The sequence below is a fragment of the Equus caballus genome, chromosome 28 (genome assembly GCF_041296265.1).
Source record: "Equus caballus isolate H_3958 breed thoroughbred chromosome 28, TB-T2T, whole genome shotgun sequence".
NCBI classification, from domain to species: domain Eukaryota; kingdom Metazoa; phylum Chordata; class Mammalia; order Perissodactyla; family Equidae; genus Equus; species Equus caballus.
This window is the reverse complement of record NC_091711.1, coordinates 46,213,649-46,278,413: the sequence shown is the minus strand read 5'-3', so window position 1 is coordinate 46,278,413 and position 64,765 is coordinate 46,213,649. Positions and strand designations below refer to the sequence as shown.

Sequence of the window (64,765 nt, the reverse complement as noted above, 5' to 3'; positions counted from 1 at the left end):
TTATTGAAACCTTTTTGACTTGTGACTGAGCAGGCCATGCTCTTGATGCCCTATTTGACCTCGGGGTGGGACATTGGCCATGTACTCATGCACCTGCACCTTGCAAGCGCCCTTGTCAGACTGGGGTTCCCCGCCCTGCTAGTCTTTCAACCCAAAGTGGCCAGAAAACGGGTTTACCCAGCCTCTTCTGCAACCAGGGCCCAGACAGTGACTTAGGCGCCACCACTGTGACATGCACCCTAAGGGACGAGGTGGCCCTGGACTTTATTCTGCTGGAGAGGGCAGATGGACAATGTTCAGCTTGGGGGTGCAGGAGGCTGCAGTGGCAACAAAGCTAAGTGCCTGGGACACAACTGGTATCCATGTTGGTGGCAGTTGTGGGTTCGGTTCAGTGCAATTGGAGCATGCCTGTGTGGTGGGAGCATCTCTGTACAACGGGAGTGTCCCTGTGCCATGGGAACATCTCTGTGCAGTGGGAGCACCTCCGTGTGGTGGGAGCATCTCAGTGCACTGGGAGCACCTCTGTGCAGTGGGAGCATCCTCATGAGGTGGGAGCATCTCCGTGCAGTGGAGCATCCTCATGAGGTGGGTGCATCTCTGTGTGATGGCAGCATCCTCATGAGGTGGGAGCATCTCCGTGCCGTGGAGCATCCTCATGAGGTGGGAGCATCTCCGTGCAGTGGAGCATCCTCGTGAGGTGGGAGCATCCCCATGAGGCGGGAACATCCCTGTGTGGTGGCTGCAGTAGTGGCTGTTTTTCCATCAGGCCTGTCCTGTGGGTGGTTGGAAGCACTGTTCCTGGAAGGATCTTCACCTCAACATTGGCTCTCCCACCTCCTGACAACTCTGGTCTCTCCCCAAATCCTCGAATAAACTCTTTCTCTGTAACCAGCCAGAATCTGCTCCCGTTGCTTGCAAATAAGAGCTGCGCCTGATCTTATATCCTCCCGTCTTACGTCTGCTCCGCCACAAACACAGGCTGACAGAAATCCCCACGGTGGGAAGAGAAATGTCAGCATGAGAAACTCTTCTTGTGCTGATGATATTTTACATTTTTAGAGCTTTTTACAGCCTGTTAAAGCAGTTCTGAGCTCTCTGCAAACACATGAGTCACTGAGAAGGGTTCTTGGGGGTAAGACCATCAGTTCATTATTAAGCCCTTATCACCTTTAGGTCAAAACCCGTTAAGTAGTTGTCAGAGCTTCTGCGTCAGGGAGCCGGGGTCTAGCAGTGCACAGCCTCGCAGCTCCTGCTCTGCGGGTCCACAGTGCACAGAAGCAAAGAAATATCACCAGTCAGAGTTCTGTATCTGGAAAGATCCTTGCTACAGATGGGGAAACTGAGGATGAGTGACTTGTCCAATATGACACAGCAAGGTAGTGACCAGTTCAGGATGAGAACCCAGGGTCCTGGCTCTGCCCGTGAGGGGTCCGCAATACACATACATATATGAACTGTGACATCCTGGTCGCACCCTCCCCCGCTCACGGACCGCCTTCCTCTAGAGCAGTCGGCAAAGAGCGCTGATGCTGCAGTAACAGACGCCCCCGGTCTCAGGGGCTCACAGGGACTTCGGTCTCCTTCTCCTTCACGCTGTGCGTCTGCAGCCCCCCCGAGGCCCTGCCTGCTGGAGAAATGCAGGGTCTCCACCTAGCAATGAAATGCTCCAGCCCCAAAGGGCCCCGTCCTTTCTGCTCCGAACTCATTGGCCAGAGCTGATCACAGCACCCCACCCAGCCACGAGGACCCAGGGGTGTGGGTCTGGCCTCAGCCCCGGCACCCCCCACCCTACTTTCTGTCTCTGTGGATTCAGCTCCTCTAGGGACCTCATGGGGTATTTGCCCTTTTGTGACTGGCTTGTTTCACTCAGCCTGATGTCCTCAAGATTCGTCCATGTAGCATGTGACAGGATTTCCATCCTTTTGAAGGTTGAATAATATCCCATTGTGTGGATAGACCACATTTTGTTTATCCATCCATCCGTCCATCGATGGACGTGTGAGTTGCTTCCCCTCTTTGGCTGTTGTGAATTGTGCCGCTCTGAACATGGGTGCACAAGTGTCTCTTGGCGTCCCTGCTTTCAGGTTTTTTAGGTATACACTCAGAAGTCTTTCTCTTTAAATTATAAGCCAAATATTATTTTCTTGCTCAAGTGGAAAATTACAAATGAGTCCAAACTTTAGTGGGCACACCCCTCGCACACCCCACGCTCTGGCCTTTCTCTCTTATTCTGGAGTCTCCCTTCTTTCCTCAGGGGACTGGAGGGACCTCCTCTGCCGCAGGCCCCTCCACCACCGGGCGGGAAGCCTTTTCTCCCTGCCCAGAGCACACGATCTCCTCCCACCTGGGATCCCGGGGCCTCAGCCTGCCCAGCGGAACCTTCCCGAAAACCACAGTTGGTCCTTCCAGAGACGAACACCACAGGCGGCAAAGTGGGTGCCCCAGAGGCCAAGGGCGTCTCCTCTGAGCTCTCCTGCCAGTGGGTGACTGTTATGGAGCGTGGGCACGTGCACACAGGACCCGAAATAAATGTTAATGCTCAGAAGGGGTGCAGTCAAGGCACCAGGAAGGCTGCAGTGACCACCCCGCTGGGTTTTCCTAAATGCCACCTCTCCAGCAGACCCCGCCCCAGTGGGGTGGAGGCTCCCGTGACCAGGCTGGGCTCCTGGCCCCCGTGGTGACCCTCCAGCTTCCAGGACGGGCCTGGGGTCTTGCTGCCTGAGGGAGGGGCCCATCGCCCAGCAGGCTGCTATGGAGTATGTTGTGAACCCAAATCCATATGGTGAAGCCCTGATGCCCCTGTAGCTGTGCTTGGAGATGGGGCCTCAAAGGAAGGAATTACGGTCAAATGAGGTCATAGGGGCGGGGCCCTGATCCTCCAGGACCAGCCCTACAGGCAGAGACATGAGAGAGTTCTCTCTCGGCCAGGTGAGGACACAGAGGGAAGCTGGCCATGTGCCAGCCGGAAGAGAGCCCTCTCCAGACCCCAAGGATGCTGGTACCCCCATCTTGGACTTCCGGCCTCCAGATCTGTGAGAAATAATGGCTGTCGCTTAAGCCCCTGTCTGTGGTATTTGTTACGGCGGCCTGAGCGGAGGGAGACACAGCGCCAGCAGAGGCAGAGGGTGCCTCCGAGGACCGCTCTCCACGTCCTCCGTCAGACAGTGTTTGGAGGAGGGCCCTCTGGGGACGGGAGGAGGCCAGAGGATTCATGACCCTCCTGTGCAAGAACCCGCCAGGGGTGGGACAGGGAGCCCCCTCTCCCAGGGCCGTGCATGTGTGTGAGTGTGTGTGTGGGGGAGGGATGAGCCTGAACAGCCCAGACCCTGGCAGATGCACCCAGGCCACATTGGGGATGAGCCGGTGGCCTTCCCTCCCCACTGCAAGGCTCCAGAACTGGAGCTGGCGGAGGGAAGGGCTGCCTCGGGCCTCCGGGCAGCGACGGCGAGGCAGGCGAGGGGAGCACGGTTTCTGCAGTGGGTGGACAGGCCCCGGCCGTGGAGGGGACGAGGGTGAGTGGCCCTCCTGGGGGGCCTCCAGCATTTCCTCTCCCTGTCATGGCAGCAGCAGCTGGGGCGGGGGTGGGGCCTCCCGTTCCAGGAGGTCACCTGAGTTCCAGCTCCCTGCGCCCCAGCAGCAGGTGGCCAGGGGGCCTGTCCTGACCCTTTGGACATGAGATCAGGGGCCTCCCACGGTCTCAAGGGATGGCTGCTTCCAGGCCCGGGGGTGATTGATTCTGGAACTCCTGCGGGGTGGGGGGAACTGGCTGTTGGGGTGTGTGTGTGTGTGTCTCTGGGACCCATATCCTTGGGAGCACAGGTTCTCAGTGACACGAAAGCGATGAAAATCGGGTGTAAGGCTGAGAGGGGAGGTTGCCCAGCCCCTGTGCGGGATGAGAGCTGGTGGCACCAGCCTTCTCCCACGGTTGGGCCACCAGGAGCAGCAGCGGCGGCGGCAGCTGAAGGGGAACTTGGCAGCCTGAGCACAGGATCCCCAAGTTTTGAACAGACTGAGAAGTAGACACCCACGGGGGCCTGAGACCTGAGGCTCCAAGGGCCACCTGCTCCTCCATGTCCCTGCCCTGCCCCCCCAGGTGCTGAGCTCCAGGAAGATGGGGGCGGGGGTGGGGGCACAGGGAGCCGAGCCCACCCACAGGCAGTGCTAGGGCTGGTGAACTAGGCCGGGGGCTCTTCCTGGGGGCAGGCAGGGAGACAGGGCAGCCCCCGAAGTGCTCCTGGATGCTGAGCGAGGCCGGGGGACAGGCAGCCCTCCCAGCATCAGCACCCAGGACAGATCCCGAGCACGGAGGAGGGCCCTTGGGGTGCTGGGGTGCTGGAGGAGGAAGGGGGACCCTGGGGGAGGAAGTCAGCCTCTGACAGCCGCTCAGGGGCGGGCAGCAGGCCAAGGACCGCAAGCAGATTCACGGACGTGCAGGCCAACGGTGTGCCCAGTTCACCTGCACAGCTTTGAGGACACGCCCGTTACAACTGTGCAAGTGGCCCCCGCCCACCACGTGTAGACGATGCGTTGGCAGCATTTCCTGTTATAAAATGAAGCCGCAGAGAATATCCATGTCATTTTAAACTGAAGTCTGGGGTCAGATAAACGAAATAGGAGATGAGGCAGGGCCTGGAGATGAGTTAAGATATTACATCATTTTTGTTTATCTTTTCCAAGAAGAAAACATAGGCTACACCCGGCCTGGCCTTCTTTTTTCTAGAAGCCTCCTCTGTGATTCAGCTCATCCTACAGACACCTGCCGGCCACCCTCTGAGCCAGGCCCCGGTGGGTTCAGGGCCCTAGCCACGAGTGCCATGTACCCCTGCCCTCAGTGCTCCCAGGCTGGCAGCCAACATTCGTCAGAGCGGAGCCCTCAAGAGCTCTGCAGCTGCACAGAATCCCAGCTCCCTGCTCACGGCTGTGGGAGCCTCAGCCTCGTCCTCTGTAAAACGGGATGCATGGTGGCAGCTAGCCCCGGGGACGGGAGGGTTAAATGAGGGGTCTCGTGGGGACCCAGCACAGGTGCCCGCCCAGAGCAGGAGCACAGATGTACCAGCGGGCGCACATGTGTGCATGCATGCATGCAAGTATGGGTGTGCACATGTGTGCATGTGCATGGAGGAGGGGCTCCAGTGGGAGAAGGCCAGCAGCCAGAGGCGAGCCTGGAAAGGCCAGCAGACCCCTCCCCACGAAGGGCCTTCAATACCAGGTTACCATGCACAACCTTCCCCCCAGGGCGCTGGGTGCCCCGAATGAGAGGTAAGCTCATGCGACCTGGGGCCCTCCCTCCAGCTGCCAGTGCTGACCTGGCCGGAGGCAGCCAGACGTGGAGCTGGGAGCCGCTCGGAAGCCACTGCAGTCTCTGGGGAGAGAGGCGGCCTAGCCAGGCGGGAGCAGCGGGCACAGGGAGGAGGGTGAGGCGGCCTCCAGGGTGACGGGCGGGGGCCTGTTTTCCACATGACCTGTCACCCCTGAAGCGCTGGGTCCCAGCTCCTTTGCTGGGAAGTGTGGCCGGGCCGCATCAACGAAACCGCACAGCGCCCCCATCAGACACCATGGGCTTCGATGCCCCACAGCGGGGGCTCCCAGGGCAGGGGGCTTTGAGTCCCTCCTGCCCCCAGAGGTGGCCTGCAGGCTCTGGAGGGAGTGCCGCTCCCCAGACTCCCGGAGCTGCCCGGGGCCGTGAACTTGATGGGAAAACAAGGACAGCTTTGTGTTCGATGACTCACCGACCTCTGAGGGCCAGTTCGCTTCCCTCCGGTAAAGAATGCAGTCAACAAACCCGGCCGGAGGCGCCGTCCCCAAGGCTTGTTCCAGAAGACCTGCTCAGGTCATACCCAGGGCTGCTGACGCCCCGAAATATCCTCTCCACTCATCACTGCTCCGAAAGCCCGGGCAGCACAGACCCGCGTGAGATCTGCTTATTAGTGAGTTAACACAGACGGGCACGGGTTACACTCGCACGTTTTAAAGGCGCCTGAGAGTTGCATTCAGTACAGTTGGATTCCTTCGTAATCTTAAAGACATTACGCTGAGGAAGCGTCCCGGCTTCCCTGGATGCCGGAAGGGGGCCTAGAGAGCAAGTCAAGATCCCTGAGGGGCCGGCCCGGTGGCCCAGCGGTTAAGTGCACACGTTCTACTTCGGCGGCCCAGGGTTCGCTGGTTCAGATCCCAGGTGCGGACATGGCACCGCTTGGCCCACCATGCTGTGGTAGGCATCCCACATAGAAAGTAGGGGAAGATGGGCATGGATGTGAGCTCAGGGCCAGTCTTCCTCAGCAAAAAGAGGAGGATTGGCAGCAGGTGTTAGTTCAGGGCTAATCTTCCTCAAAAAAAAAAAAGACCCCCCGAGACGGAGATGGGGCCTCACTCAGCAGCAAGACTGACAGAGGGCTCCCCGATTGAATATTTGTCTATTTTAGGATAATTCTTTTCTCTTCTCGACGTGCCCCCTGCGTGGTCCTCGCACGCCCTCTTCACCTGCGCCCTGCCGAGGGCTGGACCGCACGGGGTCCTCCTCCCGCAACTCGGGACAGCTCATGATCCGCTTTGGGGCGTGTTTTTGCTGGAACATTGTTGACTTTATCTGTTGGGACTCGTCACTTCCGGCAGCTTTTGGAGCCCCGGCCTCGGAACCAGGGGGCGTCCAGTGTTCCGTGCAGGTCGCGGCAGGAGCCCCGGAGTCGGGCTGAGATGCAGATTCAGGATCCGCAGGTGCAGGCCAGCCTGGGACTCCGCATTTGAGAGGGAAGGAGGAGCGTGGTCGTGAGACTCCCCCGCAGAACCTGAACAAACAAAGACAAGAACAGTAGGTCAGCTTCTCGAACCCCAGCCCTGGAGACACAGAGGAAGCATCCGGAAGGGCCCCCACTGACGCCGAGGACCGGTGGCTCTCACAGACTAACCGATCACTGCAATCGGTCAGCAGACGTCAGGGCGCGGGGGCTGACCCCTGGCTGGGGGCTCAGTGGGACTAGGGCGGAGGAGGCCCTGGCCTCGCGGTGCTGGTCTTCTCGTGGGGGACACAGGCCGAGCGCTGCCTCGGCTCTCTGGGGCGGCCTCCCAGAGCCGAGACCTCGGGCTCACGCCCCTCCAGGGCCCAGCGGTCAGTCGGAGAAGCAGCAGATGGACGAGTTTCTCCTCAACTGGATGGAATCACGTCTCTTTCCACTATGCTTTCAAAGAGAACCCCACACTGTATCGGCTTCCGGCCCGCAGCCCGTCTCCACCCCGGAAACTCGCAGTGGCAGGCGCTGCTGTGGCAAGTGAGTGCGGAAACCAGAGGCGGGCCTGGGGCGGGCGGAGAGCTGGCCGCCGGTGGGACAGGCACAGGGTCACAGGCCTACGTTGGCCTCATCTGGCTTGGGGCTTGGCCTGAGCTCCCTGGTGGCCGAAGTGAGACCTGGTCAGTGACATGACCTTCGTTGTCAGGTCCGGTTCTTGGAGGGGCCACCAGTGCTTCACCTAAAACTAAGGCTCGGTGTGCATGTGGAAGGTTCTGGGTCTTGGGGCTGCAACGGCTGGTCTTCTATCCTAATTTACGTTCCCTGCCCCTGATTTCACGTACAACTTACCAGTTCATAACAAGCTGCTTTGATGTAGACCGCATCAAACATTTCGAACGAGGCCGGGGGTCACACATGGACGCGCTCCTTGCCCGCCCTGGTGAGCTGCTCCGTTACGGGGTGGGCAGCCCGGCTAGAGCCGCCCTTTCACTCCCTCAGGCCCCGGCCGGGCTGCAGCGGGACCCGGGCTCACCCCCACGGGCTTCAGTCTCCCCATTGCCGGTGAGGCTCCCCGGCTGGTGTCCTGGCCTCTCCCCCAGGCTGGGATTTGTCAGAGAGCTCGGGACCCACAAAAGCCGCCCCTGCCCGTGGGCCCACGTGCTGGCAGGTGCCAGCAGAGTCCCCAGGTATCAGAGCAGGCCCAGCAGCCCATGGAGGCCCGGGATGCTCAGACCTCCATGATGCAGCCCCCCCACTCAGGGGGTGGGGGCAGAACAGAGGGCCCAGCGCCCTGGTGTGGACACAGCCCAGCCAGCCCGCTCCCTGCCACAACTTCCACCCTTGGCCTGATCCTTCCATGTCGAGGACTCTGATGATAACAGCCATGCCCAACCTCTGCCGCCCCAACCCCGGGGCTTAGCAGGTCCCAGGCCTATCCTGGGTTCCATGAGGGAGCTGGGAGCCAAGGAGGGTGGTTCAGGGACCTCAGCCCATCATCTGAGACGAGTGGCCACCTTCTTGATGGTTCTCAGACCAGGGACAGGATTCTGGCCCGATCCTCGGCCCCCAAACCTGTTCCTCTGAAGCCAGGGCCACCCTTGCTCTCCCAGCCACCCACTGAGCCCTGCCTGGGGCCACCAGCCTGTCCCCGGGCACCTTCCAAGTGCCTTGTGGCCACTGAGCCCTGTGAAGCCCGTATGCTCCTATCACAGACCACAAAACTGAGGTCATCCCGGCTCTGCCCCCCACCCCGCCCCTGCACACTCCATCCCAGGCTCGTTCCTCCCACTGGATGGCTTCTGCAGCAGACCCGTGGGCTGGTGTCACCATGACTGGCAATGGGGGAGGAGCCCACCTCTCCTCCCTGCTGCCTGATTCACACCCGCTCATCTGCCAGGGTCCCTCCTTGCATTTGCTAACAGGGCGCTCCTTTCCGCCTCCAGCAGAAAACCAATCGCATGAGAAGTGAGCCCTTTGAACGGGTGGTGGGTGGCAGCCCAACCGGGTGCAGAAATGTTCCCCCACGCGGCCCAGAAGAAACCCCCAGGGTCGTTCTTCCCCAGGGGCCATGCCGACCCCTGACCCTTTAACAGTGGGGCCCAGAGAAGCAGGTCCCTCGGGTGGCTTCTGCCAACAGGTCCCGTCCTGGGCATCTTTGCTGCCGGGCTGGCCGCGGCAATACTGCTGGCTCTCAGGAACGTTCTGGCCCCTGCCCTCCTCACTGGACAGTTTCCTGGGCCCAGACATCAGTCATCGGTGGCCCACAGGCTCCCCCAGTCCACTCACCGGTGGCCAGGGGAGCTGGCCCTCCCCAGCCACTGTCAGGAGGACCCAGGGATAACCTGTCTGGGGGTCCCACACCTGCTGGGGCAGCCAGGGCGGGGGTCACCTGCTCCTCCCCCCGATGTGCCTCCCTCCCTGCGAGGGTCCAGTGTTTCTACTCCTGCTGAGCAAACTGCCCGGGGCGGGGGACAAAGGCAGGGCCAGCGCTCTGTACCCAGCCCCCACCCGAGGGTCCCCGGTACCCTGGAGAGGCTGCTGGACCTTTCAGGGCTTCCTTCTGGGGTCTCCCGCCCCTCTGTCAGGGTGAGATGGAGAAACTGGCTAACAGGAAGCCGCTCCTCTGGGAGTGGGGAAGGTAGGCCCCCCGTGAGGCGAGGTCTCTGGGGGTGAGGACCCTGGGGGCCGTCCGCGGGGCCTGGCGTCGCAGACACGAGCTCGGGAGCGGGCTAGACATGTTTTATTCCACCCTCTCCCTGCCACAGCCACCCCAGGCAGAATGAGCACAGGCCGCTTGGAGGGGCTGGGACAGCCACGCACAGGAGGTGGCACTGTGGCCTGAGGCGAGCGGGGAGGGGGACGGCAGGTCTGCTACTGACCCCCAATGCTCTGGGGGTCCGTCTGGGGGCCTGACCGAGCCCCGGGATTCACAGTCTCCGTGGGTGTGGACATTGGAGGGCCGGGGGTGGCGTGAGTGGCGACACCTGTTCCACGCACATGAGGTTGCCTCGTGCACCTGGTGACCTGCGCGAGGCAGGGGGAGCCTCAGACGCAGATGCCCCAGGACGGAGCCGTGCTGGGGAAGTCGGGGGTCAACGTTATCCCAACAAGGACTCGGGGATGCCCACGCGGCTGAGGCCACAGGGGACAGACAGGACGGAGTAAAAAACTCGCACACGCGCACCACACGGGCACACACACGGGGTCAGTAAAAACATGAGCCCTCACACGACGCTCTGCCGCCCCCCGGCCCCCCCAAACTCAGCTGTGCCCGAGCCGCCACCCCGGCCAAAGTCAATAAAGATGCCTTCGGAATCTGAGTCCACTGACTCCAGGATCTGGTCCACGAGGTTCTCGGGGCTGGAGGACGGCGGGGAGCTGCGGGCTGCACCTGAGCCGGGCTCGGGGGGCTGCGTGGGGGGGTACAGTCTGCTGGGGCAGGGCCCCAACTGCGGGGCCGGGGACGGTCTGAAGACCCCAGTGGGGCCCTGGCCGGGCGTGTCAGCAAAGCCCTGGGGCTCGGGGCAGGACGTCATCTCAGAGACCGAGTGCCTGCGGATGCCCGGGCCGCTGGCCGCCGCGCCCTCAGCCTCATGCTCGGCCACGGGGTTCAGCAGCGGCGTGTTGTAGCTCTTGGAGCGCACCACCGGGTTCTTGGCCAGGACGTCCCCCGAGCGGGAGCGGCGCAGAAAGTGCTTCTCTGCAGACAGACAGACAGACACACAGGGCATCAGACACCAGGGGACAGGGCAGTACTCAGCAAAGTTGCCGGTTTCGGGCTCTTCCTTTGGCCAGACACCAGGCAGCACCTACTATGTACACCTACTGTGTGCACCTACTGTGGGGTCAGCTCTGCGCCAAGGGGCAGCTACAGGGACAAGCCCGACTGGTGCAGATCCTGGCCCAGCACGACCACAGGCACTCCTGAGGGGGCAGCTGGGCCGGGCAGGGAGGGACATGGGTTCCCACCCCAGCTCTGTCCCCACGTCCCACCCTGTGTGCCCTCCTGCTGTCTCCTTGGTCCCAGCCTCTCAGACTGAATGGGCAGTGGCTGGGGGGCTGAAGCCAAGTGCTCAGGTTCAAAGGTGCACCCTGCCAGTGACCTGTGACGTGCCTCAGTCTCCCCACCTGTGGAAAGTCAACAAATCCTAGCACCTTCTTAGGCAGACACAGCCCCTGCCCTCAGAGCCGGGGTCCTAGTGCGTTGAGGGGACAAACCCACCGCGTGGGCCTCAGGTCGGGCGGTGCTAAGTCCACGGCAGGGGCAGATGACACGTGTGACCAGAGCTGGGGTTATTCTGAGTGTGGGGGGCCCTGGAGGGCAGGGGACGGCGGGCCGAGTCTGCGTGGGGCAGGCTAGCCTCCCACTCAGGACCCTGCGGTTCCGCACAGTGACTACCAGGTGGCAGGGCTGAGCGTGGCCAGCGGGTCCAGGGCCTTTCCTGGATCAGAAGGCTCCCTCCTTGCCAGGCCAGGGGTGCCCAGCGTGCAGGGCCACACAGACGGGGCCCTGGCGGCTCTTCTACCAGCACGCTGGGGGCACTCTGGATGAGGGGGGCCCTCTCGAGTGGTCCCCTCGGTCTGGGATGCTCTTTGAGCACCTCTCCCCAGGCCCAGCTTCTCCAGGCCCTTCAGCTCCGCAGTCCTCTCGGCCTGGCCTTCCCTGAGCTCCCAGCCCTGGTCCTCGTGTCACCTGGGTCACCTGGGGACTCATCTGGGCCTCATTTACTCATTGGTCGGCCTCCTCTGGTGGATGAGAGCCCATGAGGGTGGGGCTTGGTCTCTGCTGAACCCCCAAGACCAAGAACAGAGGCTGGTGCACAGCAGGTGCCGAATGAACCAATGGGGTGTCTGTTCAAGGAGCAATGTGCCTGGCTTCTGCCGGACGCGCCAGGCAGCCCCTGGACGCCCACCCTCCAACCTCATCCCTCCCCTGGGACTCCCCAAACTAGCTGGGATTTCTGGGGCTCTGGGCCTTTGCACGTGCTGTGTCGTCTGCCTAATTCCCCACTTTCAGGATTGAGCACGGATGTGACTTTCTCCAGAACACAGAGGCCTCTGCAGGGCTCTCAGGGGCGTCATCACATCACCACTTATGGTGTCTGTCCAGCGGGTCCCCTCAGCTCTTGAAGGAGGGACCCCAAGCGACCCATCTCCATGCATCCAGGGCCCAGCACATGGCAGGGCCAGTGGATGCTCAGGACGGGTTTGCTGGGACTGAAGAGCGAATCCCCAGTGGGATCCTGGTTCTGCTCGCCTTTTCACTGGGAGGCCTGGGCCCCCAGGGCAGAGGAGGACAGAGCCAGTGGCTACCCCACTCTCCGCCCAAGGCCCAGGGGACCCCTACCCAGGATGCAGGAGTGTGTGAAGGGGCCTTCGCTGGAATAGAGGCCGTAGGTGCCCAGGTAGGGCGACACCACCTTCTGGATCAGCGTCTCCAGGCGGAGGTAGTCCTTGGTCACGCCCCGGGACTCGTGCACCCCCTGCAAGAGACAGAGGGACTCGGGGGGGTCAGGTGCCCTCGCTCACGCTGTTCCATCCACCAGACAGCCTGTTCCCTGCCTCCCTAGCCCAGCCAGGTCACCATGAACAGCAGTCCCTCCTCCCTGTTCTGACGGGGTCCTGGGAGACCGTGCTGCCCGGCGGGAAAGGGCCTGGGGCCAAGTGAGGTTGGCCTTGAGCTCTGCTCCTCGGGAGAGTTTCCCGTGCGCTGGCTTCCTAGAGGCTCCAGGCAGTCCTGCAGGGCCGCGCTCATTCCCCAAGCGTCCCCGCCCTCACTCCTGACCCCGTGGAGGGGTGCAGGCCAGAAGAGGCTGCCCCACAGGCCAGGCAGGGCCCAAGCCTGGGCTGGGCAGCCAAGGCCCGTCCATCTAATGAACTGCCCCTCCCAACCGCTCCGCGCTGCCAGGTCTCATCTGCCTCCTCCAGCTTCACTGGAGCCAAAGCCTTGGAGGAAGGAAGCTGCCGAGAGGACAGCCTTGGTCTTGCTGACCGAGGGGCAACCTCTGCGCCCCCAGCACCCTCGGCAGAGCGCCGGCACACGGCAGGCACTCAGTGAGCGACTGTGAATGAATGAGGTCTGAACGGAGGGATGAATGAAAGACACGACTCCGCAGGGCCGCCAGCCGGTTAAGGAACAAGATACACTCGGGCAGAATGTGAAACAAGAGTTCAAGACGACAAGGGAACCCAACTGTGTGCTGCCCACAGAAACCCACTCGCCCCGTAAAGATGCACAGATGGAAAGCGCGAGCGGACGGAGATGCCAGGGGCACGCCGAGCAGCAGGGGCAGGGGCAGCTACGTCAACTTCAGGCAGGGCGGACTTGGACCAAGAACGTGACCAGGGAGAAAGGAGGTCACGACATGATGCCAGAGGCCACAGCAAACGTGGACATGTACGCGCCTCACAGCAGAGCGCCAAGCCACGTGGGCAAAGCTGACAGACCTGCAGGGAGAAACAGAGACCCCCTCACGGCAGAGACTTCTGCCCCCTCTCAGAAAGACGCAAAGAGCAACAAAAAAACAAACAACCTGATCAAAAAATGGGCAGAGGACACGAACAGACATTTCTCAAAAGAAGATATGAATATGGCCAATAGACACATGAAAAGATGTTCATCATCGCTAATCATCAGGGAAATGCAAATCAAAACTACACTAAGATATCACCTTACACCCGTTAGATTGGCAAAAACATCCAAAACCAAGAGTGACAAATGTTGGAGAGGATGTGGAGAAAGACGCAAAGAGGCCGGCCCCGTGGCCGAGTGGTTAAGTTCGCGCGCTCCGCTTGAGCGGCCCAGGGTTTCACTGGTTTGGATCCTGGGCGTGGACATGGCACCAGTTGTCAGGCCACGCTGAGGCGGTGTCCCACATACCACAATTAGAAAGTACCCACAACTAAAACATACAACTATGTACTGGGGGGCTTTGGGGAAAAAAAGCAGAGAAAAAAAAAGAAGATTGGCAACAGCTGTTAGCTCAGGTGCCAATCTTTGGAAAAAAAACAAAAAAAGAAACAGACGCAGAGCATCGGTATGGACACGCCGACTTCCGTACGGACACGCCGACTTCCGAACTCAACGGCACCATCGACCAACTGGATCTATCCGCCTTCTAGACGACGTCATCCGACCACCACGGAACACGCATGCCTCTCACGCTCACGGGAACATTCGCCAAGATAGACCCATCCTGGGCTGTGAAACGCACCTTAACAGAGTCGAGAGAACAGAAACCATACGACGCCTGCTCTCAGAGCACACGGGAACTAAGCAGGAGCCAGCGACAGAGCGATAGCTGGAAAATCCCCAGATACACGGAGACGAAATAACTCACTTCCAAATGACATGCGGGTCAAAGAAGAACCCTCCAGAGAGATTTTCAAGGATTTGAACTCGATGAAAATGAAACCACCACTTACCCAAGTTCACGGGAAAGATGTGCAGACACGGAATCTGACAGCACGAATGGATATATCAGAAAAGAGAGAGATCTACAATCAAAATAGAAGTTTCCACCAGAGGAGAGTAGGAAGAGAAGAGGAAATAAGTCCAAAGTAAGCAGAGAAAAAGAAACAAGCATCAGAGTGGAAATCAGCGAAACTGAAAACAGGAAACTGACTGAGAAAAATCAATGAAACCAGAGGCTGGTTTTTTGAAAAGATCAATAGAAGCAATAAGCCTCCAGCCAGGCTAAGAAACGGAGCGAGGGGACACGAGCCACTAATGTCAGAGATGAAAGGGGGGCAGCAGTACAGACTCTGTGAATCCAGCTGTGTTTGGATGGGGTGGAGGGGGTGGGACTCCATGGGTGCCCCCAAGTCATCCAGATGAACCCCAAGGACCCCACATCTCCCCGGGATCCTCTCCACCCCCAGCAACAGTGACACAGAGGAGGATGGCGCTCCCGCTGGGCTGTGCTGGGCATCTGGCAAACTTTATATTGTCCGTTCCCAGAACTTGTTTACTCGCGTGCACTCAGATGCACGGCCGTTACCCCGGCTTCCGGCACCCCGAGTGAGGGAACTGTGACTCTGTGGGGGACGCCCAGGGCACTCGGGAGGCCCTCAAGCCACCCTGACCAGCAGCTGTGACCTCAGATCCATCCGGGACTCGAAAACAGTGGGGACGAGTTCACTGCGGGGCTGGGAGAGGTCACTCGAAGTGCGGGCCAGGTTGGGGGCAGGAGAACAGTCTGGGGGGCAAAGGGCTGAAGCCCAGGAAGCTGCAGGAGGCACAGTGGCCACCAGGGGGCAGCACCACCGCAGCCAGGAGGCCACCCGGTGCCGCTCCTGGGACCAAGGTGCCACTCTCCGCCTTCCTGCCTCTAAATCCCAGCCCGGCGCCCGCTCCCAGGAGCATCCAATTTCTCCTCATCATCCTCACACAGGCCAAGAGAGGCAACAAACCCCAACACCCCAGCTTCGAGGCAGCCAGGTCTGATCTAAGATCCGTCGAAACCCCAGGGCCAGGCCGGGCATCCTGCCTGGCCGCCAGGATGACCACCAGCTCCCGCCAGCACAGTCCCTTGACCCTTCAAACCTCCAGGCCCAGCAGCCCCTCCCTGCTCTGGAACCTTCACCGGCTGCCCTGGGCCCCAGGCCCCACCTCGAAGGCCCGAATCTAGAAGGATCTCCACATGACAGGGACTCAGGACACGGACCTGGGCTTTGAGATCATCCGACTGGGGCGAGCAAGGACTCGAGCTCCCCGCCTGCACGAGGGCTGTGGCGGTGCCCCCTCATCCTGCGACAGGAGACGAGTCGTACACTGCAGCGGGGGGCAGTGCCGGCAGGGGGCTCAAGACGCAGCCGTCCGCAGAAAGGCCGAGTTGGCAGTGGAGGCTGCTGGGGGCCCAGGAGACCCCGTCCTGGGCAGGCCGCTCGCCCCCAGATGCTGGCAGTGGGGCTACCCAGAGCACGCAGCTGCCCCCTCCCCAGAGTGACCTCGTGGATGACAGCCACCTGCACCAGAAACGTCTGGGACCACCACGGGGAGTCGGGGGCGGCTCAGAGCCCCAGTGGCTGCCTGAGGAGGGGGGTGAAGGCCCAGCCCCCTGCCCACGAGGGACGGCTCTGGTCCCATTCACACACCTGAGCTCCCCGTGGGGTGAGGCTGAGGCCAGCCTTCTCCTAACCCACACCTTTGTCCCCACCCCACACCCCTCCCACTTCATGCTCTCCCTTCTCGGTTTCTCCTGAGTGTCCCCACTGATAAGTCACGTGGACCCAAACCCTTGTCTCAGGCTCTGCCTCTGGGGAGCCCAGCCTGAGACACCACCTGCCCCTGAGCTTGGCCTCACACCCACAGATGCCCTGGCACGGGGCTAAGTGGTGGCCTCCCCAGGCCCCCACCCACCTGTAGCACCAGCAGCATCTGGACGATGGCGGGGGGCACGCGGGCGTGGGTGCGGGCCAGTGCATCCTCCAGCTTCACACTGAGGGTGATGGTGTTCCGGAAATGCAGCAGGGCCAGCTGGCGCACCGATGGCTCCTTGCCCTGCAGACACAGAACACAGGGCTCACCCTGGTGCTGTCATGTGAGACTGTCGCTTCCCCCCACATCCCCAGTCCTGGGGCCAGATACAGGCGAATGGACCCACTGACCCTCAGGCCCCCTCCCACCCGGTCGTGCTCCCCAGATGACCCTTGCCCTGAGAAGAGGGGCCCCCATCAGCTTTCTCAGGCAAGGAAAGGGTTCCTGTCGCACACAGAGCCCCTACTATGCGCTGGGCATGGCCTACTGTGTGCTGCTCAGGGCTTTATAGCGCCCTTAGGAGAGAGCTGTTCTTGTTGCCACTTTGTGGGTGGGAAACAGGTTCTAAGAGGTCCAGAGATGTGCCCAGGCGCAGACAGCCCATAACTGGCAGCAAGGGCAGAGGGTGCGCCCATCCCCAGGCCGCGCTGTCACTATGGCCCCGGGTCCCGCAGCCGCGGGGGCCGCTCACCTGCACCGGGTAGAAGACGGCCTGCAGGGTGGGCAGCACGTCGCTGAAGAAGAAGTCCCAGGTCTCCGCCAGCGAGTCCAGCAGCCTCTGCCCTGCGGGCACAGGAGGCCGTCACGCCCGTCCCCAACGGCTCCGCAGGCACTCCACTCCTCCAGGTCGGCAGCCGTCTCCACCATCCACAGGAGGACGCGGGAGCCGAGGGCCGGGCTCTGGGCCGCGGAGACAGCCCCCTCCCACTGCCCCACGCGAAAGGCACAGAACGCTCATCAGCTCTGTGGCCCGTGCCTCAGTGTCCCCATTTGTAAAACGGGACAGTGACAGGCTGACCTCTCAGAGCCAATGGGATGAAACGAGACCGACCAGGCCTGGGGCAGCAGAGTGCCAGCGACACTGGCGCTAAGTGCCTGGTCCCTCACCAGGCGCGCCCTGCGGAGCCCCACTTTCATCCCCGTCTCTCCCGATTCACCCGCCAAGCAGCTGAGGAGTCCACCCAGCCATTCTTCCCTCCCGTCTGTCCATCTGTCCACGTGCAGAGCACCCACACTGTGCCAGGCCCGACACGGACCAGCGAGGGCCCAGGCAGCCCGGGTTCCATCAAGAGACAGAAGGCAGGACACTGAACAGCAATTACGAGGACAAGGGCAAGGGGTGACCGCACTGGGCAGAGGAGGAAGCCGAGCCTCCAAGAGGTTCAGGTCTCTCCCTTGAGAGGCTGGGTCCCCGCCACCCTAGGTGGCCTGAGGTGGGATCTGGGGACTCAGGGAGACCCCGTCCAATAGCAGCAACATGTCTCAGGTAGGAGAGTGGAGAAGAAGAGAGGGTCAGGCTGGGAGGGCTTCCTGGAGGAGGTGCTATCCAAGCTGATTTGGGATGATGGCTTTGCCAGGCTGACTGACACCCTTGGCGTGTGAACCACGAAGGCAGATGTGTAGAAAGCAGACTTCTGGACAAGCTCTGCAGGAATTTCTGCCAGCCCTGGGGAAGGAGCCATCCTCGGGGGGATGGCCAGGGGACAAGGGCACAACTGAGGTGCCCAAGCTGGCTCTGGGCGCCCCCAGGAAAAGCGCAGTGCTGAATGGTCAGTCCCTCTGCCTGGACTGACAGAAAGCTGGGGGGAAGGGCGCCAGGGTCCGGGATCAGCAGCCCCAGTGCCTGTGGCCAAGGCCTCTGCTCCTGGGCGGGGTCCCCCTTGGAGCCAGACTAGCCATCAGCCGGAGAGAAACGGGGTGTGGTGGGTGTCTCCGGGCGCGGAGGGGAAAGCGCCACAGGCTGGCCGGCCTCCCAGACTGGCCTGCTCACGCCTCGAGGTTTCCACGGCAACGCGGAGGCTAGACAGAGGCCTCGGCCTCTCTCCTCGCCCCTCCCGGGCCCCAGAAAACCCCAGGGCCGTACAGGCGCCGGGCTCGGGGAGGGGGCCGGCCTCGTGCACAGCACAGCCCATCTGCTGGCACTGCGGCTCCCTGCCCTGCAGCCAGCGCCCATCCTCCCGGGGCCACACTTGGCTCTGGAGCCCAGGACGGGCGGGTGCTCAGCGCGCTGGGAGCTCTGTCTGCACAAAAAGGTCCCTTCAGGTCCCCGCCGTGTGGGCAGACGGGCGGCTCTGAGCACCAGCCCTCCTCCAGCCCGGGGGCGGAACCACCATGGGAAGCAGGGGCTGTAAAACCTGGGGCCGGCCCGCCAGACCCGCTGGCTGACTCATGGCGGCACCCACCAGCCAGGTCCCCACTGGGCACGGTGGTCTGGGGGGGCGGGGTCATCAGGGGTTGCAGAGTCAGGCGGCAGTGCACTGAGGCCCGCTCTGCGTGGCGGTGGGACCCCAGGGAGTCCCTCAAGCCGAGCCTCAGTGTGGCCCTCTGCAGAACGGGCGCCTCAGACGTGCTCCCAGGCCCGGGGCTGCCAGCTGCCACGCGGCCAGTCTCAGTGCTGGCCACTGATGGGTGACCGGCGGGCTCACAGGCGCTGCATCTGTGCCGAAGCTCAGGGGACCCAGGCTGTGGCAGGGACCCTGGGCTGGTTCTCCCCCAGGGGTGGGTCTGTCTGTCTGCCTGCCTTCATTTAGTCCGAGAGCCCTGAGGGCCCAGGTGCAGGCCCCGGAGGCCGGAGTGAGCCAGGCTGGTGTCAGCTCAGGTCTCAGCTCATCGTGGAAAGACCCCAGGGACAGCGATGACCACAGGGCCTGGCTGCAGCCAGAGCTCACTGCTGTTAGCTGTTGCGACATGACCACCAAACCTGGACTTTGGATGCCGTCCCGGGAGGGAGCCTTCACCTCAAGGCTGGCCCCCAGGCTTGCCACCCCCAGGAATTGCTCTGCTCCGGAGCTGATGTCCAGGGCCTCACTGGAGGCTGGAGGGAGGGGCAGGTGGTGAGGGTATGAGCTGCCCCATGTGGAACTACCCGCCCTGCCCCCAGCAGAGGCAGAGGCACAGGCGAGGCCATGGCCACTCATAGATAGCAGTCTCAAGGAAGAGCTCTCCCTGAGACCCAGAGCGGGTGGGAGTGGAAGGGGGAGGCGCTCACAGCTGCCCTCCCAGCGTGCGGCATCAGCTGCCGTTCCCACTGTACAGCTGAAGGGGACCAGATGGCCTCCTGCACAGACCACATTTTGAGGTCCTACTCCAGGACCACTGCCTCCATGCAGCCCTCCCTGACCGCCAAGGTGGAACTAGCGTATCCTTCCCCTTCCCCTGACATCCATGACACTGGACTGTCACCGTCTGGTCCCTGGTGGTGTCTCCCCTGCACTGTGGGCCTGGGTCTCCTCCATCTCTAGGTCCCCAGAGGCCACCAGGGGCCTCACAAGTACTGAGCACGTAGATGGGGCCAGTCCAACCCCACAGTGTTAACTAGGGATACTGAGGCCAAAGGGAAATGACGTGTCTGGGGCAGGATGGGAACTGGAGGCCGGGCCCTCTGGCCCCCACCCTGGGGCTCCGTGCCTGTCCCTGAGGCCTGGGGAGGTTGGCCGGGGCTAGCCCTCCCTGCTGGGTGGCCTGGCAGATACGGCCGCTACAGGCAGGACCCTGCTGGGCCACACAAAGCTCCCTTCTCCCAGGGTCCCGGCCGCCCTGGGCCAGGCTGGTGGGAGGTGCAGACACTGCTGGAATGCGGGAGGCAGGGGAGGGCGTGGGAGCCATCTCCACCAGGTGCCACACCCTCACCGCCCTGTCCAGCCGGCTTCCGGGCTGCCTCCTCCAGGAAGCCTGCCCAAAACCTGGCAGCCTGTGCTTCCCATTGTGAAAGGAACAGGGCACGGGCAGCTCGGGGTTCCTCCAGAGCCCACCAGGCTGCCAGGCCTCAGTCTCCCCCTCCGTGAAACGGGCTGACACCCCTTCCTTCGAGGTCCGGAGGGAAGACTTGAGAATGAATCTGGAGCAGAGCGAGAAGAGCACAGGCTGCCACATAGCAGCCACGTGGCCTGGGCAGGTTGCTGAATCCCTCTGTGCCTCGGTTTCCCCATATGTTCAGTGGCTCCTCCACAGGGTGGCTGGGGGAGCCAACGAGTTAGGAGACGGAGAGCACGCAGAACAGTGTCCAGCACACAGCAAGCACGTGCCCGAGGCCCGGTACACAGCAGGTGCTCAACAAACGCTCCTGGAACCTGACCCAGTGCAGGGCCTGAACCCAGACAGCAGGCCCTCAGCAAAGGCGCACACATTTGAGCCGGGTCCTCCTGTAACCTGACTTCCCCTGACGCCACTTCCCTCCGGCGAGGAGGCGCACCCTGCGGGTGTCGGTCCACGGACACGGGGGGCCCGAGGGAGCCGGGACCTGGCTTGTCCCGCCAGGACCGAGGGCCCGGAGGAGGGAGACGGCGGTGGGTGAGAACCCCGACTGCTGAGCCCCGACCCAGGCAGAGGCTCACTGGGACTCGGGGGCCTCCGAGGGCGAAGGTGTGTGCACTGCGGTCAGGCTGACCAGGGTCTGAGTGCCACCTCCACCTCTGCCTTGCAGTGCGGCCACGGACGAACAGCCTGTCACCACTCTATCGTCCCCCGGCTGTGACATGGGAACAAGGACCCAAGGCCTCACAGAATGGGTGGGAGCATTACAAGACAGACTTGCCCAGAACGCCCTGCGCGGCCCCAAACCCCGTGAGGCCGCTGCTCCCATCCAGGTGGCAGCTCCCTGCTTCGGCTGCTTCCCTGTGGAGAGTCAGGGCCGCCTCTGCCCTGGCCCCGCCCCCTCCAGTCCTTGGAGACCCTGACGGGGTTCCCTGCAGCCAGAAGGCCCGTGGGCGTCGAGTCGAAGCGGGGCATCTCCCTGACGTCTCTGGCCCCCCTGGGCCCCAGCAGACTGGAGGGCAGACGCTCTCCCCAACAAGGGCCCCTCCTGGGGCTGGATCCCAGCCCTGCCGCCCCGGAGCATCATTTCTGCCCCTTCTCGGCCCTCCAAGAGCCCTGGGGGCCCAGCAAGGCTGGCAGGGCCATGGTTCCAGCAGGCACGCCTGCAGAGCCACCATCCTGGGGCACCAGCCACGGTGCCCGGCAGCCACACCAGCAAGCAGGTGGCGCGGCACACGGTCCCGGGTGCAGGGCTGCCACTCACCCTCGTAGAAGCGGATCTTGTCCCGCAGGATGACCATGCCCTTCGTCAGCAGCTGGTTCTGGAAGACACACAAGAGATGCCGTGACTGCCCTGGGGCCTGGCGGGAAGGGCCCCTGAGTCTGCCAACAAGCAGCAGACGCCCAGGCGGGAAGGGACTCACGGAGGTCCCACAGCCCACCTGCGGAGGACACTGACAACTGAGCCCTGGGAGATGGGCCAGGCCTGGATCCCACGATGAGGGGGGACTTTCAAGGAGAGAGGCCCAATGACCGAAGGCCTGGCTTGAGAAAGGCCATCACTGACAACCACAGAGCTGCGCTCGCTGCCTGGGGCATCTCGGCTGAGGAGGACACCGTGTGGTCTCTGCTCCAGCCCCGACAGCTCACAGGGGGAAACAGCCCGTGTCCATGACAGATGGATGGATGGACAGACAAAATGGGGTATGTCCATACTGGGGAATACTACTCAGATGTGAAAAGGAATGCAGTGCTGACACAGCTAGGACATGAATGAACCTCTGAAACGCTGCTCGGTGACAGCAGCCGGACACAGAAGGCCACATGCTGTGGGTTCCACAGCTATGAAACACCCAGGACAGGCTGACCCAGGGCCAGGGCTGTGGGGTGAGGAGTGGGGACTGAGTGTGGCTACGTGGGGCTCCTTTTTGGGGAGATAAACACGTTCTGGAATCAGTGGTGATGGTTACACCACTCTGTGAACACACTAAAAACCACCGATCGTACACTTTAAAGGGGTGCGCCATGGGGTATGTAAATTACACCGCAATAAAGCTGTCAAATTAAAAAACCAACCCCAAACCCACGTGATGCGCCCGGGCAGGGCAGGCCCCCCGCTCTGAGCCTGCACAAGGACGTCCCTGCACGCCCCGGTGTCGCCCTCGCCCGTCCTGGCTGTGTGACCTTGGCAGGCCCTCACGTCCCTGAGCCCCAGCTTGCTGTGTGTTTGCCGACTCTGCAGGCCTGTTGGCCAGACGGGATGTGACGAACGTAAGGTGCTGCACGGCCTGGGACCGAGGGGCCTCGGGGACGCTGACATCTTGCTGACGTTGTCAACACGCAGCTCAGGGCACTGGGGGGTGGGGGTGGCAGATGACCCTACACTGATGTCCCAGGAGGTGGACAGCTAGTAACAAAACTAACCCTGAGGGCTTCCACATGCCAGGCACAGCGGAGAGACCTCCCCTGCATCTTGTCACTTAACCTTCACAACAATCCACATCGGGTGGATGAGGAAACCGAGTCACGGGGTGGGGGAGTCCTCGGATCCGAGTGCTCCATACACCCACCGAGAGAAGGTGACCCCCTGTCCTTTCCGGGCAGCTCGGGAGCAATTCCAGCCCAGCTGGAGAGCAAAGACCACCCACCTGTAGGTACTCGGTGAAGAAGGACCCCAGCTCTGTCTTCAGCAGCTGCCTGTGGGCGGGAGGGGAGATGAGAGTGAGGAAGGGTGCGAGTCACAGACCACGTGGGGGGCCCCAGGGCTGAGGGGGAGACCACCCGGCTCGGCCCAACATGGGGGGGGGGACGTCCCCGTCCCTGAGCTGCAGGGGGATGGCTGGCCTGCACACTCCCGTGGTCCACACTGTGGCTCGTCAGGTGCCCACCCCCATTTCGCACAGGAAGAAGCTGGAGTCCCCAGAAGGAACCGAGGGCCACAAGCATCTCACACATTCTCCGGGTGACACCCGGCAGGGCTGGGCCCCCAACGCCCAGCTCCCTCTGCCAGGTCCCGGAGCTGACAGCACATCACAGCCACCCTTCTCCCCCAGCAGGGCCTTTTCATGGAGTTTCCTCCTTCACTCTAAGCTCATTCCGTCTTCACCAACCCAGCAGCCGGTGCTGATGGTGGTTCCTTTTCACAGGGGAGGCGAGAGAGGCTCAGAGAGGTCAAGTGACTTGCCCAAAGCCACACAGTATGTACCAAGTTGGGGTCTGAAGCTTGTCCTTGGTACTTATGGTGACAATTCCTTGCCCCACACATCCACAGGCTGAGAGAACGGTGGGCGTCATATTCCAGACCAACAACAGCCTGAAAACACCTGGGCACTGTCAACGTCAGGCCCGACACAACCTCCCCAACAGTCCTTACGTTCTGAACCAAATATTTCAAAAACCTCAATCAGAAGCCGATCCTGAATGATAGGAGTCCTCGCTTGGCAAGGATCCCATAGACAAGAATTTCAGCGAGCACGATTTCACGATTTCATTAAGTAACACCTGCCCCCAACATGGCTCAGACGTCGGTTACTCTGGCACGTTATCTGCGAGCATCTGCACACAGCACAGTCTGCTGCCAGCTCTCCAGGCCACAGGTCACGACACAGGTGACAGACGTGCCGAGGGTCAGCGACCAACCCCGTCACTCCTTGCAAAGTTGGTCTGTCACTGGTCCCTGCGCATCTGTCACTCATTCACGCACGGGCAGCAAAGTGCATAGCTCTGTTGCCTCCTTGTCTCCCAGGAAAAACCCAGTGACATTTCCTAGAAATGCAAGAGCACAGAAGAAGAGCACACGAACATGCAGCGAACAAATGAGGAGTGGCAACGCCGACCGAGCAAACGTCGTTCAGACTGCTCATAAGTTTTTACAAAGAAATAAACACTTCTCCAATTTTCTTACGTTTTAAATTACAGTGTACTAGGTGAAATACTCACTTTACTATCTTTTTCATTCCCCCATACGTTTATAGCCAACAGTGACAGAGCCTTCAAGATTCTGACGGAAGTTTTTGAAGATCATGGAGCAACCGTCCTTTCCCAGTTGATTAATGAGATCGCTGTACACAGTTTCCGCACAGCTGTTCAGGCAGGGCCCTGCGACGCCGTGCAGAGGGACTAGCTGTATTGTTCAGAAGAAACACGTTGCAGAAAAAGCCGAAATAGCGCTTGCTTTCTGCGGGCCACCCACCTTTCCCGCCTGTCGTGCCCGGGAGTCAGAGGGTGACAGTCACTGGCTCCTGCCTCGATCAGCTCTCTCAGCCTTGGAGCTCTGTGTGTGTGTGTGTGTGTGTGTGCGCGTTTGGGGGGGGGGGGCCATGGAACTCACTCCCCCCACACCCCGAAAGCAGGTGCTCTGGTCCTCTAAGGCCTTTTTGGGGCGGCTGCATTTCATCTTCCTGGCGGAGCTGTAAGCTGCACCCCAGTTCAGGATGGGCTGCCCCCACCAGCCCTGTGGGGGTGGGGGTCTGGGAGCTAAGTGACTGCACAGGTCAGGTGGCCTGTGCAGGGTAACCAGCACCCCAGCTGCTGCGATGGGGTGGCTCCTGTGTCCTGACCATCAGTCATCCCTGGGGCTTGGGACTTCCGGCAGGACCTGCAGGTGCACAGGAGATGGGGTGGGGGTGCGAGGAGGGACCTGCTCCCTGAGTAGCTCTTAGTGGCCACAGCCAAGCCAGGCCGGTCACAGACCTCGGCTCACAATACCCCGACGGGAGGCACTGGTGCCCCTGTCCTATGGACGAGGGAACCGAGGTTCAGAGTAACAGCAGGTGACTGGCGGCAGCCCCACAGCCCTGCCGTGCCCATGGCTGGCAGCCTCAAAGCACAGGACTGACGTCATGTCACAGCCCACCGCCAGCCCTGCCCGACAGTGAAATTAACAGGGGCGTGCACCAGGCTGCACTCCGCCTGTGACAGCAGTGGGGAGGAAGAGGCGACCGGTGTGAAGTCAGGGACCCTCTGTGGTCAGCCCCCCCCCCCCAGCAGCTCCTCCCTCCTCTCCCACTGTCCCCAGGGCCCAGCCATCTTAGGGCCTCCGAGGACCAAGCCATGAGTGACCTCGAGCTACTGTGGGATCCCCATGTCCAGGCTGAGTCTATCTCAAGATCAACACCTGCATGACAAAGAGGCCACTCTGGGCAAGGCCAGAGAGCAAGGAGCAAGGAGGGAGGGTCTTCTTAACATCCCAAGGCTGAGCCTGGGTAAGTCCGCTCCACATGCTGCAGGCCAGAGGGCAAACCCCTCCTGCGTCTGAGCCCCACACCCTCATTGTGGCCTGAGCCCCCCAGAAGGTGGAGCCGGAGCGTCCAGGGGGTCCACTGGGATCAGAGCTGACCCTCAGCGTATGCAGCTGGTACTCAATAAAGCCCTCCTTGCTCTCTCCCCTGCTCACAGTTAGTGACCATGAGTGTGAATAGTGATGAATGAATGAATGAATGAATGAAGGTCTCCGTCAGGGCCGAGCAGGCCCTCAGCTCCCTAGGGCTGGAAAACAAGGAGTGGTTCTGAGGGAGCCCGTCTGGGGCGGCTTTGCCCCACTGCTGCTGCCCGTGGGCACCCCACACCTCCTGACAGCTCCTCTCAGCTCACACGCCACGAGCCCTGGGCAGGGGGAGGGCTGGGCCGGCCGGGATAGTTCCTCCACCCGGGAAATCTATGATGCAAAGTCTGTCCGTTTCCGTATCTTAGAAGAAAGGTGGTCAAAGGCAGGAATGAAGAGAGAGGGCTGGACGGACGGACCAGAGTTCATCCAAATGAACACGAGCGAGACTGTGACAGACTCACAGGGTGGGAGAAGGATGTGCAAATTGGTACCCAGAGAGGGTCTAGATCCAGGATATATAAACTTATTACAACAGTAAAGACAAATAATCCTATTCAAAAAACGGGCAAAGGAGGGGAACAGACATTCTCCAAAGAAGATACATGAAGGGCAATAAGCACAGGAGAACACGCTCAACGTCCTTAGTCAAAAGGGAAGTGCAAGGTGAAACCACAAGACGGCACTTCACACCCACTAGGACTTTCAGAATTAAAAAACCGGAAAACAACAAGTGTTGCTGAGGACGTGGGGAGCTTGCTGGTGGGATGTACAATGGTGCCGCTGTGGTGGAAAACAGCTGGGCGGTTCCTCAAAAAGGTAAAGGCACAGTTGCGATATGAGCCAGCCATTCCAGGCCTGGGTACGGACCCGAGAGAGATGCAGATGCACGTCCACACAGAATCGCGGACACGGATGCTCACGGCAGCCACCTCACAACGGCCACAGGGAAACAACCTGAACGGCCATCAACAGAGGAACGCATCAAGAGAATGGCGGGTTTTCTGTGCAGTGGACTACGTGGCCTTGAAAGGACTGAATTCTGACACGCGCTCCCGCACAGATGAACCCCGAGTACGGAGTTCTCAGTGAAAGGAGCCAGACCCAAAAGGCCACACACAGGTTGGGTGGTTCCACTTATGAGAAATCTCCAGAACAGGTAAACCCACAGAGACGCAGGGTTGACTGGTGTTTGCCAGAGGCTGGGGAGGGGGATGGGCAGTGACCACGCAGGGGTACCGGCCTTTGGAGGGGCGACGAAATGTCCTGGCATTAGACAGTGGAGATGGCTGCACAATCTTGTGACTATACTAAAAACCAATGAACAGTACATCTCAAAAGGGTGAATTATATCTCAAAAAAGGAAAATAAACAAGATGGGGAAATAACAGCGTGATGGCTATCCATCAGTCCTGTCACTGTCCACCATCCCGGCCCTCCCCATGTTGGGGTACAGCCCACGGACCCCTCCCCTCAACCTCAGGGACCAGCCTGGAGAACCGAGGGAAACACTCAGACGACCATGCAGTCAGTGGCTCCAGTCACAAGGCTCTCTCGTGGGATCACAGCTAATGACCGATTATGGATTTAAAGCTTAATTAAATTCACTTAATTTAACGTGGCCACATGATGGAGAAGAGCTGGGGTTCAGGACTGGCCAGGGAGCCGTCCTGAAGGACCCCCAGGCCGAGTCCAGCTCCACCGACCGGCCCCACGATCGCAAGCAACCCACCGCCTCTCTGTGCCTCCGCTTCCCCATCTGTGAAATGGAGATAATACGGTACCCACTTCCCAGGGCCGCAGCGAAAGTGAAGGCACGGACAGCTCGCGGCACGGGGCTGGCACAGAGCAACCCCACCGGAAAGCCGGTTGCTACTACTTAACCATCCCCACATTTACTTGAACTGGCTAAAAGCAGCCGTCCCCAAAAACCTAACCGGCCAGGAGCTCCTCGTCTCATGTCACCCCCGGCCTCTGCCCGTTTCTTGGGGGAGGAGCCCAGGCCTGGCGAGAGGAGCCCGGGCCCAGGGCAGCTCCTCTGTCCCCCGCCCCCAGCACACACCCGGGGTTTCCCCGTGTTGCTGTTTAAAGCCCCAGCAACCCCTCAGGCTCGTCACAACGGCTGTTCCCTAAGCAGAGGCGTGTTAGGAAGATGGGGCTGCCAGGCCCCACCGAGAGCCCTGGCGGCCCCCAGGGCTGGAGGAGCTCGAGAAAAGCAGGACCCCTGGCAGGTCACATATCCAGGGCCTGGGAGAGGCAACAAGCCCCTGCTGTGTGGCTTCAGCCAGCCCCTTTCCCTCCCTGGGCCTCAGTTTACCGTCTGTAAGGGCCCCTTCAGCTCTGTTATACTTGGGTCGGGGTGGGAGTGCCACGTATGAGAATGTGGCCCCCTCCCGATGACCGTTTGCTCCCGCCCTGAGCTGACGCGGAGGTTTGCTGCCTGTGCTCCCAGCCGCTCTTTCCACACAGGGCCAGCGCAGCACAGGCCAGGGCGGGAGGGAAACAGCGCCCAGGTGGGGAAGGCCTCCCGGTACAACTGTGTGATCTGGGCAAGTCTCTCGACCTCTCTGAGCTTCAGCCTCCTCCACTACAGGGCAGGACTAACGCCGCCAGCCTTGCAGATTCTCTCGAAGCCCGTCGTCCTGGGCTCCTTCACAAGTGTTCGTTTCTCGGCCACGGACAGGAAAGGAGGGGCGTTCGGCCGGGCTGTGATGGCTTTTCCGGAATGACACTCCCGTCATTAGGCAGGTGGGTCCTTCCTCTTAACAGAGTAAATATCCTTCATGATACTGGACACCAGCGGGACAGGGGCATTATCTTGAGCCACTGTCAAGTCCCACCCTGCTTCCCCTGAAAATAAGTCCTGGGGGGGGAGGGGACGGGACCTGCCAGGTCTGAAAGCCACGTAACCAGGGCCTGCAGTGAAGGTTCCCACGGTGGCCCGGTGGTCACTGTCCACTGTGGCTCTAACGGTGGGCCCTCAAGTGTGGCTGGTGGATTGCCAGGCCCCCCACCCTGGCACAGCTCTCCCGTCACTCACGACCCAGGCCTGGGCCAGGACCGGCCAGGACAGTCACTCACCGGACGCCTTCGTTGAGGCTGAAGAGCTCCTGGTCGGGCAGCCCCTTGCGCTGGAAGACGGCAATCACCCCGTTGTGGATGCTGCGGGGAGAGAGGAGAGCTGCCGGCCCGAGGCTCGGGGACCCCGCCCCGTGCCCAGGCCTCCCTTCTGCCGCCCTCTCCCGCTCTGCTCCTGGAACAGAAGGGGGCCGCTCAGACACAGGGCGCCCAGTCTCTCTTAGAAGCAGGCACTGGAGCTCAGGGACCGGCCGTCCCTGGGGGACCCTGGCCACACCAGAGCCTCGGTTCCCATGTCGATCCCAAGATCCCACACCTCCAGCCCCAGCCTCCCCGGAGCCCCGGGCCTGAGTCACCTCCTGGCCCCTTTCCAGGATGTCCTGTGTACCCCGCACACACTCTGCTGCCAAACCTCGATGTGTCACCTTCCCTGCAAACTCGGCTTCCCTTCCCGTGCTCGTGAACTCTCCACACCTGGGCCAGAAACTAGGGGGCACCCTCTCACTGCCTCTCCCACCGCCGAACATAGCCAAGTCCAGCTGGCTTCCTCACCCTGTGCTTCAAGGTGCCTGTGAGCTGGCTCCTGCTGACCCTCGACCTCCCTGAGCACTGCACACCCCTGTTATCTGCACCCAGCCCCACTGGGGTAGCTGCCTCAGGCCACAGGGCCTTGGCACATGCCCTTTGTGCTGCCTGGTCCTTCCCCTCCCCCTCTTCCATCTACTTCCTTCAGATCACAGGTTGTCCTCGGCGTTTACAGCACTTGTCAGTGTGTAACCGCAGCTTTACGTCTTATCTGTCTGGTTATCTGGTTTCCACCATTGTCTAGAAACCTCGAGAGCACAGGGCTGTGTACTGCTCAGGACTCCGTGCCCAGCGCCTGGCTCAAAGGAGACCCTGAGAACCATTTGGTGGAAATTCATCCTGCTCTCTCTCGCCCTCCAGATCCAATCGACCCTGAAGTCCCACCGTTGTGGCCTCCTGGACCTCTGGGTTCACGCCCACCTCCCTGGGGAACTGCTCTCCGCTGCAGCCAGAGTCTGTCCTGCCTAGGCCCTGCGAGGCAGCCACTGCCCTGCAGACACAGCCCGAGGCCTGGATGCGGTATTCGAGGCTCGTAGGGAACGGCCCCTCCCTGGGCCCCTCCCTGCATTCCGGGACAGCCTACGTTCTAATCACACGGAGTGCTGGACACGGTGGGGGGGGGGGCGGCACCCCTCTGGGTCTTTGTGCCTCCTGCCTGGAGGGCCCTTCTCCTCCCTGTTTACTAGGCAAGCAGCTATTCATACTGAAATCTCAGCTCAGAGGTCACTGCCTCCAAGAAGCCCTCCTGACCCCTCCCTTCCCCCTGCAGACTCATGTTCTGGCACTTTGCTGATTCATTTTCCTGTTAGTGCCCCCGCCCCTTCCCAGTCACATGCACCCAAGGGGAAGAACCAACCAGAACCAGGTCTGGACAGTGGGACCCCTTCCACCTGGGACCCGGTCGCTGCTCTAAAGCGCGCCGCCACAGACCAGCAGCCACGATTCTTGGTGTGGAGGGGACAGCTGAACACGTGCTGCTGTTCCCATCACAGAGCAGGAAGCAGCCATGAGCTCCAGGTGCCCTTGTCTGCCTTCATCCAGCTCCACCCTCCCCAGCGACATGGACCGGCTGTCCACTCTGCAAATGGGGACACTGAGGCTCACAGAGGCCGAGTCCCCTAAGCCCTCGCCCGTGAGGCCTCCCACGTGGAGCCAGGGCTGGGCAGGGTTTGCAGGGCCCCAGCCCCAGCGGGTGAAGGAGGCTCTGAGCGGTGCGGGGGTGCGCGTGGCCTTCAGGGCCGGGCCCGGCCAAGAACCAGCTCTGCCCAGGAGTCAGCACCGGCCTCTCCGTTGGCCCTGGCCGCACCCGCGCTGGCCGCTCGTCTCCGGACCCAGGGTGCCTGATGACTGTGGGGCCTGCTGAGTCCAGGGGTGCGCGCCCTCTGTTTTCTGCCTGAAGTGGGGTCAAGAGCGCGCCCGCCCAAGAGCCGGAAGGATGAAATCCGGGGCCAGCCTGAGCCCGGGGTATGGTCACAGCCAGGGGCGTGCTCACCTGTTACAAGTCCCCTGTGGGCCCGGCCCCACGACGGTGTCACAGGAAGGCTGCTCTCCACTTACAGATTTGGCAAAGTGAAAGTCCGACAGGAAGTCTAACGGCCGCCAGGAAGCCAGCTGTCCCACAGCAGCCGCCACCCTGGAATCCCAACAGCTGGAAACCCACGCCTGGCCCTGTGGGGCCGCTGCTGGGGGATGTCCTGGACACAGTGCCGGGGGCTCAGCCCCATCAGCCCTGCCTGCTGGAGGAGTCAGTGGAGGGGCATTCTTGACCACTGGAGGCCCAGCCACTCCTGAGGCTCAGAGGGTCCTTGCCAAGGTCTCCTGGGGGCCCAGGCCTCCATGAGGCAGAGGGGACAGCATGGGCAAAGGCCCCGGGGCAGGAGGAAGCCAGTGTGGTGGAGCCCAGGGGCCTTCGTTGGAGGCCACAGCAGCCCCTGGCACAGTCCTCCTATGCTCGTGGGTTGCTTCTCCGGCCTCCCCGTGTCCTTTCTCCTCTTCCATTAAACCTCCCAGAGGAACCCCCCAAACTCGGGTCCCCCTGCCCAGAGGTGAACCTACGCCAAGTAACTTGGAATGGCAAAGCCAGCTCTCTGGACAACGTCGTCTCCGAGGCCCTCAGGGGGTCCGGTGCATTGTGGCCATTGTACCTCCCTCCCGCCTCTGGGCCTTCGTCCTTGCTGTTCCCTCTCCTGGAGGCCTGCCCTTCACCATCCTGGGAGCCCTGTCCCAGCCGCTCACACCTGTCGGGGAGGCTCTGATGCCCCGCCCCCTGCGTCATTTTGGTGGGGCTGGTCTCTCTGGTTTACCTGTTAGCCCCCACTCCGCCCACGCCCAGCCTTGCCCTGGGGCTGCTCAGAGCACCCCAAGCCACGGTTCTGAGCGTGAACTAAGTCTGATTCTCTCAGCACACGCCCGAGAGCAGCACCCAGCCGGGGTCACCCTGGAGCTCCAGCCACACTCCCCACCCCGCCCGACTCCTGCCCTGTGCACCCTGCCCCAGGCTGGTCCAGGGGCGGGCCTGGGTGTGACCCCTGCTCTGGGCTTCCTGGCTGTGGGCCTCGGCCCGGGGACCCGACCCCCTGTCCCTGGGCTGCCCACCCACATGACGGGATTCATCATCACAGCTCCTACAGGAGACACTGCAGGGGTGCAGATCGTGCCCGGGGGTCGTGTCTGCTGTGGGGTCGGTCGGCAGTGACTTCTGCGGGACGTGCTCCCCAGAAGCCTGCACCACAGCTCAACCACCTGCTGTCTGCGGTTTTCGCCATCTCTTCCTTCCAACCACTGCACGAGGCAGGGACGGTTCCACCCCAGGTCGCAGAAGGAAACACTGAGGCTCAGAGAAGCCAAGGGACTGCCCAGAGTCACACAGCTTCATACCCGGCAGGGCGAGAACAGAGCCCTGGGCCCCAGCCTCCCACCCCCACGTGGCTGCTCAGAAACGAGCCCTCCTTGCCCCCCACCCAAACCCGGGATGGGGGGGACAGGCAAGGCCCCACTCCTTCCCGTTTCCTCCAGTGGTGCAGGCTGAGGTCCCATGTTCTTTCCAAAGTCCAAGCTGGGTAAACAAGAAAGCCCTGCCGTGTGCCACCGGGGGAGAGAGGAAGGGTGGGGAGAGTGAGAGCTCCTCGTGTAACTTCTCATCCCCCAAAATAGAAGTGAAACCCCAGCCGTGCCAGCCCATGGCCTCCCAGACCAGAGACAGGCAGGCCCAGCTGGGGGCACTGGCTAAGGGTCCCGTGGAAACTGCAGGTGGCCTCCGGGGTGCTGCAGGGGGAGGCCCGAGTGGAAGCTGACCTGTCCCCCCTCCCCTCGCCGGGAAGTCCCTCACAGGAGCCTGTCCCTCTCCCCCTGCAGGAGGACCGGAGGGCGCGGCCGAGTCCCAGCATCGCTCACCTGAGCACTGGGCGGGCACGGGGAGAGGGGAGCCCTGCAGGGAGGGCTCCGGGGCGCCCGGGACAGGGTGGAGACCTGCGGCCACAGGGGCTGATGGGGACAGGATGGCAGGAGTGGGGGGGGGCCCTGTGCTCAGGCTGGGAGGGGAAGGGCTGACTGTGGGGCTCCTGGGGGCACCTGCCTATGGCCACCCTGGGACCAGGTGGGGCTAGGAGAAGGTGGGACCCCCGCGGGCAGGTCCCTGGCCACCACCACCTCTCTCAGTGTTACCCACCTGCCCATGCAGGAAGGCCCAGCAGAGGGTGGGTGGGGGCCACCCAGAGCCTGGCCTCTGGCAGGTCAGCCAATGCAGGGGACCCCCGGAGAGGCTAAGGCCTGGGCAAGTCCTTTTTCAGGCTCCGCTCTGGACCTGGCCTCAGAGGACAGAGCGGGGCAGGCCTCTGCCAGGTGCTCTCCTCGCGCTGCCTGTTTGGTGCCCCTAGAGGGCCACTGGGACCCCCAGTGCACTAGCACTTCCTGGGGGCCCTCCCACTGGTGTGGAGGCCCAGCTCATCTCAGGACCCGGCTCCTGGCCAGTGGCTCGAGGGCAGGGATGGATAAGCGGGTGCAAGAGACGCAGGGGTGCTGGGCTCCACAGGGTCCCCACGGGCCCCCTCAGGCTCCTAATGCCACTGGCTGCCACCTGGGCTCCCGGTGCCCGCCTCAGCTCCCACCCCCCCTCAGACAGCCCAGACCTCAGTCCTCGCTGTGCCCCGTCCATCCAAGGGTGACCAGAGCCCCACTGTCCTCATCGGGATCACAGGGGGTCACACCTGGCCCCAGGGGATGAAGTGAGGGGACCGCCTGCCTCTGCGCCGGCCGCCCCAGGAGCAGCGTCCACTGGCCTCCTCTTCACGCCCAGGGGACAGGCCCAACGAGGTGGGTGACTCGGAGCCCAATCCTGCCCCACATGGGGCCCCCGTCGGACGCTCTGGGCAGTGGGGGTGAGAACACCATGCAGGCCTGTGGGCAGGTGGCCTGCTCCTCAGCAGACAGGTGTCACTCTCACCCTCGTTTCAGTCCTCCTGGCTTAATTTCTCCCCCACCCCTGCGGGGTCCTGGCTGAGCTGGAGGGGCATTATGCTCTCCCCTCCTCACGGGGCACCAGGCGAGGGCCTGGGGCTCTCCTCCAGAGGCTCACCTGCCCAGGCAGGCACCCAATGCAGCTCAGACCCGCCCGTCCCGACTGGCTGTGGAGGGGACAGTGGAGGCCCACATCCTCCCACGGGGCCCGGGCTTCACCTCCCCGACCCCGGCAGCTGCGAGGCCAGGTTCTGGACGCCGTGGATGGGGAGGCACCTGCAGCGGGTCCTGAGCCCAGGCTGGCAGGCGGGGAAGGGGCGGCCCAGGGCACCCGGTGGGCAGCGAGGGAAGCCGGCGTCTTATGTCCTGTGGCTACCGTGACAAAGACCACGACTCGGCGGCTCAAACAGGCCGGAGCTCCTTCCTCGCGGCTCTGAAGGCTGGGGGTCCTCAGGCAGGTGTCGGGGGGCTGCTTCTCCCGGGGGTTCCAGGGGAGAGTCCACTCCCTGGCCTCTTCCAGCTTCGAGCGGCACCCACGGTCCTCGGCCTGGGCTCTTCCTGCCATTCCCAAAGCCGGCAGTGCAGCACCTCAGCCTCCCCCCTTCCACCCTCACCCCTCCTGACGCCTGGGCCTCCCCCTCACAGACCTGGTGACGACCCGCCCGTCCCGGGAGCCGTAACTTCATCACAGCCAGTTCCCGTGTGAGGGGCCACCTGCACAGGTTCCAGGGACTCGGGGTGTGGGCGTCTTCGGGGGCCCCCACTCTGCGGACCACACCACACTGTCTCACGGGGAGGGGGCGGTGGGGGGGAGCCGAGCACAGGTCCTACCAGCCTCCAACCCCCACTCCTGGCCCATCGATCATTCCAGAGGCTTTGGCCAACCTCCTCTGGCCCCTCAGAGACCCCCCAGGAGGTGGTGGCAGAAGCACAAGCATTGGAGTCAGACTTGGGCGGTCCCTGCACCACTCTGAGCCTCAGTGTCCACATCTGCACCACGGGGGTGATGAGTGCCCCTCGCAGATGCTGCAGGGACAAAGGGCACCTCCACACCCAGGCTTGGACGGGGCCTGGTGTGGGCCCGGGCGGGTGTGCACCACCGTCTGAGGGATGGGGCACTCCCGGCCGCTGGGCACTGCTGGCAGGAGATGTGGGGGGCAGAGAACTCCGGGGGCTGGGCCAGCGGCCCCGGCCAGGACTGGGGAGGGGGGTGCGCTGCAGCCTCCAAGCTCTTACACCGACACACCCCTCCCTGGCTGCAGCGGGACACAAACTCACGTGTCCCCAGGCAGTGGCTTCAAGTCAGACCCGGGTTCGGACTCCAGACCCCGACGGCAGCTGGGGATCCTGATCAAGTCCCTCAACCTCTCTGGCTTCAGTTTCCCTATCTGTAACCTGAGAAGTGTCGCATGCACAGTGTGGACTCACACTCTAACCTGCTCGCGGCCTCTGCTCTCACTTCTACAAGGTGGTGGGGGGTGGGCTCCGGGCTCTCCAAACCCCACGCGTTCGGGCAGGTCCAGGCCCATGACGGTTAACACCCTCCAGCACAAACGCAGTGATAGGGGACCTGTGCTGGGGTCTGGGGAGCTCCCTCCCACCCCCCGGGTGGCCCCTCAGCTCAAGGATGTGACCTGCCTGGAGCCGGAGGCCCCGCACACGCATGGGGTCCAGACCCAGCAAGGCGCTAACTGGGGCTTTCTCAGGGGGATGAAGGGACAGAGAGGCACAGGACGTGCCAAGCCTGGGTCCTCGAGGAAGGAGGGGATAAGGGACTCCGGCGGGAGCGGCAGGTAAGCCTTCTAAGGCCCCCGCCCCCTGCAGCCCAGCGTGCTCCACAGGGACACGGCTGCCTCTGGGGCCTGGCCCTCGGCGCTCGGCTCGCACTGGGGGCCAGCACTCGAGTGTGGCCCACTTTCTCTCCTCCCAGCGCTAAACACGACCTGCAAGGACCACGCTGGTGTACTGAGTCCCGGTTTCCTTCCTGACGTCCTCTGCCGACCCTCAGCTCCAGGACGCTGTTCTCGGCTCGCTTGATGTCCCAGGCCCAGCCGAGTGCCGGTGGGTGAGTGAGGAGTGAATGAATGAATGAAGGAATGAACGGCTGAGGGAGTGCATCGATTCCACTCCACGAGAGCAAGCTACGCGTTTCTGGCCCATGTCCAGATGAGGAAACAGAGGCACACGGGATTTAGGGGATGTGCCCAGGGTCACCTTAGCGGGTCGCTCTAGTGTCCCCCGGAAATTCATGTCACCTGAAACCTCAGCTTTTCTCTGGAAACAGGGTCTTTGCAGACGGAACTAGTTAAGGATCTGGCGGTGAAGTCACCCTGGATTTTGGGTGGCCCTACATCCCATGATTGGCGTCTTTATAAGAGAAAGGGGAGAGAGGTCTGGACATAGCGAAGGACACATGGAGAGGGAGGCAGAGACGGGAGCGATGCAGCCACAAGCCAAGGGGCCTCCAGGAGCTGGAAGAGGCAGGAAGGACCCTCCCCCGGAGCCTCTGGAGGAAGCATGGCCCCACCGACACCTTGATTTTGGACTTCTGGCCTCCAGAACCATGAGAGAATACATTTCTCTTGTTTTAAGCCAAGTGTGTGGCAATTTGTTAGGGCGGCGCTAGGAAACTACTGTGGGCACCTGGATGAAAGGCCTACATCTCGGACTCAAAACGAGGAGTCCACACTCAGCCAGGCAGGCCCCGCAGACTGTCTGACCCCAAGGCTGCCGTCCTGGGGGCCCAGCAGAGAGCACTGCAAGGACGGGGGGTGGGCAGGCGGGCTGGAGGCAGTTCCAGCTCAGGGACCTGGCAGGGCAAGGCACCTCGCCCCTCCCTGGCTCAGGCCCCACTGCCCAGGGAGGAGAGAGCAGGGCCCTGGCTCTCCATGTCCTACGTGGGCAGGTCTCCTGGTACTCTGCGTCCCCTTGCTACCTCTAAAGGCAGAGGGCTAGTGACATCTCCCTCCCCGGGCTATGACAGTAGCCAAGGGAGCCAAGGGACAGGAAGGGGCCTGGCACATAGTAGGAGTGGCAGGCGGGAGGTACCATGGGTCACAAGGGGCCCAGCACATAGGAGGAGTGGCAGGCAGGAGCGGCCACAGGTCATGAAGGGGCCTGGCACACAGTAGGAGTGGCAGGTGGGAGCTGCCATGGGCCACGAAGGGGCCCGCACATAGTAGGAGTGGCAGGTGGGAGCAACTGTGGGTCCACAGGCCCGGCACATAGTAGGAGCGGCAGGTGGGAACAGCCGTGGCTCATGAAGGGGCCTAGCAGATAGTAAGAGAGGCAGGCGGGAGCTGCCATGGGTCACAAAGGGGCCCGGCACATAGTAGAAGAGGCAGGCGGGAGGTACTGTGGGCCACGAAGGGGCCAGCACATAGGAGTGGCAGGTGGGAGGGACTGTGGGTCCACAGGCCTGGCACATAGTAGGAGGAGCAGGCAGGTGGGAGCTGCCATGGGTCACAAAGGGGCCCGGCACACAGTAGGAGTGGCAGGCGGGAGCAGCCATGGTCCTCAGTCGGGAGGCCTGTAGGGACGGCCATGGGAGGGGTGTGTTCCTCTGCAGCCGGCCAGGCCAGGCCGAGGCCCAGAACAGCGCTGCCATCCCCAAGTTCCTTTCAGTGAAAAGCAGTGGGGGACTCGGGTGGCTTCCCCCTCCACACGCCCCATGAGCTCTGAAGACTCAGAGCTGGCCCCAGGGTGCCCCCTCTTCCACCTGGGGAGCCGCGGCAGGACCGACCACAGCAAGAGACCTCAGCAGGGGTGGGGGTGGGGGGCTCACAAAGCTGCTGTCGCTGAAAGTTCAGGAACCAGCAGCCTCTCGAGGAGCCCCCCAAGCCCCCTCCCTAGAGGCCCAGCCAACACGAGTTTGGGCTTGAGTTACAGAGCCCCTAACAGCTGCCCCGCACTGTGCTGAGGGCTCTTAACACACATCTTCGCATTCGACCCCTGCCACAGCCCTGTGAGCTGGGCACTCTTATTAGCCCCTCTTATGGATAAAGGAATTGAAGACCAGAGAGGTTAAGTGACTTGCTTAAGGCCACGCAGCAGGGAAGAGGCAGAGCTGGGATTTGAACTAAGTCTGTCTGGCTCCTTCCACTAAACCATGGCAGAGGAAGGAGGAGGAACACTGCTTCTATCTCAATTCTCCGAGGAGAATAAGACTCAAGAGAGAGTGCAGTCAGGAGTCAATGAGATCCCCAACAGAGTCCCCCCCTCACTGTCCCCACATTAGTCCTGCAAGGAGGAATGTGCATGCCCACCGACCCATAGGGAAACTGAAGCAGACACGTGGCAGCCCTCAAGCAGTCTGCAACTTGGAAGGGGACAGAAGACAAGGATGTGGATGACCGTGTCCCGCCCGGTGCACAGGAGGGTCTCAAGCTGGCAGCCCCGTGTCCACCGGGATGCTCATGAAGCGACCGATTAACGGAATAAATGAGTGTCCATGTTGACAGCCCGGTTCCTGGTGGCCAGGACCACAGCTGGTGGAGCAGCTGGCAAGAGTCCACTGCCAGGTGTGTGTGGGGGTGGGGGGCAGCATGCGCAGCCCCCTGACCAGCCTGCCTCTGTCTCTTCCCCTCCCCTCCCACTCTCCTTTTGGTGGATATATCTGTTTTCTGAAAGGGCTCATGAGCAGACACGCTGGGGAATCCCACTAAATCAACCGTCTCTTTTCCGGATCCCAGCCCTGCTCTTCAAACAAAGCTGAGGGCGGGGGCCCTTCCCACGCCCCTGCTTGTCTGGGAACGGCCCCCGGGGGGAGGGTCGTGTAAGGAATGCCCGGCAGCTGCCGCACCCCCGCCGACAGCTGGGAGGACAGGGGGCCGCTCAAGGGGAAACCACCCGCCCACCGCCGACCAAAGGGACCTTAACAGCGAGACAGGAAGCGCAGCGGAGCCCCGGCCCCCGACTGCGCCGGCGAGGCTCGCTTGCTCATCCGCGAAATGGGAAGACTTCCTGCCCTCTGTACCTCCCAGGTTGCCAAGAGCGCCGGAGCGGAGACGGGGGAAGACCCCCAGGGCTGGGGGCGCGCGGGCTCCAGCCCACCCCGCACCCCCGCCGGGCGCTCTGGGACCAGCGCCGGGGCCGCGGCCCCATCCCTCTGTTTCAGGAACACGTTGCACCAAACTTCCCTCCCGGGCCGCACGACTCTGGCGGAGCAAGTTCTTCGCAAACTGTGAAGTGCCGCGCTGCCCAGGGCACTGTTCCTAGCTGGGGGCCGGCCCCCGCCCGCGGACCGGCTCGAGAGCTCCCCTCCCCCGGCTCTGGGGCCCCGGGCCCGCGGGCGGCCCGCGAGGGCGCGGCCTTACCTGTTCCAGGTGGCGTTGGCGCAGGCCCGGCGCTGCTGCGTGCCCCGCTCGTCCGCGGCGGCGGCGGCCGGCTCTCTCTTGCCCAGGTCACTGAGGCTGGGCGAACTCATGAACTTCAACCTGCGGAGAGTCCTCATGGTGACCCGGAGGCCCGCGCCGCGCCCACGCGCGCCCGGCGCCGCGCCCTACGCCACGCCGTGCCGCGGGCCCCTGCCGGCGCCGCGCCTCTACGAGGAAACTTGGGCGAGAGCAGGAAGCCGAGCGGCCCTGCGGGGTCCCGCCCCGGGCCCGCGCCTCCGCTCCGGGCCCCGCGCCGGCCGCCCCGCCGGGTTAATCATTGCTCCGAGCGGCCGCAGCGTGGAGCGCCAGGAGCGCGGCCGGCGCGCGGACCCGGCGCAATCGGAGGCCGGGGGGCGGGGCCCGGGGCGGCCCCGGGGGCGGAGCGGGGGCGGGGCTGGCGGGCCGAGGCGGGGCCTGGGGGGGCGGGCCCACGAGCTGGGGGCGGGGCCGCTGCCGCCTCCGCGACCCACAGTCCACTCTGCGGAGGGCGCGCTCCGCCCCCTCCGCTCTTCCGGGGGCCACGCGTGCCCACAGGACACCAACGCGCACGGCACGCACAACCCAACCCCGAGCGCCCGCCCCGCGCCGGCCGCTGCGGCCACACTCGCACGATGCTCAGCTTCGTGCCCGCTGCCAGGCTCCCCGCTCCTCAACGCCCCACCCACAGCCCCCCTCCTCGCCATCCCTCCCCACGGAGGCTGCACCCACACGGATCCCTCCAGACCGCGCCACGTGGACACAGACTCCTCCGTGGTTCTCATGAAGACTGAATGGAGGCCTTCAGCCTCGGCGCCTCGGGCCAGGACCCACCCCACCCGGTCCAGCCTGGCCTGGCTGCCCTGACCGCCCTCCTCTGACTTGGAGGAGCTGCCAGATTTTGCGGGGGGGAGGGCGAGAATCAGGAGTGGCCTCCCAGGGTAGAGCCCAGCCAGGTCTCTGGGACGGAGAACGGAGAAAGCGAGCGGGCCCCCTGAGGCCCTGTGGCTGGGGAGAGGGACCCCAGTGAAGGGAGGGCACGGCCTTGGAGCTCCCCGCCTGCTGCACACAGCGCTTCTCCATGCCTGACCTCAGGCCAGTCTCCCTCAGGGAGGTAGGAATTCTTCCTCCCATTTTCCACTTGAGTAAACTGAGGCTCAGAGAGTTGAACAGATTGCCCAACATCATCCAATCAACAAACGCAAAGCTAGGCCTAACCAACCGGCCTCCAGTTTCGGGGCTCCCCACAGGGCTGGCCTGCCCTGGCCCCCTGCCCCCTGCCCCCTCCACCTCCATCAGACAGGGCAAGATGGCCTTGCTGCCCTGTCTCACCTCCTGGGCCTCTCCTGAAGCAACGACCGGGCAGAGCAAGGTCAGGTGTCCCCAGAGCCCCGGCCCCATGTCCTCCCATAAATGCTTCCCCTGAGTCAGTGGGGGGAAGGGCGGGCTGACCCTGAATCTCAGCCTGGGAAGGGTGCTCAGAGACCCCCCAACGCTGTGCAGAAGAGAGAGCTGAGGCCGAGAGCCCATGGGGTCCCCGGGTCCCCTATACCAGGGTGTGTGCACCTTACACTCCCCTCAATGGCAGAACCGAAGCACATGTCCCCTGGGAAAGGGTCCCATCCCACGGGGTGAGGGTGGGCCCCAGCTGCCCACTGGCTGACTCAGTCAGAGGCAGTATAGGTCAACATTCTCATCCCCACGAGAGACAGGAATCTTCGACTCAGCGTGTAGGAGGCAGTGGGGGCTGGCTCAGCCCCCGGGCCGGGCTCTTTCTGCTGAATGACCCGGCTGGGATGGTGTGCCAAGGCCAGGCCGACCAGTAATGAGCTGCTTTTGTGGCTCCAGGAGCCAAGAGAGCCCCAAATAAGGTGTACAAGAGCCTTGCAAGGAGACGCCGTCCAGTTCAGATCAACCGGCGTTTCCCGAGCACCACTCTGCGCCAGACGCTCCCCTCGTCCTGGCAGGCAGAGTCAGGACGGACAAACTACGTGACTCTGAACTCAAAACCCAGGGAGGGGAGACCGACTCCCAGAGCCTGCCATCCCCAAGGCTGAGACCCGCATGGCCTGACAGGTCTCCCCTCCCTCGCCGGCACCCTGTCAAGCCCACGGTGGTTTCTCTGTCTTTAGAAACATCTCTGGACCCTGTCTGTTCCCTCCACCTCTACGGTCACCTCCCCAGGCCGGGACAACGGACACCTCCAAACTACTCTCCGCCAGGCCACACAGGTCACCAGACAAGCCCTCTTCCACGTGGTGGCCGGAGCGATCCCTGGCACACCCACGTGCTCCCCTGCTTGGAGCTTGTGGCTTCCCTCTGCCCTGAGGATGGAGTCCAGAGCCTGCAGTCCTCGGAGGGGCCCTCTCTGTCCCTCCCCTTGCTCCCCCAGCCCCCAGAATGTCTTTCAGCCATGGCCATCTCCCCTTTTGCTGACCGCCTTCACTCTGGGTTAGGCTCAGGAATTGCTCTCTGGCCATTTGGTGACCTTTCCCATCCTGTGCCGTAAGCCAGGAGGGCGGGGACCATAGAAGGGCCTCACTGCCGCTTCCCGTGCCCAGCACACGCGGGCCCGCGGTGAACATTTGGTTGAATGGATGGATAAGCGTCTGTCTCACAGTAGGGAACAGACTGAATTAGACCGTATCGGTGCAAACGCTTTAAAAAAGGTGCCACAGCGGAGAGACGGAGACGGAAGCATGGGAACTGCCACTGGTGTAATGCAGCAGAGCAGAGCCCTTGGGACCGGCCGGCACCCTGGGGGGATGGGGCGAAAGATGGTTTCCCACGGGCAGCAGGCTCTCTCACTCGGTGGGAAGAGCCTGGGCTGGCAGGGCCCGGCTGGAGGCGGGAGGGAGACTGGACAGCTCTGGATAAGAAATCGAGGGAAAACGGGAGGTGCGTGGTAAGGGCAGCCCAAGGCGGGAGGCAGGAGGAGGGGAGGAGAGGAGGGGCTGGGAGGGGGACTGGGTGGAAAGGGGGCTGCGGATGCAGCGGGGGTCTGGGAGAGGTGGCCAGCAAGAAATTCCAGAGGCGGGAATGGCCAAGGGACTTAAAAGCCCCATAGTCAGTGTTAAGGAATGAGCCGTCACCGCCCCCTGACCCCAGCCGCAGACCTTAGTAAGATCCGTCCACACCCACAGCCCAGCGCTGGGTGCAGTGCAGACTCGGAGGCGAAGATGCTGCCTTTGTGTTCGGGCTGGCGGCAGGCAGAGGGGGATGGGGATGCGGGCTTGAAGCCCAGGGGAGCAGCCAGCCCCCCGAGGCCAGCGTCTGAGGCAGAGGTCAGGAGGAGACAAAGCCATCACAATCCCCCAGGGCCGGGGGCAACTGACGGCCTAGGGCCAGGTCCAGCCCTGTGTCTGCCCCGCACAGCCTGCAGTGTCGGGGAAAGCCTGCATGTAGCCAAGGTTTTACAATGGAGAGATTGACAGAGAAATCCTGATTTCTGGCTTCCTGGGAAGCATCAGATGACGGGCCTCCCGGGTCTGAGGCCCCACGTGATGGCTCTGGGCTCTTGCTGAGCTGCCGCCCCCGCAGGCAGGCAGGAGGGCTCCAGGTGCCCACCGGGCCCTCCATTCACTTATGGGGCCTTCCAGACCCGTGGGGGTGGGGGATTGAGCGACTGTACTGGAGGGGGTGGCCCAGGGCAGGGCGCGTCTGTGCCTGGGACTCAGGGAAGGGAAATGCCCTCTGTCAAAGGGAACGGAGACCAGGGGGACCCATTCATGGGTCCCCAAAGCTGCCAGAGGGACCTCGCTCCGAGACCCGCACCTGGCCTGATGGTGTCAACCTTTCCTCTCCCACGACCCAAACTTCATTCCACACCTCCCCCGGCCAGCAGGGTGTCAGCAGCTGGTACAGGACCCTGGTCCCCAGGGGGGACCCTGCTATCCCCAGGGCTTGTCCTTCTGATGGAAGAGGGAGCTGTTGGCTTGGCAAGCGGAAGTGGGGTTCACCCAGCCCTGCTGCCAAGCAGGTGACCTCTATGGCCTCAGTGAGCCCATCTGGAACACGGATAAGGTCCAAGGTTGGGGGGCGCTGGCCTTCTCCCCCACCAGCAGCCATGGGTGAGTCTGAGGGGCAGGGGAAATGAGACCCCCCTAAAGTCCTTTAAAGGCTCTGTGCTCGCTGTAGACGTGGCCAGAGATGGTGACCCAGGAGTCTTTGATCCCTGAGGTTTGACTGTGCGAGGCGCTGGCCCCCAGGTTTCGTCTTCACGGCACAGCACTGAGTCCTGCAATAACCTTCAGGCTGGGCCTGGCCTGCTGGGAACCGGGAATCAGGGTCTTTGAGGGCGGGGCCTGAGGATTGCTATCGAGCATCTCAGGGGAGCTCGTGGTGCCCTGGGCTCTGCAAACCGAGCACGGCTCAGCCCCTCACCCCAGAGACAGACAGCCTGACCCCAGGGACGGAGGGGACTGCAGGACGTCAGGGCCGCACTGGACCCCAGGACTCGGGGCTTTCACCGGGACGTGTTCACCAGCTCCATGTCACCAGCCTGTACGGCGGGGGTGTCAGCCCACCCCTAAAGGGGCCAGGTGGGGAGGGGGCCCCGGGCCTGGGGAGCAACAGAGAGGCAGGACAGAGGGGCGGCCACTTCAGACATTCTGCCCCATCTAGTCCTCGCGAGGCTGCCAGGCAGGGGTTAGGGACAGAGAAACTGAGGCTCTGGGAGGCTGAGGCACCTGCCCGAAGTCAGAGTCAGCCAGCGGCAGGGCTGAAGCTGGAGCCAGGCCAGCTGAGCGGGAGACACAGCGAGCGGCCAGCCCTGCCCTTCCCGCTGGCCCTGACCACAGCCCTGGCGCTCCCAGCTCTGGGGGGCACTTCTGCCCCCTGGTGGCGAGGCTCGGTGTTCCCCCAAAGCTAACTGGGAAAGTCCCCACGGCTGGCTGGGGAAGCTGCGGGTCAGTGGGCTCTGCCCCCGGGGGGTCCTGGACACCCAGGGAGGGGCTTAGCGATGTGCCAGGCATGGGGAGCCACGGGGGGAGTGCTGGGCCCCTCCCATCCCTTCTCCGGGTGACACACCTGCCCCATGAGGGCACAGTTCACGAGGTCAGGAGGCGCAATGCCAAGGGCTTGGTAGCTGCTGGCTGTGATGTCCAGTGGCAGAAAGATTCCCGAGTCAGGGCTACCAGGTGAGCCCACATCCCCGTCAGTGACCCCAGCATTGATTGGGATGGGGCTGGTGACCTCCGACGGCTTTGCAATGCACCGGTTCTCAGTGACCGTACCAAGGCTGGACCACTGGTCATCGTCCAAGGCTGGAAAGGTATGCGGCCCATCAGAAGCGAAACCTGTTGTGTTTCATAACCATGGGGGCCTCACGGAGGCTGGTACTATGCCTTGGGGGGGGGGCACCAACACCAAATCCTCAAACTGCTCCAGAAGAAATGTCCCCTCCAGTGGCCTCAGAGCCAGCATCAACTATTATTATTCCCATTTCACAGATGAGAAGACTGAGGCAGAGTGGGGTTAAGCTGCTTGCTCAAGGGCTGTCAGCTAGAAAGGGCTGGGGCTGGGGTACTGCACTTCTGTGAGATAAAGCTCACCCCCGTGGGCTCCAGTACACACCACAGACACATTTATTGAGTACCTATTGTATGCAGGCACTGTTCTGGGGGTTGGGAACACAGCAGGAGACAAAAAAGACGGGGTTTCTCCATCCAGCACCTCCTAACACCGTCCTGTCCTCCTCGCCCTGGCACGGCCCGGAGGGGTGAAGACAGGCCATCTTCCCTTGAGTTTCCTCTCCAGCAACTGAGCCCACCCCACCCCACCCCCCGCCACTAGGACCCCATCAGGACCCTTCCCCACGCCGGTGGCCTCGGTCCTCTGCTCACGGGACGCCCTTCCTCTAGCTCTCGATCCCAGGTCTAGGGCACGTGAGGAGCTCCGATCAGCAGAGGTCCCTTGTCTTAGACACGATAACCCCGCAAATGCATCCACATGAGGCCCTCTCCCAGCCTCTGCTTCCCATCCCTAAGTGAGGTCTGGGACAACGAGCTCCCAAGGCCCGCACCTCACACGTGTCGTATCACCCTGATTCTGGTCTAGACATAGGTGCCCCCTGGCACAGTGAGGGCATTGGCAGAGCAGGAGCCTGGCATGGTGAGGGCATCGGCCGAGCACAGCCTGGCATGGTGAGGGCATCGGCAGAGCAGGCACCTGGCATGGCTGAGATGCCAGGCTTTCCGATCTCCCAAAGCTGGGGCTGCTGCTTCCCGCTCGGCCACCTCCCTGTCAAGCTCCGTGGCCTCCCTGGGCCTTTCTCGTCCTGGAGTGTCCCTCCCAGCATGAGCGTGAGCACTGAATGGGAGCAGAGGTCACGGCTGATGCTCGCGGAGCACTTACTATAGGCTGATACAGTGCAGCATCCGCCCTTTCGTTTCCATAGCAACTCTACAAGGAGGCAGCTGTTCCCCTCATCCCAGTTTACAGGTGAGCCAGTCAGGGCCCTGAAAGGTTAGGGGACTGGCCCAAGGTCACACAGCCAAGCCAGGATGGAAACCCAGGCCACCTGGCTTCAGCCTTGGTGCACTCACAACCTCCTACGCTGATGAGGACGGCGCGTCTGCCAGGAATGCAGCACAGAGCAGCCTCTGAATAAACAGCAGCTGTTTCTTTCCTTTAATCAACATGACGAACAGAGGTGACGTCGGCAGAGGGCAGGTGGGGAGAGCTGGCCACCACCCCCCAGGTGCACCACTCCTCCAGCCTCCTGTCCGGAGACAACCCCACCTGCCCCGTCCAGCAACGCACACTCGATCTGGATACAGAAAGAACGATCTGCCTGCTGGGCTGAGTCCTGGGGTGTCCAGATGGCTTGCCTCTTGTGGGTAGAGCTGTGTCCCCCAAAAAGACATGTTGAAGTCCCCACCCCTGGAACCTGTGAAGGGGACCTTATTTGGACATAGGATCTCTGCAGATATGATCGAGTTGAGATGAGAGCATCCTGGAGTCAGGTGAGCCCTAAATCCAATGACTGATGTCCTTACGAGAAGCCCATGCAAAGACACGGAGGTACAGAGACTCAGAGGGAAGATGGCAAGAAGGAGACGGAGGCAGAGACTGGAGCGATGTGGCTGCAAGCCAAGGAACGCGGGCAGCCCCCGAAAGCTGGAAGAGGCGAGGAAGGATCCTGGCCTGCCGACGCCTTGATTTCAGACTTCTCGCCTCCGGAACTTGAGAAATAAAGGTCTGTTTTAAGCCACCCCGTGTGTGCTAACTGGTCCAGGCGGCCCTAAGACACTAGTGCGTGGCCTCTCCCCACACAGGGCCTGCACCCCCCCAGGCCCCGGCTTGGCTCTCCATGTCCAGCAGACCCCATGCCAAAGGTGCAGAGGTCGGGCCCCGTCTCAGCAGACTGGAGACAGCTTCCTTCCCCTACTCCCGCTTTAGCCAGCAGGAACTCGCAGACCCCAGGAGATGGCAGGTGAGCAGTGGCCTCTGCCCCAGGCATCACGGCTCTGCCCCCACACCAACAGCCTGCCACGCTGCGCTGTGCAAGCCCACCCAGTGCCCACCCAGCACCCGCGCTCCCGATGCACATCCTGACCTGAATGCCTGCAGCAGCCCCGCGAGGCAGGCCCAGCACCACGCCCACTGTGCAGACACGTAGACTGAGGCCTCGCAGGACAGAGCTGGCTGGACTGGGCTGGACTTCAGCTTTCTTTCTCCCCAAGGACGCGCCTTGGCCAGCAGCCTTTCCTAGAAGGACCCTTGGAAACAAGGACCACTACTCAGGACAGCAGGATGCCCGCTGAGAAGGGAAGGCCCAGGGATGGGGGAGCCTGAGATAAGGAGCTCACACAATTGTGGGACGTGGGCCTCAGGACGCCTTTTCAGTCCTGCCTCCCCACTGTCCCACCGCCCGAGGCAGGAGTCACTCTTCCCGGTCGGGAATTCAGATCCAGCCGAACCTGGGAAACGGTGCGATCAACACGTGGCTCGCCTTCTCAACTCTGTACATAAAGCCCCAGGAGCCCAGTGAGGCGGTGACGTTGGGTGGACGGGACTCCGCCACGTCCAGGGCTTTGCTCCTGGAGCAGGGGTGTCCACCCTGGCCTTCCACTCGCCATCCACTCGCTCTTCTGCGACCGAGAAATCGTTATTTACAAAGAACGGGGTTCAAAGTCCACGAAGGGACGGGTTTAATGAAGGAGAAACTGTGGCCAAGGTTGCTTGGAGGGGCTAGGGGGTCCTGTCTCCCCATGGGGACAGGGCTACTCCTGACTGAGTGCCCGCCCCAGTGGGCCTGGCCCATGTCTTCCCACGGCAACAGGTGGACACTGAGGTCCCAGATCCAGAAGTCACCTGCGAGGTCACAGACTGGTGAGGGGCAGGGCCAGGATAGACACCACGGTCCCCATTCCAGTCCCCGGCTTCCACCCTGGCGGGTTGTGGACTGAATGCAGGCCCGTTCCTGGAGGAGGCAGGGCCTTCCCCACCTGAACCCCGCCCCCCACCACCACCCTGCCCTGCTGGCCCCATGCCTGCTCCGCAGCTTGCCCACCCCTCTGGGCCCCGAAGCCCCTGTGGGCTCAGGCCTCCTCCACCACTGCCCCCGAGCCTGCAGCCTGCCGGAGTCCACCTTGCTGCCAGCGCAGCCTCTGGTCCCTAGAGGTGACCTCCCTCCTGTTCCGAGGCTTCAGCCCAGGCCCTCCGCCTGCAGGATAAACTGCAAACTTCCAACTTGGCATCCAGGACCCTCCGCAGTCTGGCCCAGCCTTCCACTCCTTCTGCTTCTCCTTCATCTCTTGCTAAGCCCCTGCAGGCCCCTTTCTGCCCCCGCTCCCCCCGACCACGAGACAAAGCGACCGCTTGTTCTCCAGACCTCTGCCTGTCTCCCACCTCCCAGCCTTTACCCAGGCTCTGTCCTCAGCCTGGGGACCCCTCCTCCCTCCTCTCCTCTGGTTTCACTTTCAGTGACTATAATAATAATAACAGCGACAGGCAGCAGAGTGTCCTGACTTGTGGTGTGGGCTGTGGAGCCAACTGCCCGGGTTGGATGGTGGCTCCACCAGTTAACAGCTGATTGCCGTGGGCTGATGAGTTCTGCTAAACCGTGCCTCAGTTTCCTCATGTGTAAAGTGAGAATCATGACCCCACCTTCCTCCCTGGGGATCCCGAGGCTGTGAATGTATTCACAGATGTAACACCCTGGGTGCCCATCAGCATCATCACCAGCTGGCCCCCACTCCACATGCCCAGTCCTCCGGCTTTGCCCGGGCCCCCGACCTGGCCGTGCGTCCTTTCTGCTCTTGACCCCACTCGGCCGACAATGCCCAGGGGATCTTCCCTCTGCCTTGCGTTAGGATCTCGGGACTGGGCCCTCCTCCTCCGGGCCTGCCTCCTCCATCAGACTGCGCGCTGCCCGAGGCGCTGGCTCTTGTGTGCAGAGGCGCGAGGCAGATGTCCAGTGGACACCGAGAGAGGCTTTCTTCTTGGCCTAACTTCAATTGGGCTCCTTGGAGCTCTCTGCTGAATGAGGGCTGACCTTGGGCTTCCCTCTCTGTCCTTGTAGAATCCAGTTTGAGCAAGAATACTGCTGAGTCAGTTTAGTGGCACCCCCCGCCCCCATCCGCGGTATCTGACCGCACTGATGTGTTATCGCCCCGGCCTGCCTTCAGCAAGAATCCCCCTCAGCCCAGAAGTTTCCTCCTAGTCCTGTACGTGCAAGGCCCCCGCCCGGCTCCTTGCCTGTCATCCACCCCCTACCCCGACCCAGTCCTCGTCCTCACTGGAGCAGAGTTCAGTCCAATCTCCCTCCTCCACTGCAAGATCCCACCCGAAAATCAGAAATGCAAAGAGCTCTGAAAATTCAGGTTTTCTTCCAGGGCTCGTTGGGCCACAAAAGCCGATCAGAACTGAAGCGAGGCTATTCAGAGGCCTGTCCAACCCACTTCGTGCAGATCTTGTGCAAAACCTCCCCCGGGACGCGGCCCTGATCCCTCTGCCGGGATATGGACAGACTGCATTCTCCTGCACAAATCCAGCAGGAATTCCGGAATCCCATCCGGCCCGAGGGGCAGGGAGGGCCCGAGGTCTGCAGGATGGGGAGGCGAGTCACAGAGCTGGGGGGTGGCTGAAGGGGACTCCACCCAACTCCCAAGATGCCCTGGGACTCAGCGGGGACTTCGAGACGGGTCCATGGCAGGGTCCGAGCGCTGAAGCAGGAGTAACACGCACAGCAGTCGTATTATTTTGCACTGACCACTCAAAGGTCAGAGGCTGGATGACTGAGGAGACTACACAGCCTGAAAGCTCCTTTCCCACAAATCTCCTAGAAATGCTGGCTGAAAGAACAAGAAACGTCTTCTCAACGCACACCCGAGCTCGTCAGAAAGCGAGGAAAATCGCCAGGGGCCAGAACGAGAATATTATCATTAACATGATCTTATTACTATACTTACACCGTATTTAATACTGCTTTTACTGAAAGCCAGTATAATGCTCGAAACAGGCAATAATTCTGTACGGAGTGACGTTCTCAGTGCTGAATGTCGCAGGCCCGCTGGCCGCTGCAGCAGCCCCATGTGGTGGACACCACTGCTGACCCTTTCACAGATGAGGGACCGGAGCCCATCCCACACTGGTGGAGCTGGGATGCAGGCCCAGGCAGGCTGCCTCAAGAGTCTGGATTCCTAACCGTTACACTCCACCAGGTGCAGCCTAAATACAACAACAGTTCAGTGGCAGGACAACATTGTGAACTAAAAACCCAGGAGTTAAGGTGCAGGTGCGGTAACCTTGGGCTAAAGAGACGGGGTTGAGAGAGGGAGGTCAAGATTAGCATCAGGAGAAGACCCTGAGCAAGCAGGACGACGGAGACGCAGCTGAGCTCTTCACAGAATGCCGGGGTCTCGAGGGGCTGCACCCCCGATAAATGGGTGGCCGAGGAAAACATCTCCCTGCTGACAAAGACAAGAAAACTTGTCTGTGTCCACCTGAGCTCCAGGCCGGAAGAAGCACGCAAGGTTCCTGAAGACCTGAAGCCCTGGGTCCGCCCTCACTGGCGGTTTGAATAGGTTTGAACCTCACTAGGTTTGAATTGACAGCGCCTGGGGCCGGCCTGGTGGCGCAGCGGTTAAGTGTACACATTCTGCTTTGGCGGCCCAGGGTTCGCCGGTTCAGATCCCGGGTGCGGACATGGCACCACTTGGCAAGCCATGCTGTGGTAGGCATCCCACATAGAAAGTAGAGGAAGATGGGCATGGATGTTAGCTCAGGGCCAGTCTTCCTCAGCAAAAAGAGGAAGATTGGCAGCAGATGTTAGCTCAGGGCTAATCTTCCTCAAAAAAAAAAAATGTTGTTTGAATTGACATCACCTTCACGGGGTGGAGAAAGTCTAACTAATTAACATCAAAGTGGCCCCAGGCTGAGACAGCCCTAGGCTGCGCAGAGCCATCAGAAAGATGCTCTGGAGGAGCAGGTCCCTGAGCCAGGCCTCCTGGGATTTCCACAGAGAAAGCCTGGCAGGAAACAAACTATGATCTCGAATTACAGAACACACAAGGAAGCAGGCCACCAGGAGGGAAGGAGAGCAGATCCACAGGATGAAACAGCACGAAACTCCTGAGAACTTCGGCCAAAAAACTACTGGAAAGAGACTGTGAAATGAATTTCCTTAACATAGTCAGAGACATAAAAGGAAACAAAAATAGAACAAGAAGTATGAAAGCCAGCTGCCTCTCAGGAAGCCAGAGGCCTGGGCGTGGGTCACAGCGGTTCCAGCTTCCTGGGCACCTGCCTAGTTCTGAAAGGGGATGGGAGCTGGCAGAAGGGAGGGTCATGCAGTCCCAGTGTCGATGGCCCTGGCCTTCCCCGGTGTTCCGCAGTCTGTGTAAAGTCCCGACCAACTCAGGCAAGTGCCCGGGTGTGTCCAGAAGGGTGTGAGGCATCGAAGCCCACTCCTGTCTGAGTCACGGCAAAAACATCTGCTCCGCACAGATCAGATGCTCTTCACGGTAAACGTGAGCTTTCTGCTGCTCCACGCCCAACGAGAGCCCAGCTGGGAGAAATAACGTTCGCGGCGCGTGGTCCACAAGGTACACGGTTCCCCCGTCACCCTGGATCAGGGCCTGCCGAGCTGGGTCCCGGAGTCCCTGGAACCTTTCAGGACCTGGGAACCGCTGGAGTTGTGCGCACGGTTCCTGGGTGTGATGTGCTTTTTGTTAGGGAGAGGGGTGTGGCTTTCACGGGCTTCTCTGAAAGGGCTGGGAGCCCACCTCAAGGGGAAGCCGAGAATCAGCAGGGCCCGTCTCTGAGGAGCACCGTGGTACCCAAGGGTCTGGAGCAGAGGAGGGAGGTCATTATTTGTGTATTAGACACACACGGCTCTATTTCACTGAGGTGAACTCTGCATGGATTTTGATGATAACACACGGAACTTCAGTCAACTCAAGGTTATGGGGCCTCATTGGGTCCCCCTTGCAGACCTCCCTCCCACCCCCACAGTGAGAAAGCTTGAGGACCCTGCTCCAGACACTCGAGCCGGGCCACAGGGGCATTGAGGATGCTGCTTACCACCTCACATGGGGACCCCTCCCAAGGATTCCCAGGGGATCATCCCTCAGGTCTCCTTACCAGGAAAAGCTGTGCATTTGCCCTAAGGGCGTTATGAATCTAGTGAGTGATCCTCTTTCCCTCTTTGCTCTTGTTACTAGGAAGCTCAGGGCCAAAAATAAGTCCATATTTCACAGGTATCTAGGGCCTAGCATGCTTTTGTTTTTCTTAAGTCCAGGTACATCTTGATAATGATTATAGCAATAACATGACCACAGGTATTGCACTGTGAGCATTTTCTAACAGCCAAGCACAGCCTGAGGGATGCACGAGTACAACTGCAATACACTCTGATACACCTGTTGCCAGTCCTGCTCTGCAGACGGGGCTGCTGAAGCTGCGTGAGGTGAGGTGCTATTCCCACAGCCCACAGGGGAGCATCCAACAGGGCACGTCCCCTGGGGCCCGAGTAGCAGGACAGCAGCAGCAACCACACCCAGTGGCCGGGGGCGGGTGCAGGAGGGGAACAAGAGACAAGAGGATTCCACTCCCACAGTGTCTGGAAGGAACGAGGGGAGGGGCACTGCTCCCTCGCCCCCTGGGGGCCTGACCCCTCCAGCCCTCCTTCACACACCCCTCCTTACACACAGTGTCACGGTTCCTGCATCTTCCTGGTCCATGCACTTGGTTTGAGTTTGGGAACTGACCCAGGCTCGCTAAGAAGGGGCATCTAACCAAACCCTCCCGGCCCTCTTTTCCTACAAGAAAGACTGTTTCAACACCATAAAAGCAGGAGAAAGTAAGGGGCGGGGCTTCCCGAGGGAGGAGGCTGGGTGACCTTGTTCCGACCTTGCCTCCCAGGCCCTTCTCAGCCCGCTCTTCCCACAGGAAGCCAGGCCCAGGGGCCCACCTGCCTTAGGTGTCCATTCTATAGAGGGGAGACTGCACACAGGTCACCCCTGAGCAGGACTGTCCTGACCTGTGGGCCAAAGGAACAAATGCTAAGGTCCTACTGAGTGCTGGGCACCTTCTCGGGCAGCCCTACTAGTCAGAATTCCCCCGACAGGGAAACTGAGGCCCAGAGGAGGGAACAGACCAGATCTGGTTGCCCTGTGGGTCAGCAGAAGGGCTGAGGTCCAGCCCAGCCCTCGGAGGCCACACAGCTCACACTGTCACCCTAGCCCGCCATCGAGTCACCAGTAATCAGGAGCACCTACTGTGTGCCAGAGCCGTTCCCCAAGGGCTGCCATGCCCCCCTCCCTGGAGAGTCAGGGGAGGGCAATCATGGAGCACGCCACGGGCGGAGGGCTCCAGGAGCCTCAAGAAGGACACTGACTGCCAGGAGCCTCCAGAAGCAACATTTCAACCTGGGCTGGAGGGCTGACCTTACCCAGCAGGACCCAGGTGGGGCGCAGACAGGGAGGGGACCGACCCCCAGCGTCCATGAGGACACGGGCCAGGGATCAACAGGGGCAGCTACACGTCATCCCGATGGACTCTCACAACAGTCCACCGGGAGGGCCTCTGGGGGGGACGGTGCAAGCCCACACAGGCAGTCAGGTGACGCTGGGGCCTCTGGACCCCTCCTCGCTCCAGCGCTCTTGGTCCCACTGCTGCTGCTGTCCCCCCACCTGCCCGGGGGTGCTTACACTCAGACGGCTTACACTCAGACAGGCAGACTCTCCCTCTGGGACGGGCCAGGCACCCCCAGAGCCCGGCGAGCTGGATCTGGAATGAGGCCAAGTGAGGGCATTCCCGGGGGAGGGCAGACGCAGCTGGGGAGGCTGGGGCAGGGTCTCCGGGGGTGTGAAGGGCGTGAGGCCCAGGCAGAGGGCCCAGAAGGCTGGAAGCAGACTGGGTGCCGTGCTGCTGGCCTTGGGGAGCGCAAGGGGGTTTGGAGGGGAAGGTTTCAGGAAGACCACCGCTTGGGGTTCAGACCTCCCGACTCTGTGAGGCAACTCTGCTCCCCATCCCTTCCCTGCCCCCCAGGCCTCACCAGCCCCCAGGCCCGGCCCAGCTTGGGTCTCCCGCCTGGTTCCAAGAAGTGAGAACTTGGGGGCGTCACGTGGGGTGATGACATGACCTCACGAGGCTGTGGCAGTGGTGGAAAGGACCATGGATGTGAAATGAAAAGGGGGCCGCTGGGAAACCACTCTCCACCGGGATCCTAAGACAAGGCCCGGCCCGTAGCTCAGGCCCTGTGAGCAGAGGGGTGGGGGCACACGGGGCTTGTTTAGTTGAAAAGCCCCAGGCCCGGCCCCCAGTGTGCCCCTCTGACCCAGGCCCTCCTGGACCCACAGAAATGTAGGAACCCCTTGTCTGTGGCGGGTCAGCCCAGCTGGCCTCCTTCCAGGCCCTCTGGGGCCCCAAGAGCACTGGTGCAGTCACCCCGTCCTTGCCCCTCACTGCTCAGTCGCTGCATCCTTCCGAGCCTGTCTGTCCGTCTGTAAGACGGGAAACCCAGCTCACAGGGTTGCGAAAGGACAGCACGACTTCCGGGTGTGACAAGGCTCGTGCACCCCCTCACCTCTCATCGGCATGCACGGATCGCTCCACTGAAGAGGGCCACCCGTTCCACCTGCCCCGACTGCGTGTGGCGTGTGCCGGGCTGGGCGGGGGTCCTGGGCGCCGCGGGACGACGTGCCAGCCGATCAGGTGCGGTGCGCAGAGCTGAAGCTCAGGGAGACGAATCCCCGAGGCGCACAGTCGCCCAGTGACGGGGCCGGGGCCGGGGCCAGGAGTGGCGGCTGCACACGGGGCCGGGCGCCTGCTCTCCTTGTCGCTCAGATCTTCTCGGGAGTCTCTGGTTTTGAGAGACGGAGGCCTGGGCTCCCTCTCTGTGGTCCCTGGCACGGGGGGCAGACAAGGCGGGACGGAGGCAGGACCTCTCTGCCCAGGGAGCTGTAAGCTGTGTAGCTGCTCTTGCACTGGTCCAGCCCACAGGGACCTCCCCAGGCTTCGCCACAGGGATGAGACAAGAGGGTGACATGGGGTCCCAAGCTCCCAGCCCCCTGCAGGGAGCCCAGGCTGTCAGCCTCTCTGAGGCCTCCTGAGCAAATGAAAATGGAGGTCAACATCGTGGGGAAAGGCGCCGTCCTCGGAGGCCAGGCCTCGTCCATGTCCACATGCCTGCCCTTCACTCTGTCTGCCATGACCTTCCCTAAGCCTGGTCTGGTTAGCCAACTCCTGTTCATCCTGCAAAACCCTGCTCAGGGTAACTTCACCCACAAAGTCTTCTCCATGAGCCCTGCCCCACCACACACTCATCTGCGTTTGGATAACAGTACTGCCCAGGCCACCGGTGGCAGGAGGCACATTCCTCAGGAGGTTCAGAGAGTGAGGTCCCTCACTATTCAGGACATGCTCCTAAGTCTTTCCTTAGCTGGCTCCTGGAGTCATAACCTGGCTAGCAGCTACTTAGCACTCAACCAGGCACTGGGCCCGTCTCCACGACATTCCCAGGTGGGGCAGGCATTTGTAGCCCCCTTCACTGAGCACCCAGGGACTATGAGGGCAGAGCAACTCCCCAAGGGCCATTCGCATGACTCCTCCTTCTCATCCAATAAGCATTTCCTGAGAACCGAGCAGACGCCGGGCGCTGAGTTCAGAGCTGGGTTCGAATCCGACCTTGGCCCGTCTCCTACCCTGTGCCGGCTCCGTGTCCATTTGGCCCTCACAACTGCCCTGGGAGGAAGGCAGAAGGCAGGGGAGAAGAGGACATCCTCATCTCACCAGTGGGGGACGGAGGCCACCCCAGGCACACATGGAGTCCAGAGCTCAGCGTCCCAGGCCACACCTGGTGTGCCCGGCCCAACTCGCCCGCCCAGCCGAAAACCCGCAGGGGGCGGGAGACCCTCACCCTCTCCCGGTGAAGCCAGGGAAGGGGGCCGGTGGGCCCCAGGTGGACCTCCTCTCCCCTTATCCCCTCGCCCACCCACCGCCTGCAGGGCCTGTCGGAGCCTCATTCTTGTCCTGAGCTCAGTGACCCCCATGCCCCGCCCACACCATGGCCTGTAGCCCCTGAGGCCCTCCTGGCCTTGGGCAGAGGGACCAAAGTAATGCCACTGACCTTGACCGTCCGCAGAGGCGTCTCCCACTCCTCGGCTGGTTCCTCCCCCCACCTCCAGATAAAGCAGAAGCTGCCTCTGCGCCGGCCGCCCCCGTGACTCAGTGGACGGGTGCGTGTCCAGCCGGCCTCTCCGACCACCCCCGGCCGCTGCCCGCCCCTCGGGGCTGCCCCTGGGCTGCTGCTCCCGGCTCCTCCCCGGGGGTCTTGTGAAGTAAATGCATTTCCCGTTTCTGTGGATTCTCCTTCCCAGAGCCCCGTCCCCAAGGGGCCTCCAGTGCTGGTCTCGTCCCCCTAGCCACCCACCCTGGGCGATGGCCCAACCACGGACGACAGGACCACTGAGCCCAGTGGGGACTCAGGGCTGGGATCCACGGTTGGTTCTGTGAATGGCGCGCGTGTGGTCTGTGATGTCACGTTCTAACCTCTGCTCTACGAATGACAAAACAGGCCCCGGAGGCTCAGCGACGAGCAAGGGCTGCGGGAGAGGCCAGCCGGGCTCTGGGGACAGACTCGGACCCGACACACAGCTCCGTCACTCACTGCGGCTTGGCCTCAATGTCCACGTCTGCATAATGGGGACACGGCAGGGCCTGCCCCACAGGATTGGGGTAAGGGCCTCAGGGCCCCTTAGCGCACAGAGCCTCCCCAGAGGCCGCTGGTGGGTGGATGCCGTCGGCCGAGGCAGCTGTCAGAGTCTGCCAGGAACCCTCCCGCCAGTGACTCAGGACCACATCCAGCCCTCCCCCTGCAGGGTCTCTCGCCACCCCCCCCACCCTCCTCCAGCTGTCCATCCACACAACACTCTCCGGCCCCGGCACACCTGCCTCCCCAGCACACCAGCCTCCAGCGAGGCGCCCCCTTCCCAAGCCCGCAGGCTGGACCACGGGCCTCCTCTGGGCTTCCCTCCGTGACAGCTCCGTCAGCCTCCGCCATCAGACTGCGTCAGGCCAGTCAGATGGAGAGGCAGACCCAGCGGGTAGGGGCTGTGTCCTCATGGCACTGGTCTCCCAGGGCTCGGCACAGGCTCTCACGCCCGTGCGAAGCCATCTGATGGACTCTAGAAAATGTGAAAACCACAGAACAGTGGGAAGAGGCAACGACCCCCAGAGAAAGCTTCCGCTGCCGTCCCGGGGCATCTCCTCCCCGCCCTCCTCCTGGGCCCCGCTGCGAGCGTCTGTCGGCCGCCACCGCGAGCGCCCCACGGACACGAGCCTGTCACCTGCCCGCTTCCCTCGAACGAATGAACGCTGGGCTCACAGGATGGATTGGGGTCTGAGAGCGGGTGGCCACCTAGGGCCACGCAGCTCGGCGCTCCTGACTGCCAGGGCTCTGCACACCCCTCCACGATGGTCTCTGGGGACCCCAAAACCTTCCTTCCCACTCCCTGTCCAGCTGGATGTCCACCGTCTCTGAAGGTAGGGGAGCGGTGGTCGGTCTACAGGGATGGGTCCCAGAGAGGCCGCCAGTCACACACGAGCACACCCTACAGATTCACTCCTGTCACCTTCCACACGTGCCCCGAGCCCAGCCCAGCCCCGGACGTCCGACACTCACTCACTCTCCCGTTTACTCATCAGACGCTCCCGGGGTCCCGCTCTGTGCCAGCCCCGCGTGGAGCCCTGGGACACAGAGCCTGCCCGGGAGCCCCAGGCTGAGGGAGGAGACAGGCGCAGACCACGCCAGCGCGAGGCACTGAGTGCTGGATCGCAGATCTGAGCAAAGCTGCCGGGGAGGACACAGGGCAGCCAGGAGGGCTTCCTGGAGGAGGAGGGCCCCTTCCAGCAGGGGCTTGAAGAACCAACAAAAGCCCCCAGGGGACAAAGGGAGGAAAAGCGTTCCAGGCAGAGGAACAGCAGGAGGAGGCCCAGAGGAGGAAAAGTGGAGAGCCCGCGGGAATACGACATAAGAGGTGACCTGCGTGCAGGGGCAGGCAGTGGGGGAGTGACAGGAGAGGACCCCGACTACCCCCAGGGTTCCCGCCAATGGCTCACAGGGGACCCAGCGCCCTCCCCCAGCTGCTGCGGCTCCAGCAACCAGTTCCCTTCAGAACTCAGCTTAGAGCAAACCTCCACCTTCAACCCTCAGATCCACAGGCCCCCAGGCGCCAGGTCGCGGTTACCTCCTGGGAGAGCCGACTGAAAGCCCGCGGGGGCCTCTCTGGAAACCAGACCCGTTCCAAAGGTCAGTCAATGCCGTCAGACCCACGTGAGGATGTGACAGAGAACAAGGACACAGGTACGATTCTCACTTGAGAAAGCTGAGTTTACTCCCAATTCACAATTTGGGGACCAAGACTCAGAGAGGCAGAGCAACCTGCCAGAGGTCACACAGCACCTCAGTAATCAGTAAGTGGGCCCAGGCACTGAGCCCAGCCCTCTCCGGTTCCAGGGGTTACCCCCACCACAGCGTGAGTGTCCCCCATGGGTCCCCTGGGGCCCAGAACGCTGGCCCCTGGCCAGTGCACCCAGAGTGTGTTTTATGAATGAGTGAACAAAAGAATCTGAACCCCCTGCTCTTCCTCCCACACGACACGGCAGTAGGAAGGCGCCATCTGCCACTGTTTTTTGTTGTTGCTGTGATTCTGAAAACCAAAAGCACAAAGCTGGAGCTGCGGCTCCATGTGGCCCCAGGGCGGACGGACACTCCGTGCCCTGACCACCAGGGCGGGCGTCAGACACATGAGGGCCGAATCTCTGCTCAGCCACCGGCAGACCCGACACCTGACCCGTCTCGCCCCTGCTCTGGGCCTCGGTGTCCCCACCGCTGCACGGAGGTGCGACAGGACCTACCTAGCGGGTGCCAGGTGCCGTGAGGACTGAAGAGGTGGGTCCTGCAGGGGTGGGGGCGGGGCTCCAGCCCGGGCCTCGCTGCCCGTGACCTTGGCGGCCGAGTGAGCTCTGAAGCCGTCAGCACTAGCCTCGTGGGATGCCAAGGCCCCGGGGGCCGCCGACTGGCTCACACATTACGAGGCATCCAGGTGGCCAAAGGGCAGAGGTGCCGAGGGGAGCTGGGCAGGGGGCTCCCGGGCTCCCGTGACTCAGCGGGACGCAGCCCGGCCGCAGCTCCGGGGAGGGGGGAGTGGCCCCCGCGTGCCCCGTGCAGGGAAGCCCAGCTGCGGTGTCTCTGATCAATATTTTATCAGCGCTCACAGAGCGGTCCCCAGGAAGGCGCTGCAGCTGCGAGCCCCACAGCACCCCTTCCTGCCCAGACAGAAGGAAGTGGCTGGGTGGGGTGCAGGGTGGGGTCAGGAGCCCCAGCAAGCTCATTCCTGCCCCACGGTGACTTCAGGTCAGCTCAGCTCAGCAAATGCCCCAGAGCCTCGCCCACACACTGCCCCGCCCTGTGCTGGGTGCTGGGTGCTGGGTGCTGCGCCCGGCCCTGCCCTTGGACAGCTCTCATCTTCCTCTTCACCACGCCCAGAGCACCGGCCCCTTGGCCCAGTCAAATGCCCATCCTGCTGGCCCAGTGCCACTGCCACCTCCTCCAGGAAGTATTCCTGGTTCTCCCCTTCCCACTGTGTGACCTTGGGCAGGACCATCACACTCCCTGAGCCTGTTTCTACAACAGAGCTGATGATCTCCACTCGCGGAGGACATGATGAGATTGTGTAAATGAGGGGTCTCCCAGGGCCTCGCCCACAATGGAGACGCACTCTAATTGGGGGAACCGGATGTCAGCAATCAAATCAGTAAATATTATTGAGGGTGTCTAGGGGTGGGACACAGGAGCATATAGGCCTGGCTCCTGCCTGCAGGAGCCACAATTTAACTGGGGAGATAGGACCCAAATAATGATAATAATGACAACAAAAACAGCAGTAACAATAGCGACCACGTTTCAAGCCCCTGCCATGTGCCAGATACTTGCCATCACATCCTCTCTTTTATTCCTCCAGCAGCCCCACGACGTGGGGTTCCTACCCCATCTCACAGCAGAGCAGGAACCTGAGACTCAGAGAGGGGCAGGGCACGACCCGAGGTCACACAGCCTGGTGGGGCTGACTGGCTATCCTGCTGGACCTTTGGGGCGTGACCTCGGGGTCCATACCTGCTTTCCACATCACTGCCCACGTGGAGGACCCACTGAAAGGGGGATGGTCCCAGATGACGAACATCCACAGGACAGGGTACGGTGCAGCCACTCGAAAACCATCCTCGCTATTTAGGAAGTACGGGACCATTCAGGAACAGGGAAAATGCTGGTAGCGTGACATCAGGTGACAAAAACAGGATACGAAACTTCCCATGTGGTGTGATGACCGTGCAAACATAGTTCTATGTCAAGATATAGTTATTGAAAGAAGACTGCAAACGACACACAAAAATGATGACATTCAGGAGCCGAGGGTGCAGGCAAGAGTGGGGTCTGTCTTCCAGACTTCACACAACATGGCTATGGCGGTTTTACGATTAAAATGTTTCCTTAGAAATAGGATGGGTCCGCCTCAAGGATTGACAGGGCACCTGCCGCCCGCCCTCCTCTGCTGAGAGCTCTCCCAGCTCCCAGCCTCAGACGCAGCCTGTGGGAGGGCGAGATGGACGTGACGGGGAGCGATGCAGAGCTGGGACCAGCCTCCCCGCCTCCGCACGGCGGCCTCCCAGCACCTCAGACCCAGCACGGACACAGCCAAGCGCAGGATCTTCTCCCCCCCGCCTCTCCACGTGGAGTCACTGTACCAGGGACCATCACCACCACCTACTGAAATCCTAGACTAACGATGATGGGGGCTCACAAGACAGTGAGCTCCCCATCACGGGGAATAATCAAACAGGGCGGTATGTCTATCCACCAAGAAGTGGCCTCAATGGCTGGCTTTCAGGCCATCTGAATCAGACCCAAACTCACGGGCCATGCGACCTTGGACAAGATGCTGACCTCTCTGTGCCTTACCTTCCTCATCTGCACAATAGGATCACACGGGGACCTCATAGGGCCTCGGAGGGTAAAATGAGGGCAAATACGTAAACTTCTAAGATGCCTTCTGGGTCGAGGGCATGTGGAGGGCTGCATATGCGCTGACAATGATTATTTCACAGCTTTACCTCATCCCCCCCAGCAGCTAAGAGGGCAGAAATCAAAATGCCCATTTTTCTTCTGAGCTCCAGGCTGATGGGTTTGCTGGAGAAACTGCTTTGCAGGATAAAGAAGGCCTTTAACCCTGCCAGCTGATGGCACAGAAAGCAAAACCTTAAAACTTTCCTGAAAATGAGCAGGACTTCCACTAGAGTCCAAGGAGTCTACCTGGGCAGCTCCTAATGGCCAGTGTCTTGGTGACGACCCCTCACCTTCAGGCTCGGGGAGGAGGGGGTTAAAAGTGGGTGGGCACACCTCGTGCCAGAGACCCTGGGTCTCAGCCCCAGCCCTGCCCCCCGCTGCCTGGGTCTCCAGGTAGCCACTTGGCCTCTCTGAGCCTCAGTTTGTCCGTCTGATAACTGGGCCTGCGTGACCACCTCCCAGGCCTGCTGCAAGGAGTAAGTGGGATGGAGCCTGGGAATTCTGCCAACAGGGCCCGGCATGCAGTAGGCGCTCAGGAAACATCCCTGTCCTTGTGGAGGTAAACCCGCCGTGGGGTCAGAACCGCGTGGAGCCGTTCTCCGTGCTGAAATGAACTGCGTGTGTTTTCTGGATAATCTTTTCAGAAGGGACCTGCCCTGGGCCCGCCCCCTTGCCCAGCATGTAGGTGTCACTCGTGAGGCAACAGCCTTTGCAGATGCTCCCTGGCCCCTGCTGGCTTCTCCTCCCAGCCACCTGGAGCTGAGGGTCCAAGGCTGCAGCCAAGTTCCCTGGGCAGCCCCAGCACTGAGGTTGCTCCCCCGAGATTTCGGGATTCCAGAGTCACTAGAACTGTGCTCACATGCAGATTTCAAAGCCCCATCCCACCAGGTGCTCCCCGACCAAGATGCGATTTTGAGACATGAAAGAGGGATATGGTTCAAAGAAAAAAGGAGGGTTATGTTGTCCCCAGGAAGTCACCTCCTTGTTCCACTAACCCAGGTTTTCCTAACAGCCCGAGGTTCCAGTTACCTCTCCCGACTCTAACCCGGGAGACGGCTGGTCCTCCTCGGCGCCGGATGCTGCCAGCCACTGCCAGCCACCCGGGTTTCAGGGCGAGTCTCGAAGCAGGACGTCCGACCCTGCAGCTTGACCCCGAGGACCACTGCCCCGCAGCTGCCCTGACAGCTCCCCATCAGATCGCGTCTGTGGCCTCCCCGTTTCTGCACGGGTCTCTCTGCCTCGCTGGGGACCCCCTCGCCACCTGCCCAGCCCGGAGAGGGCCCGCATGAATGAGTGAGTGAGTGAGTGAAGGAACGCCTCTCCCTGTCCCTCTACGGGTGGCCGCCTCTCGAGATCTCTGTGCTCCTCGCAGACGTCCCGGAAGATGATCCTGTTCACGTCCCTGAGCGCCCACAACCTGGGGCACCTGGGAGGCCCCGGGCTTCCTCCTGCCTTCTCCTGGCCCGGCCCCTCCTGGGTCTCTGCTCTCCTGACTGCCGGGAGCCACCCGGGGCCTGGTGTCATCTCTGGGGCCTGGTCTCATCTCTGGGGCCTGGTGTCATCTCGGAGGCTGCCTCGAGCGACAGCCGGCTGCAGCAGCCCAGACAGATCCCATGAAGGGCGGCCGACTCCACTGGGCGATCCTGCTCGGTCATCCCAGGCCTTTTAAGCCATCCATTAGACACACAAAAACCCATTAGCCGGCAAATGTTTCTGCACAGACTACTTTTCCTGCTGGTGAGAGTGATCCATGCGACTGTCCCCAGCACCAAACAGTGAGACGGCTGAGACGCACAGAGTGCCAACCACCCTCACGGCTGGCTGTGGTGCCACAGTCATGGTGGGCTTCTGACGCGCCGGGCATGGAGCCTTTCTGGATCCCTGACTACCTATAAGGGTGGTTATAGGATGTTTCCAAGTTTTCCAAAGAGGAAACTGGGGCCCAGAGAAGCACAGTGCCTTGCCCAGGGCCACACAGCCAGCCAGTGGTGGGCCTGGGATGCTGACCCCGGTCTGCCCGCCTCTAGAGCAGTCCCCCTCCCCCCAACACACACACAATTTAAACAAAGGGCTCAGGATCCCAGACCTATTTGGCAGGAAAATCCCTTGGGAGTCCTAACCTCTCCTGAGGGATGGGGACTTGGGCTCCAAGAGGGGGAGTGGCTTGCCCAGGGACACAGCAGGGCCCTGGCCCCTAGGATGGGCCCCTCTTGGGTCCACTCCACTGTCCGCCAGCCAGAGGGAGCCACATGACCTTGTCCCACCATCCAATGCCACCTCCCAGCGGTGCTCACACCTGAATGTGCATGGGGGGAGGGAGGGGCGGGCAGGGTTGCAAAATGCAGATTCCTGATTCCTGTGGCCCCATCCGAGGTCAGGAGTCCAGGAGTCCAGGAATTGGCATTTTATCAAGCACTGTCATTAAACAGGACAATCGGGGGTCCCCAACCCCTCGCCCAGAGCTCCCCGCTTGCCTCCCCAGAAAGGGCCTCAGGTTGGGCCCAGCGCAGGAGGTCCAAGGGCCACAGGGAGCTGCCCTCCCCTCCAGATGCAGTCCAGTGAAGGGCCTTCGGGATCCCGGGGAACTCTGGCACCGCCACACTCTCGCCAAGAACCCCAGTGCTCATCACCTGGACCTCGACAGCCATGACACGCGGCCCTCACGGCAGCTCTCACTGCTGTCCCATGCCACGGACAGGAAGTGGAGGCCGCTTCCAGGAAGTGGCCTGCCCCCCGCAACCCGGGGTGGGGGTAGGGACCATCCCCCAGCCCTGCAAGTTCTCCCCTACCTTGGCTCCATGGGAAGAAATCTTAGAAAGCGTCGGGCCCTGCTCACGTGAATAGCGTCTAGTGTGTGACCTGATTTTGCTGGAGGCCCAGACCCCTGACCAGGCAGATCTGGCCAGGGTGCCACCTCTCAAGGAATGTGAGCAGGGCACCAGGTGCTGAGGGCACAGACCCATCTGCTCCAGCCCCGGGGCCTCTGCCCTCAGATGTGCCTGCTGCCCCAAACCCACTCTCATGCTCTGCAGGGCCAGTTTCCCGCAGGAAGGCAGCGGGAGGCCCAGGCCAGAGGCCAGAGGGGTGGGGCGCCCGCCGCGCCAGGACAGGGTTCCAAGAGGTGTCTCCCTTCCTCGATCATCCTTGTCTGCCCTATTAAGGGGGGCAATGGAAAGAGAGGGGAGACGACCGATGCGGAGCGGGCAGTGTCGGGGAAGGATCTGAAAGCCAGGCGGCTGGACAAGCGGCTGGATGGACACGCAGAGACCCACCCACAGAGACGCAGAGAAACTCAGAGACACAGAGGGGAGGCAGCGGGGGCGAGAGAGACATTGGAGAGAGGGTGGGCTCGGGTGGTCCCGGGAGACTGGGGGTGGGAGACGCTGGACCCCACCCAAGGGGGCCGCCCGACCCCTACCCCACCCCATGTCCCCGCACTGGGCGCGACACGCGCGCGCGCGCGCTCGCGCACACACACGCCACTCCGCCCGCGCCGCCCCGGGCCCCCGCCTTCCGAGGGGCGCGCGTGCCGCCCTCGGCCCTCCCTGTGCCCTGCCCCGGCGTGGCTACCGGGACCCGTCGCCGCCGCTCACCTTGGTCCCCGCGCCGCCACCGCCGCCGCTGCCACCACGCAGAGCTGGAGCCGGGACCGGGGGAGGGGGCCGCGGAGGCCCCGCCCCACCTCGCCCCGCCCCGCCCCCGGGCCGCGCAGGGGCGCCCGCCGCCGCCACCGCCACCCCACCCCGGGCTGCCGGCGGACGCGCGAGGCGGCGACCAGGGCCGCGGGCACGCCCACCGCCCGGGCCTGCGGGGCTGCGCGCCCTCCCGGAGTCCCCGGGCCCTGTGCGCGGCGCAGGCCGTGGGCGGTACCCGCGGGCGGGGGCGCGTCGCGGCCACCCCGGCGGCCGGTATCGGCTCTCCGGCCGGTAACCCACCCCTCGGCGGTCCGCTGACGCCCACCGAGCGCCCGCTTTCCAAGCCCCGGCCTGTGCGAGCCGCCGAGCGCCGGGAGGAAGGCTCAGACCTTCAGGTTCAGGCTCTGCCCGGGGTTCGAGGCCTTGCGGCGGCAGCTGGGCCACTGGGGGTGGGGGAGCACGCGGACGCTGCAGCGTCCAATAGCCCAGCGCTGTGGTTCTCAAAGTGTGGCCGTCTCCCCGGGACTTAGAGAAGCAAATCCCCAGGCCCCACCCCAGACCCACAGCCTGGAAGCTCGGGAGCTGGGGGCTGGGTATCTGGGTGGGAGCAAGCCCCCCAGGTGATCCCCAAGCTCCGTGAACTTGGAGACGTACTGCCCTGGTGGAAATAGCCGACACCCCAAACCCGACTCCAGCCCCCCACATCTCATGCCCCAGAGTGTCTAGCAGGGGTTCTTTTCTCCCTTCATTTAAAATGACGGGCCTGTTTACACTGTACCTGTCCTTTGTACACTGTGTCGGGTGGGGGTGG

The 64,765-nt window shown here is 62.2% G+C and overlaps 1 protein-coding gene across 2 annotated transcripts; it reads right to left on the bottom strand.

The window, feature by feature from the left end:
* Nucleotides 1-9,449: 9,449 nt before the first annotated feature.
* PRR5 (proline rich 5) lies at nt 9,450-64,041 on the bottom strand. 2 transcript variants are annotated; one of them, XM_023631384.2, is made up of 9 exons: nt 63,913-64,041; nt 38,713-38,832; nt 28,361-28,441; nt 22,605-22,653; nt 21,221-21,278; nt 16,676-16,767; nt 16,087-16,227; nt 12,073-12,208; nt 9,450-10,425 (listed from the first exon to the last, which is right to left on the bottom strand). In XM_023631384.2, exons 2-9 carry the CDS (start codon nt 38,820-38,822, stop codon nt 9,950-9,952), a joined length of 1,143 nt encoding a protein of 380 aa, XP_023487152.1. In that variant the 5' UTR covers nt 38,823-38,832; nt 63,913-64,041; the 3' UTR covers nt 9,450-9,949. The 2 variants fall into 2 exon arrangements, with proteins under 2 accessions (XP_023487152.1, XP_023487151.1); XM_023631383.2 differs by lacking the exon at nt 63,913-64,041 and having other exon boundaries at nt 38,713-39,002.
* Between the last annotated feature and the right edge of the window lie 724 nt (nt 64,042-64,765).

Excerpts from the sequence above, each read along its gene's own strand:
- PRR5 (XM_023631383.2), bottom strand. The coding sequence starts at position 38,849 with ATGAGGACTCTCCGCAGGTTGAAGTTCATGAGTTCGCCCAGCCTCAGT. Across the intron at positions 21,279-22,604 it reads TCTTCACCGAGTACCTACAG|AACCAGCTGCTGACGAAGGG; the intron begins GTGGGTGGTCTT and ends TGTGTCTTCCAG. Across the intron at positions 10,426-12,072 it reads CACACACTCCTGCATCCTGG|AGAAGCACTTTCTGCGCCGC; the intron begins GTAGGGGTCCCC and ends GTCTGTCTGCAG.